The sequence below is a fragment of the Ambystoma mexicanum genome, chromosome 5q, assembly GCF_040938575.1.
Source record: "Ambystoma mexicanum isolate Mex_15411 chromosome 5q, UKY_AmexF1_1, whole genome shotgun sequence".
NCBI lineage: Eukaryota > Metazoa > Chordata > Amphibia > Caudata > Ambystomatidae > Ambystoma > Ambystoma mexicanum.
In genome coordinates, this window is record NC_090933.1 from 573,104,706 (window position 1) to 573,176,794 (window position 72,089).

Consider the following 72,089-nt stretch of genomic DNA (forward strand, 5'->3'; position numbering starts at 1 on the left):
GAGACAAGTAATGACCCAAAGTAATGTCATACAAGAATCGGAAAGGGTAAAGCACTTCTCTGCTCTATATGGTCCTCTGGATGACACTCATGAGTCCAGTTGGGTCAGGAGTAGGTGGGTGTTAGATTTCAGTAGGGAGTTAAAGGAGGCCATCAGGAAATCATCATGATCAAGGGCCTCAGGTCACAATGGTCTAAACAACCAGATCTTTAAATCAGGTGACATTTTGTGGTTGAATATTCTTTTTAATCTTTTTTGGGGGGATCGTCAGTTCTAGAACATTACTGGACTCATGGAGGGAGGCCATAGTAATACCTATATACAAGAAGGAAGATTGGGCGGATCCTACAAACTAAGGCCCAATCTCCCTTCTAGATGCAGATAGTAAGATATTTGCAAGCCTAGTACTGAAGGATCTCGAAAGTTGGGTTTAGGAGGGGCTTGTCTACCACACTGAATGGCCCGATCCTCAGTACAACATCAAGTAAGAGCGTTCTGAAGGGTGGTCCAACTCTGCTCGGGCCTGGGTCGATCTGGGCCAGGCTTTCGATACTGTAGACAGGGAACAGTTATGGTGGAAATTGAGGCAATAGGGAATCCTGTACACACTTCTATCAATTATCATAGAGCTCCACAACAGGTCATTTTTGAGGATTGAGAATAAGGCTGTACGCCAAAGGAAATTTATCAACTAGAATCCGCACTCATAAGGGGGTGAGACAGGGTTGTATGGTGGCTCTGTGCCTATTTAATCTATATGTAGCAGATCTGACCATTAGCATGACACAGGAGGGCTTGTCTAGTCCGATGGTTGGTAATCAGAGGTTGAAATGGGTAGCGTATGCGGACAACATTGTGCTACTAGACTATAACCCCGTTGGTCTGCAGAAACTGGTAGATGCTTTGCGAGAATTTGCCCAAGTTAATAACCTAAGGATAAACTCGGCCAAATAAAAAATAGTAGCATTCAAACGCCTGCTAACTAGGGAACTCACCTTCATATGGGAAATGACAGGTCAAGGAATTTCTAAAGGAAAGGAGGTTCTGTATTTGCGGTTTAATAACGGTTAATTTCCATCTAAGGGCTACATAGAGGGTATTCTGGAAGAGATGCTGAAAATTCTGGGGAGCCATATGAAGACAATGAGCGCTAATTACTGCAAGTTCTCAATAACACCCTTGTTAAAATTCTATGTCAGTAAAGTCATTCCAACTTATGGCATAGATTTACTCCCAGCAATCACAATAATAAATTCAGAAAAGCTAGCGAACCTATCATGGAAAAACGTTCTCTCCCTCCCTCAGACTCCCCCGACAACTTCACTGAGATATGAATTGGATCTTCATTCTCTTCATTACCACATAGAGTAGAGAAAAGTGTCAACGATTGATTATCTGTCCTCAAGTAAACACCCTTTATGAAGACCTTAACATGGAATTGATGAAGAAGGGCAATCCGTTCCTAACAGGCCTAGCTACCTATTTGCAGGCCATTTTGAGTTCCAGCGATTATGACGTGAGTGATCTTCATGACAACACTATGCATTTCAAAAAATGGCTAAAAAGAAAGGATTGGATAGCAACAATCACAGAAATGAGCAGAAAATGGTTGCTTTCTCATTTGCTCCGCGATAAACAACAGGGCTTTCTGCTGAGTTACCTAAGGCAGTTTCTAATTGCAAGAGGTCAGAAAGACTTCCTAAGATCCATCTTAACATTTTATCAATGAGGGAAATTCTATTCTCAAGGCGCAAAGACCTTTATAGCGATAATACATGCTGTCGCTGCGATAACGCAAGCGTAGAGACATTGAGAAATGTCCTGATTCAATGCCCGGGTACTCCCTCTCACAGGATCAAACAGCTAGCCAGATTTGCTGATAAGGTATGGTGGTTGGAGACCAAATCTTTTTGGTATCGGCTAAACTCTGGACATGAAATCCTTTTGACTTGGCCAGTGATAATTCTTCTACGCAAACTCAGCCTCTTAAAGTGAGACTATGTATGAAGTGCTGAATCTTGGAAATTGACATCCTTCCTTGTTTACTGTGCTCCTATTTCTTCTATCTTTGCTTCTTCTTTTTTTTTCCTTCTTCATGATTTCATAGAACCTGCAGGATTAAGTGTACATTTTATGAATTTATACGAGTTTGTTTTAACTTTTTTAATAGCGTAATTTTGTGAAAAGTCAAATGTGTTTTATGTATCTTGATTGAAACACAATAAATTAAAAAATAAAATTAAAAAAATGAATTATGCACCCATTTGAACATGGATCAGAAGTAAATGGAAGTCTTAACAAAGAATATAGTCTGGTAAACGATCTGTAAAACATTAAAATAAAAGCTCTGATGACACAATACTCCATCCTTTCCTAAATCGGTAAATTAAGCATTATTAATACTTGGACAACAAAACCATCTGTTTTCACTGTGCTTGGAAGTGATAAACATATCCAGTGAAGCAAGATATAGCACTTGTTATCGCTAACATTTCCACATTTTATTATTTGTCATTTTTCTATTTAATATCTTGGTCATTAAAAAACAAATGCACGGGCACCCCTGAGGGAAAAAAAGAGAGCGTGGCAGAGAGAGAAAGAGGGTGAGAGAGAGAGAAAGAGAGAGAGAGAGAGAGAGAGAGAGAGAGAGAGAGAGCGAAAGAAGATTACAATAATCAAGCCTCTTAAGTTCCCATAGTGTATCTCGACAGTGTAACAATATATGCTAGTCATTTTCTACAGGGAACAACCCGTTAGCTTGAACGGCCGGCTTAGTCACTGCCCGTCCTGCCAGTAATACAGGTTTCTTTATATCACTATTGACGAGTAAACCCTTTGAAATATCTCCCAAGACGCAGTCCACTCAGCCTCTCACATCACCAAAAGTTCTTATTGGAAAGGTATGAGGTGGCAGGACACAGTCGTATGGCTTGAGCGGCTGCCCAAGTCTGACCCCCACCTGCTGTCAGGTACCATGCATGCTCCTGTGATATATAATAAAAACACCAAAAGATTGAGGTAGCAGTTTTAGCCAGCAATTAATGCAACAAAACTTCTTGGAATACATGTGCTTTGACTAACGATTAGGGCAGTATTTTTGGCAAAACGATTCCTGCTCTGCAGAACTATAGGGATGAGTAGTGGCTTAAATGCTTACTCAGCCCCCAAACATCTATGAGCCAACAGTGATCCCAAACGTAAAGTTAAAACAGGCACAGCCAAGAGATATTCCTGCTTGCCTTTTGTGTTAATGTGGACTGAGGGAAGGCTACACTCTCAGAAGGGGTGTGAATGTAATCCAGTAACATCCCAAACACCCAAGTAAAACTGTCCCAATTAAAAGGAATGCCCAATCAAGGTTCAGTGAAAATGTATGTAACCTTAATTAAATACACTGTACAAATAACTATAAAAACACGGAAACCTCATCCTGTAAAGGAAAGACAGTAAAATGCATCTGATAGAAAGATGTATCACTCTGTGTGATGAAACTGGGGTGAAAAAGACATCAGCAACTACAATGATTTTAAAAGGATGTCTTTCAGAGGGAAACCATGCAAAAGGAACTCAACCGGTCCATTTAAAGTACCTTAAAGCCATGTTCAGCATTCAATGATGCTTAACGGCATCAAGTCGAGCTCCAAGCAGTTGTATTTGTGGGTTGAATCGGTATTGAAGAAGTTGAATCATATTGGTCCAGGTGGTGAATTAGCATCCAGTCAGGTTGAGTGTGTCATCTGTGTAGTTCCAAAGCAGGGACGGACAGTGCAGGTCAAGGGGATCACCTGGAACAATTTGATGATCATGCAGGTTTTGAGACGATGGGTACATTTTGTTTGGATCTTTGCATGACGCTGTGCTACATCGGTTCAAGGAAAACTGCAATACAAAGTTGTGGTCGTTCAATGCTGTGTCTGATGCAGCGAATGAGAGTTGACTGTGAAATTCATTGGTTGTTCGAGCCAGGTAGGTAACTAAACTCTGCTGAGCACTACAGCATGGAGAGGTTTGATGAAGTGAGCAGGGTGGTTCGAAGTCGAGCGTGTGCCAAAGGCAGGACTGGTGGTTTCTGTTGGCTTGGTGGAAATGAAGGTGGCTTGAAGGTTGCTTGAAGCAGTGATGATAAAAACAGGGATCCTGGCTGTCCTGCCTCTCAGGATTCTGTGAAACCCACTGCATGCACAAGCGCTAATACAGCGATAGTCCTTCTAGGTGCTGCACTCCCAGCCTAGGGTGTTTTTCAAGCAGAATGGCAGGGCATGGTACTCATCAAGAGTCACCATCAATGTGCCCCTCAATGTGCCCTAGAGGTAGGTATGGAGCAGAGCTTTCCTTTGCCCTGCAGCATACCGTCTTCACCTCAATGGCTGAGCACTTCATAAAGTACACTCTCCCAAATGATGTATACATTAATTATTTATTCAGTCCTGGATGGTGAAAATGTGAATCAAAGAATGAGTATGAGACCCTGTCTTTACAGAGAAAAGTCCAGAGGTGATTGGACAAAGGTATGCCTGCCATAAGGGGACCAATCCCTGTTCTTGTGACATCTGGGCTTTACCAGCTTGCATCATACCCGAAGTGCTTTGTGCTAAAGGAAGTGGAAGAGGCAGGAAGGAAATAAAGGTGTAGAAAGAAGCAAGATGGTGGAAACATTCCACATTATTATGAGATACCTCTGTCTAATGTAACCCCGAGCATAGTACCCTTCTTAGACCCATAGCATCAAAGCCCCTATGGTATGCAACACCGTGGTGTGGGCCTCCTTCTTTTGTATAGGATGTGCCCTTTGATTCCTGTTTCCCAAAACAGATCTTGTTGAAAGGCTGTCTTGCTGGAAAGAGAAGTGTTACCTGTCCTCACAAAGAATCAAAGGAATGGCAATTCCCACTGTCTCCTGTCCTGCTGTTTTCAAAAACTGACTTGCAAATCCCCCAGGTCCTGAGGTATTGTTCTGGGGATTTACAGAACTTCATGAGGATTGGGATATTCATTTTTGTATACATGTCCCTCTTCTCGGGAGTCAGATGAATAATTACATCAGTTCCAGACTTCGGTAGGTTGCTCATAAGGGCTGCATCGCACAACTTCTCTTTAACCTCCTTGAGATTGAAATCTAACCCCAGTAACCTGTGACCTCTGAACCTGGTCTGTTCTCCTGGCAAGCAGGCACTCCAGATCAGGATACTGATGTAGCAGGGCCAGGGCTGATACAACCTTGCCAGAATGCAATCCTTTTTACAGGGTTACAGATACTTTACATTGGTGCAAGTACAAGGACCACTAGGCAAATGAATGCCTTAATAAAGGACTAAAGCGAGGGCAAATGTTGCCCTGGTTAAAACATGCATTGAAAGAATATGTTTTTGCATTGGGGAAATGTATACCCTAGGGGCAATTGCCGCTGCACTGGTGCACGTTTTCTGTAATGCCACCCACTGGCTTCAGCAGCTGCCAGTTGACGGACACAGCAGACACAATTAGCACATGTTTCTGCATTTGGGTAGTGTCTAATGTTTTCACATGCCACCCTGTGTTTCTTCCAGTGTTGCTGCAGCTGCATCGCCTATGATTGCAAAGCCATACAATCACCACTAGAACATCCAATACACTTGGCACACTTGGCACAACTTGCTGCACTTTGCTAATGTTTGAAGCTGTCATACATCCGCCGATGCACGTGTTTATTGTGTGTCGCTGCTGCTACTTCTGGGAAATGCCACCAGGCAGCCCCAGCCGAGGCCAGGTAACTGCTGCCCCATGGCAGCAGGCCTCAGAAGAGGGGCAGCAGCCATCCCCAGGGCCCAACCCCCTCTTCCCCAACACACAGGGAGACATGCAGTCTCAGTGCTGCAAAACGCAGGAAGGGTGATGGCTGACATAACACTTCACCCTTCCACAACAACACATGGGCGCTAAGCACCCAGGGGAAGTAAGGGCAGCCAGGCAGGGCAAATACAAAGAGAAGGCCTCCCAGGAGCACAGAAAGTTGGCTCAAGCTTCCAGCCCCCACTAATGACAGACAAAGGAGCTGCTTGCACAAACTGTTTGTGGACCCTGCACGGGGACCCAAACAGCAATAGGGAGTTCGCTGTGTACTCAGCGTCTTCCTCTTTTTCTTTCACAAGTTTCGCTGTGTACTCAGCGTCTTTGTGTTTATTTGTACCTCTTTCTCAAGCATTGCCCCGTTAGTTTTTATCCAGGACAGCAGGAACTTGCAATTAGAAACATTGGGCCAGGAGGAGGAAAGGTTCCAGGAATCCTGCGGAAGAAAAACGACCCACCAATACAGGCATCGGCTCCACCCAAGGCCTGCGAGCAGCATCACGGAGGACAGATCGAGCAGTCTTCTATTCCTGAGAGGGAGAAACAACAGCGAAGGAGCCCAGTGAGGCGGCTGGCTTGGAAGACTTTTGTATCCAAGCCAGCCCCAGGCCCATGCGTCGCGTTTCCCATAGCAATGCGACAGGCATGCATTTTGTAATAAGCGAGAATTAGAAAAGCGCATTGTCAGTTTCACGAAATTTGAAGCAAGCCGGCACGGATCAACCGTTGAAGCTATACCACACCTAATGCAAACCGACCTCTTAAGAGATAAGTCAAGGCAGCAGTAGTGCATGAGATTTAGCGTTTTTTACCAAATAATAGCATTACTATTAGGAAAGTGATGCAACATTTTTTCTGACGAGCTTTGAGTTCATCAGCAACAACATACAGTTTACAAGCCACCTTTAAGGCATTTGAGAAAGACAATTTGCAGTTTAAAGGACAAGTCAATATGGCAGCTTTTTGAGCACAAGGAATGATTACAAAATACATACACAAGAACAAGGGTTATTGATGCAAGCCTGCAGAAACACCCTGGCCACAGACAGTACCCTGACACGGGGCATAACAAACAGTTACCTAATACGGGTTACAGCAAAATTGTGTTTTTCTTGTGTACCTACGTTTACCTGCACATGGGTCAGGCAGTTAATTTAAACAGCCTCATGTCCAAGCAGTAGCCTAAAATAGGAGGAAGCATGGCACCCAAAAGAAAGCCACAGGAGACAAAGAACTTGCCACAAATACCAAAATCACCACTCCTGCAAGCTACATTTGAGGAAGCTGAGCATTATGGATGGGAGTGGGTCAGAGAACATTTATATGGGCTGCCAAAGGAGGGTTTGCTGTTGCCACCAGGGGATGAAGACAGACCCCACCAACAAAGAAAAGCAAGTCACCGGAAGGTCCTAGCAAAGTTAACAAAAACTTAAAATTGTCAAAATTGTGTGAGAATATGAAACAAATGATGCTGGAAATTAGGGACAAGAAACAGGCTCCAAAAGGCCAAATCATACCTTTGGAACCCACAATAATTATAAATACTGTGACACCCATAGTGCCACCAACACCAGTGGATACACCCACAGTGCCACCAACACCAGTAGCCACACCCATAGTACCACCAACACCAGGGGCTGCGCCAACAGGGCCAGAACCAGCAGGGCCTCTGAAAGCATGGGTGATGCCCACACCAAACAGCACAGGGCCAATAGACATAAACAGCAGCGCCACCACAGATATTGTGATATTCAGAAGTGCCCAGCTAGATTTAAAACTAAAATCTTTTGAAACAGAAATGCTTAACAGGTACAAGAAATCCCTTGCATGGAACATCGATATAACAATTAAAGAAGCCATAGGGTTAAAATAATTCATTGAAATATTTTCGCTTATAGAGGCTCGACACAAAGGGAGGGATGCTTTCAAGATTGAGGACAAAGCCATAGCCAGGAATGCCCAGGTAGAACAGAACTGGGACAACTGGTCAAATTAATTTGCCATCCTAGCTAAATTTTTCTGAAAAAAATCCGGGGGATGGAATAAAGCTATGGGCATACGCCAATAAAATAAGAGAGGTAAAACTTGACCACAAGGGGAAGGGGTGGCTAGCCTATGACATAAGATTCAGGAGGAATATGTCAGAAAGACCAGCAATAGAATGGGATGAAATACAGAACGATCTACATATTTTGAATGCCGAGCCCCCATCAGGGGAGGAGGTTGATCAGGCAACCGGTAAGACAAAAACAAATTCACAAGGGGGAAATAGAAATGCTTAAAATGAAAACCATAGGAAGGGAGAGCAGCTCTTTCGGAAAAACCAGCCATGGGCGGCTAGGTCAAATACCCGCAGGCAGAGCAAAGCTCACCACGCCCAAAAATCCACTATTCCATGCAGGAATTATGGAAAAAATCAGTGTTCAGGGGGGAAGGAGTGCTGGTATAAACACAATTGCACCAATTGCAACGGGGAACAACCTGCAAGCAACTGCACCAGATTACCCTAAAAAAATACCAAAAAAGAAGATCAGTAAAGAAATATTTCTGCCAAGTTTGGAAGCAGGCAGAACTCCCGTCAACCCCGAAAAATTTAGAGAAGCATTAATGAATTATGTCGACAAAGAAATCAGCACAGCAATCAGGCTGGGTTTCAAGGAAGGTTTCATTATTCCTTTCAAGGGAGAAGGATCCCAGAAAATCCTGAGGAATCTGGTCTCAGCTCGGGACAACCCAAAGGTAGTAAGAGATAAAATAGAGAAAGAATTGCACCGGGGTAGGATTGGAGGCCCTTGGAAAACAATGCCATTTCCAAACTTCCTAGTGTCCCACTAGGTTTGGTACCGAAAAAAGAACCCGGGAAGATGAGCCTAATACACCACTTGTCATACCCCAGGGAACACTCCCTCAACGACCGGATCCCCCACACTGAATCTGCAGTTACCTACACGCATTTCCAGGAGGCCCTAAGATTAATACAGGACTGCAGCAAGAAAGCCCTTATGGCCAAACTGGACATGGAATCCACTTTCAGGTTACTACCAGTCCACCCAAGTTCACAGCAGTGGCTAGGTTTCACTTTTGATAAGAAATTCTATGTGGACAGATGCCTCCCATGTGCTGCGCAGTGTCCTGCGCACTATTTGAACAATTCAGCTCCTTTTTTTAATGGGCTTTTCGGAAACAAATACGAGGGGTTAGAGTAATGCAATTCCTGGACGATTTTATGGTGATAGTCCCAACAGATTCGGAAGAATGCAATAGGGCATTGGCGGAATTAGAAACGGTGGCTGCACAATGGGGCATCCCATTGGCAGCTGAGAAGACTACCAAGCCATCCACAAACATTATCTTTTTAGGAATAAATGCATATGCAGAATCCCAAAAACAAAGTAGTAGAAATGTTAGGAAAAATCCAAGAGCTAAGCGCAAAGAACAAGGGCACAATGAGGGAATTATAAGCATTGGCAGGTAGCATCAATTTTGCAGCCAGGATCATTCCACAAGGAAAAGTATTTTCCAGGAGCCTAGAGTTCAAAACATGCATCAAACCCCACCTACACATCAGGCTGGGCAAAGAAGTGAAAGAAGATCTGAAAGTATGGGAGAATTTGCTCACAAATTTCAACGGGACCACACTTTGGTGCACACGATTTTACACAGGTGAAAAAAGGGTACTCTTTACAGATCCAGCAGGGAGCAAGGGTTGCGGGGCCATACTAGGCACAGAATGGGTGGCTGGACACTGGCCTGAGTCAAGGCACACAGCAGGATGGACAAAAAACATCACTCTTTTAGAAATATTTCCCATCTGGCTAACCATTTGCCTATGGGGCAGGCAGCTGGCTAACACAGAACTCATGGTTTGGTGTGACAACATGGCAGTGGTAGGAATTTTGAACAAATTCCATTTGGTGCTCAGAGCACTACGAGCCATCACAACGGTCACACTGCATGAAAATATTGTTGTCAAAGCAAAACACATTGCTGGAGCAGATAATAACATTGCAGATGCTTTATCTCGCTTTCAGTGGACAAGATTCCGGGAGCTAGCGCCACACGCCCAGGAAAAGATGACATCGATCCCAGCGGATTGCTGGGCGATAATGGGAAACTAGAGAGATCTGCACCAACGCCTGCGCCCGAGGGCCAAGGCCGGGATGCACATCAACAACCAGGCACCTCAAAAACGGGTGCCAGCAGCATGCTGCCCACAGAAAACAATAACCCTGCTAGGGGGTTCCTAGTAGAGATGGCAGACAAAGCCTTGGCAAGCAGCACTACAGCCCAGTACAGTAAGTGCTTGCAAACGGTTCTTAGAACAACAGGCATAAACTGTGCGGAGTTAATAACAATACAAGATATAGAAATCTTTTTAAAGTGGGAGCACAATCAGAGTTTGAAAAAAGATTGGGCTAAAAGACATTTGGTAGCAACATCTTATTTTACAAAATTACATGGTGACTCAGATCCCACGCAAAGCGCTTTAATTTTTATATTCAATGAAGGGTTGGGGTAAGATGGAACCCCAGTTAAATATTTGCCGACCACTAGATTTTGATAAACTAGTAAAAATAGCAAACCTATTAGACAGCCTTTGCTCTCACCCATATGAAGCATTATTATTTAAAACAGCATTTTCTCTCTCATACTTTGGGGCTTTTTTAGTGGGAGAGGGCTCATAGCCTCCAGCACCAAAGCCAACAATGGTTTAGGCATCATGGAAACCAGGGTCAGAAAGGACAGCATCAACATCTAAATACAACGATCAAAAACAGGGGCCAAAAGAGTCATTGTTCTCCAAAAAACAAAGTGGATCCAATTCGTTAGGAAAGGCGCTTCTCAGTTAGCCCCAATAAATGGTTGCTGTTTGTTGGATAAATGCTCATAGTAACAGAAACTTCTTAATCAAATGAATGTGAACCAGAAAATGTTTAATGCACATTTCTGAATTGTTGGATGAAAATCTTCTTAATAGATAACACATAGAGCATCCATCGAAAATTGTCCATAATACTGTGGTGTTAGTGCCAATGCATTTCGGTGAAAACCTTCATCAGGGCAGTATTACAGCTCTACATAATATATTGTATATTTATTCTATTAACAACAATTTTAACAATATTATTGATAAAGATTGCAAAATTCATTTAAATGTAACGAATGAAAAACACGTACCCATTCGCGAAAATACATCCGTGTGGAGAATTGGAAGCAAAAGGAAAGGCAATTCAATTAGTATTCTACGGTACTAAAGGGTGTGTGAGTAATTCAACAAGCTTACAGATACTCCATACCTTCATTGAGTCTCTGAACGCATGGTTAACCTCGTCGCTTGTTAGCAAAACGTGAAAATCGGGAATAAATTATAATTTTAGAACCAGGGGTAAGTCCCTCACTAATTCAGACTAAGCTATCAATCCTAGAAATCCTAGGGAGTGTCAAATCTTACCTGACGGTTTGTAAGACGATTCAACCGCAAGTGCAGCATCCAGACGATGCGTCTCCATGGTTACCCTTAAATACACAATCATTCACACCGCAAGCGCGCTGGACGCTGCACTTGCAGTTGAATCGTCTTACAAACCGTCAGGTAAGATTTGACACTCCCTAGGATTTCTAGGATTGATAGCTTAGTCTGAATTAGTGAGGGACTTACCCCTGGTTCTAAAATTATAATTTATTCCAGATTTTCACGTTTTGCTAACAAGCGACGAGGTTAACCAGGCGTTCAGAGACTCAATGAAGGTATGGAGTATCTGTAAGCTTGTTGAATTACTCACACACCCTTTAGTACCGTAGAATACTAATTGAATTGCCTTTCCTTTTGCTTCCAATTCTCCACACGGATGTGTTTTCGCGAATGGGTACGTGTTTTTCATTCGTTACATTTAAATGAATTTTGCAATCTTTATCAATAATATTGTTAAAATTGTTGTTAATAGAATAAATATACAATATATTATGTAGAGCTGTAATACTGCCCTGATGAAGGTTTTCACCGAAATGCATTGGCACTAACACCACAGTATTATGGACAATTTTCGATGGATGCTCTATGTGTTATCTATTAAGAAGATTTTCATCCAACAATTCAGAAATGTGCATTAAACATTTTCTGGTTCACATTCATTTGATTAAGAAGTTTCTGTTACTATGAGCATTTATCCAACAAACAGCAACCATTTATTGGGGCTAACTGAGAAGAGCCTTTCCTAACGAAGTGGATCCACTTTGTTTTTTGGAGAACATTGGTTTGAATAGATCCCGGTGCTAAGGGATCCTTTTTGGACTGGCTGCTCCAGGCTAAAGTATTTTTATAGATTCTCTTCTAATAGAGGTATAGACATTTCTTACTATCTAGTGGTGCCCTCCTCTCTTTCCTTATTCAGCCAAAAGAGTCATTAACATTTGCTGCATTAGACGATGCACCAAACTGCCCGGTGTGCATCGCTATACTCAATTTCGCAAAATGGTCCAAAGTGGGCGCGAGATTCCTAATCCACAGAGATACCTCAGCATTAAGTCACCACCAATTCAAAGGGGTGCTGATGAAAGCAATCGGCAAAGCAGGTTGGAATCCAAAGGAGTTACAAAAGATCTATCAGACCAGAACTATTATAGTTTTCTTTTCTCTCCACCACGCACCCCACACCCGTTTTTTCACTCCAGAAACATCTGCTGAACAGGCACTCTTTTGTATTCAGGACAGTGCGTTGGGCCAAAGAAACTAAAGACGGCCCAGCTTTCAGGAAACCCATCACATCCTGGTGGGGTTACCGAGGCCTCCACTGGACAGACATCCATGACAAGTTAGCCGACTTAGTCAACTACATAGACCCGCCGGAATTTTCGATAATCCATTTAGGGGGAAATGATCTGGTAAGCATGGGGAGAAAAAATTGATATAGAAATGTGCGCCTCACTATCATCATTTCTGTAGGAGGTCTTGTCTTTTGGGGCAAATTCTGAATTTGGCAGTATTTTGTTACTGTGATATTTTTGGCTTTAAACTGGCGGTAAACTGGCCTTACCATTAGAGGTAATCCAGTATGACCCTATTTTGGTGATAATATAGCATTAGCTTGTATTGGTGGTAATTTTTAGTGGTATCTTACTTTTGTGATATTTTCAGAATTACCTTATTTTTTGTGGTATAGTGGTGAGCATATTTTTTATACTATTCCCCCATCATAAAACAAACCTTTCCTCCCTATTGAAATACCTCTTGGTCGCCTGTAGAGAACTCCCTAGACCTATCACACTTTCAGGGAACACAGTGGGCCTCATTACTAGTAAGGCGGTAAGGGATACTGGGCACCGTTAAGGAGACCGGTGGCGGTAATCCCTTACCGCCCTACTACGAGTTCCCTTAGCGGGTCACTCCTTCAACACCTGGTTTTACCAGGCGTTATTGACGGGACCCGCTAAGGGACTTCAGAGCTAATAACAGTACCGCAAATTGCAGTACCGTTATTAGCTACTTCCCCATTCCCATTGAGCCCGATGGGGGCTCAAATAGGAATGAGGAATGGTTTTTTCAATTGGGACTTACCGGTCCCGCAAAGGTCGGACTACACCGGTAAGTCCCCATTGAACGAGACCGTTGCCGGTACCGTTATTGGAGGCAGTCATGGCGCAAATAGCGCCATGACTACCTCCAATCTCGGAATGAGGCCCAGTGAGTTTATTCAGAATGCCACCTATTTTATGTGGCTTGAGTTAGTGGCTTATTTACTTTCAGTAACCTATGTGTCATATTCTTTTCCACATGCAAAGAAGGGCTCATTCACACCCATACACATCTTCCTACCTGGCAGATAGTCTTGTTTACTACTTTTAGAACTGGTGACAAAATGGTAAATGCTTTAGCGCCTCAGCAAGAACAGCAAACCTTTATGATGTTCCTTTCCCTTTAAAATGACTGATAGACTCATGAAATAAAGCACAAAAGAAAAACCCAAAATGCTTTCAGTACATGATATATTACACAATCATGATAACAAGGTTACATTATGTGTTCTTACAATCATTTGCTCTTACCACATTTGTCATAGCCTCGAGCCTACAAAAGATAACAGAGAAGAGAGAATAAAAAAAACGACAACAGAAAGCAGTACTTTGCATGGCAACTATGCATGGAGAAATCTGACACATTTTATATCAAAATACATCATTTTTTGTTATAACTTCAGCACCCTAAACTAATCTAATTACATGTCAGCCATTCTCATGTAATCCTCACTTAACTCCACTCACCCAGATAAGCAAAGTTTATTCTTGCCGTCAGGGCTTTATCAATGGAAACCTCCCTCGCGCAACTCCCGGGAGCACAGCATTGCACTGCCTTGGGCTACTTCAAAGCCTGTCAGCTTTCCTCGTCTTCTTTATCTTCAAGACTGCAGCCACGGATCTCCCAACTTTGGAAGCCACTGTTCGCACTCGAGTCCCAAACAGCTCTGATCTCTTCCCCTTATTTTTCCCAGTAAAAAAAGTTCCCTGTCTATCAACTGCAAGTCATCCTCCCCTGACATCAGCTGTACCACCTCTCCATTTCTACTAATCATTGTGCAAGAATGTTCTGTAAAAAACTCTCTCTGCTCTAGACCAATGAAAGCTTCAGGCAAATGTTTCAATTCGCCTTCCTGCCGCACATGCTTCTGCTCTTCATGAAAAAATAGAATGCATTTGATTGTGCACACGAACTGCATTAATAATGTTAGAGGGGGTGGGGCAGATAATATGTTAGTAATACAATTAGTATAAGGTTATTTAATTATGTATTTCTAATGCAGTTCTACGCACATGAAAACATCCAAATTGTATCTATGCACTTCTGCACTTTAAAATGACTGGCATGTTTCTAAAACTAAATTCATTTTGCTAGTTTGGCTAAATGCTTTTATTACTAAAAAGCTGTGCCATGCACCTCCTCTGAAATTGCTGCATTTCCATACTGCATACGGCATACTGCCAATAAACTAAATGCTTTTAAAAAATAATGCCTGCTGAAAATCTGTGGCTGTCACCTATTTCGAAATGGTTGCATTTCCATACTGTATACTGCATACTAGCAAAAAACAATATTCCGAAATATATCCTTACATACACTCCTATTTCCGACAATTCTGGCTAATAAACCCATAATTGGAGGAAACCCGCATTTTTAAAATGTATGCGTATCGAGACATCTCTTTTTTTCCATTGTTGTTAGACGAATCATAGTTGAAATAATAGCATCTTAATAAAATGAAAATTTAAATATTTCACAATTAACCATTGCTTAATCATAACAAAAGTGAAGCAGATCCCAAATAAGGCCCATCAGTCCTCACACACATGTGCATGTGCATGTATAATGTTGCATTGTACGTGCATATTTCCAAACGAAGTGTCCATATAGGTTTTCGGCTACAATGTCTTTTTCAATTATAGTTTCTATATATCTATGAAATAAACATTTCTCATTAGTGTATATGCATGACAACAAAACAATAAAATAAAACAAATGGCTAGCATAACTAACTAAAACAATTAAAAAATAACACAATTGTGGGTCTCCAATGTTCCCATGTTCAGTGACCATCGGTAAAGCATAGGACAATACTATGCCCCACCAGCAACGCTGCAAAATTAAGTTCAACTGACTACTGTTCCATTGATGGCATTCACTAACTTCATGACCGCACCTCTGAGATGTCCTGATCACCACATTTTCATACTCGCATCCTCTTCATTGTAATCCCTCCAATTCGTCGCTCATGGACGTTTTGCCACAGAAATCCTCTGGCATCCCAGTCTGTTTGTCTTCACCTCCCTTCTTCGGTCCCTGAGGCTTTACTGGGGCATCCACCTGTGGACTCCAGGGATCCATCATCTCTAGCGTCCTCCGGTCCTACGACCTCTGACCCCTTTCAGAATAGTTAGTTGCATCTAAATCAAATAGAAAAAGAACAGGTTAAGTACATAGCACAATACCAATTTTACCCCTTCTACTACCTGGCCAAAAATAAAAATGTGGCCCAAAACATTATGATCCTTTAACTTATTACTTTTGGATATCTGCAAATAAGCACATGCTATAGAGAAACAAGCAACATCTAAACCCCACCTTATTACACATTTCCAAAAATCTATATGTAGAATAACTTTTTCACATTGTGCTAGAATAGATTGATTTGACTCAGCACCTTTCATAAACACATAGGGCCTCATTACGACCCTGGCTCTCCGGTAATGAAGGATGCCGGTACGGGACTGGCACACTTCATTACGGGAGCCGCTATTATGAGGTTCTCTTTGCGGGACCCAGAACAGACGTCTGGTAAAACCAGACGTCCTTTCCGGGTCCCGCGAGGGGAAGTGGGAGCTAATAACGGGCCATTTGTAATGTGCCCGTTATTATCTCCCTCCCCATTCCCATTGAGCCCTATGGCGGCTCAAATGGGAATGGGGAATGTTTCATTCAAGGAGGAATTACTGGGTCCCCAATGTTGGAATGACCCAGTAATTCCCCATTGAAGGAACCCGATATTGGAGCCCGGAATGGAGGCAGCCATGGCGATAATAGCACCATAGCTACCTCCATACTCGTAATGAGGCCCATAGTGTCCCATTTTTTATGTGGTTTTTTTTAACATTGCTTGTTCATCTACTACTATACTACTATATTTTTAATTCTCATGGAATAAAACACCACCTTGTCATTTTCATTATGCATACATTATATAGTCAACAGTTCTTCATTCATTCATTAACATACAAATGCACTGTATTTTCATCAGTTATCTTACTGCTAGCTCTCTTTCCCATGCAATTAGTGTACCTAACCCGTCTCCAACTGTTCAAGCCTCTTTATTTCATGCTTAGGATGACAGGGCTTAATTTGATTGACATGGACAAATATCTCTGTCGCTATTTCACCCTCTGTCTTCAAAATATTGTACACCATTGGGGACACTTTATCTATGATTTCGAATTGACCTTGCCATGCAGCAAGAAACTTTGAGTTTTTATGTTTACCTCTCCCGAAATGAAACTTATATGCCTGATCACCTATTTTATACTCTTTCACAGATGTCTTTTTATCATAGTAGGACTTTGCGCAAATGCAAATGTATGTTGTAAATGTTTTCTCAATTATTCCACATACTCATGAACTGTAGATGCACTCACAAGTGTTTGCTCATGCGTCCTGTATAATAAATGTTGTGGAAGTACCATTTTCCTTCCTGTCAACACCTCATGAGGACTGACACCTGTTGCTTTAGCAGGAGTTGACCTCATGGCCATTAACACTAAAGGTAATTGCAGATCCCAACTAGAACGGGCCTCCGCTACAAACTTCTTTAGTATATCCACGACAGATCTATTGCAAAGTTCAACATTCCCAGAAGAGGCGGCCCGAAATGCAATATGCAATTTCCTTTTTACCCCCAATATCTGCCACACCTTGCTCATTAAGGTGCTCGTGAAATGACTTCCTCTTTCTGACTATATTCTTTGTGGTAACCCAAATCTGAAAATATGTGATTTGCCAGCAATGTAGGTGCTGTTTGTGCACTACATTCTGGTGCAGGAATACATTCTACCAATTTCAGCATTAAACATACCACCGTCAAAAGATATCGGTTTCCCCTACTCAATCTCTTTACGGGCCCTACATAGTCGATTTGTAAATCCAACCATTGAAGGGTTAAACCTATTTTCATTAATGGAGCTCTATGCATTGGTGAAGCAGGTTTAAATTGTGCACATACCAGATACCCCCTGGTATATAATTTCACATCTTGGGACATGTGTGGCCAGTAAGCATAACCTTCAGTATCTCTAATGTTTTTTTGTGATCCTCTGTGTCCTGCAGTATTTGCATCATGTGTATGGTGTAACATTAGCCCTCTGAATGAAAGAGGTACCACCCACTGTATCTGCCCTGTTATGGATTCCCTGATCATCAGCTCATCCTGTAGTTTAATTCATTTTTTGTTCTTTAATAACACTGTCAACTCTTATTTTCCTGTACAATCATTTTCAGTTAAAGGATTTTGTTCGGGGTCCATCAAATGATTATAATAGATCCCCAATACTGGATCCTCTTTTTGTGCCTTAATCAGATCCTGATTTGGTGCATAGTAACTCCATTGCACTACAGGTTCTTCAACTTCTTTTGGGGATTTAGAGTGTGTAACTGCATCTACTTGTATTTCACCAATCAGGTGTTTTCAAATGTCCACATATTTTTCTCCAGTATATTGTTAAATCATTCTCTGACACTAATGTGCCTATAGCTTGAATCATTTTCCCATGTTTGATGGGCTTTTTGTTATATGTGAGCATGCCCCTTGCTTTCCAGCAGGCAAATATTCTACAAAGCTATTTTGTGCATAATCAGAATCAGTCACCCGGACAATTTCACTGAATTTGTTATCAACTGCAGTAGTAATTGCTTTATAAATGACTGCTAACTCTGCTATTTGGCTACTCCTAGCCCCAATTCTCATTCCTATACTAGGAATGTCCTCACATCTCATACAGACATTTCCTATCCCTGACACCAACTGTTTATTGCTGTCATTTTCAATGTGAAAAGCACACCCGTCGACATACACAATTGGCAATTCCTTGCATGTATTTTCATCCAAACATTATGTGGTGATTGTTCAAATTCCTGCAAACTGGACTCCACCTCAACCTTCTCTGATACACACTCTGCTGCACAGTCATGTAGATCTGCCAACCCTTGAGCAATTGGGCTCTTTTTATTCTGGCCATATCTCACTTCTACAGGAAAGCCCTGCAGTGCCAATGTCCATGAAGTAATTCTGGACTGTGCTAGATTGCCTGATCTAATCCTTTTACTCTGTAAAAACTGCAATGGATGATGATTTGTCTCAATGACCACCTTTTATCCTTGATCACTGGGACAAAAATGTTGCAATGCCCATATGGTGGTCAGAAGAGCCTTCTCACATAAACTGAATTTAGTTTCAACCTGAGAACATGCCTTACTTGCATAAGCAATAGTTTTATGGTTCAAATCATGTTTTTGAGATAACACTGCTGACATACACTGCTCAATGAATCTTATTTCTACAAAATACATATGTATTCTTTATGGGATAGGCCAAACATGGTGCCTTTATGAGACATTTCTTCAATTTAGCAACTGCCTCAGATTGCTTCTTTTCCCATTTCCAGGCTGTGTTCAGCTTCAATAGTTTAGTCAATGGATTGAGTGATTTCAGCATAATTTTCAATAAATGTCTTTTTATATCCTGTCATTCCTAATAGACGTTTTAAACCTTTCATGTTTCTAGGATCTTTCAACTTCTGTATGGCCTCCACCTTTTTCTTTTGTGGATTTAACCTGTGTTTCTTTACTTCATGGCCTAAGAAATTCACCTTTTTCTTGCACTATTGGGCTTTCTGTAAAGATTCTTTGGTACCTGCCTTCTGCAATTGGTCAAGTACATATCTAATTTCATCAAAATTACTTTTTACGCTTTCATATTTTATCAGGACATCATCTACATAAACTATGGTCCCTCTTTCTGCTGCATCTGGCATAGCTTTTCTCAAAAACATGCCAAATTCACTTCCACTATTGACATACCCAAATGGTGTTCTGGACCAAGTGTATTGCGTTTTATCAAATGAAAATGCAAATAAATTCTGAATGTCTTCTGCCAATGGCATACACCAATACCCAGATGTAAGATCTAATGTGGTAAATACCTTTGACCCATGCACCTGGGCGAGGCCTTGATCAATGAATGGCAGCGGCCATCCAGACACTGGCACTCTTTTATTTAATTCTCTCAGGTCTGCACATTGACCATTTGGCTTTAATACACCCACAATGGGAGTGTTGGAGGTACTATGAATGGGTCTGATAATTCCCTAGACTCCAAGGTTTTAATTATCTCTGCCAAAGACTCCAAGCATGCCAGTGGCAATCAATATTGGTGCACAAATACTGGATTTCTACCACACCCCTCTGGTAATGTGGCAATATGTAAATCAGTTAGGCTGCAATAATATGTGTCTTTGGCAAAAACTTCCTTAAATTCCATAATTACTTCTCTCAATTCATTCTTATCCTCTTCTCTATCACAGCCATCTGCTAACAGAATCTGCTCCTCTACCATTTCTGAAAATTCTGGGAAATCCTCTAATGGAGGAACCTCTGTGCCTTCTTCCAACTGTGTGGCTATATCTCTCTGCAGATTTGCCACTTTTAAATATTTTGGCATATCAACCTCCATTTCAATGTTCTGATTTCCTGTTTCATTTTCATTTAAATCAAATAATATCAAATTCTCTTGGTGACAGGAAATTATCTCATTCGAATCATAAGGGTACACAGACTGAATTTTGGAACATCCCTTTGGGTTGAGAATCTAGGTACTCTGGCAAGACACCCTGTGCATTTATATATCTCTCAGGGATATTTCCAATTACCATATTGTTGAAATCTGCAGTATAATGTGATTTTTGTATTGTCATTCCTAGCACGGAATTCTCTTCTAAATGAACATCTTGACATCCTTTATTATCCACCATGATTTTGACGGATCCTTTCCCAATATCTACCAATAGGGTATATTCATAGACCAGCCCTTGCTGTTTCATGGACTCATTCAAGCACACAAATGCACCAGAACCCTTAATTTGCTGTCCATTTTTTTAATGTTATAGCAACCTGCCTGTTGAATGCAGGAATAGCAATATCGTTCTTCATCTGTAGTTGAATTGCATATGGCACCAATTGTGCACAATGATAAGCCTTTCTTTAGTCTTCAAATTTGGGTGCAGGCCCGCCTAGCCGGGACCATACTTTTTGGTTAAGGAAATCTAACACCATACACATCCTGTGCATGATATCATTGCCCAGGTAAAAATCATTTTGTGTTCCACTCACTATCCACACATTGTGGTAGATGTTTTTTTGTCCAACCGTAATCTTTAACATGCACCTTCCTGCAATTCGATTTTCAAAATCTGGATTGTCCAATCCAGAGATGTATTGGTTTTTAATTTTAAACTTCGGGATCTCCTCCCTTTCCATTATTCTCTGAAGTAATTTCTCATTAACAAAACTCCTTTCCTGTTCAAGTGGCAAAGTGGCTTTTACCATTTCAGAATGGCAATTCATACAATAGGAATCCATTGCTGCTCATCTTCCATATTCATATAGCAAGAGTGGTGGTGTGTTTTTCTGTGTCTGCTTTAGGAATGGTGTTCTGTTTTCACTTCTTTTCTTTTAAATAGAAGCACAATGTGTGTTCTACTATTTCAGTTTGCCATTTCTTCCTAGGATCCAAATAAATCTGCACAGATGTTTTTTCTTTTTCACTTTGCATTTTGTCCTGACACATTAAAATAACAGACACTAGGCACGCAGCTATTCTGGAGATACACTTCCACTCCATCATTTGATTTGGCAACAGTATGGCATTCATTTACACTGCTGTTTTGTGACTTTATTTTCTTAGGCCTTAATGTTTTTTTGGTTAAAGACCACATAACCCCATTTACCCCATCAATGAGAGGAGACAATCTTTTCAGGCAATCTGTTCCCATCAAGAATGGAATTTCACAAATAGATGTGATCAATACTTCCTGTTTCATTTTGTGTTTTCCTATCTTTATGTCAACTTCAGTGACACCTTCAATAGGCACCTCCTCACCGTTAAAGTTATGTACTGGGCCTTCATTTTGTCTCACTTTGATCTGATTCTGTGGTTATCTCCCTTCATTGATACGTTTTACCAATTCTTTCGACATAATTGTGGCCTGTGCACCTGTGTCAATCATTGCAAATGTATTGCACTTGTCTTCCACAGTAATGGGAGCATAATAGCTGTCCTCAACTTCCTCTATACACAGGGAAAGTGCACATGTTTACTGATTTCAGGAATCACTTTTCTCAGACCCTTTTCACTCTTGACTAAGCACATCAGTAAATTAAAGGACATGTTTCCCTCCTTTCTTTCCATTTCCATTTGAGAAACCTTGCCCATCTCTCCATGTTCAGAGGTGATTTGGAGTGTGGCCACTGTTCGCCCTTCCATCCGGGGATTATCAGAGTTCACACTGCAATTCTCCAACTGAATATGTGTAGAAACATCACCTGATAGGTTGTCATTTTCTAATTCTGTACATTTGTTGGTATTTGGCATGATATCTGTCTTTTTAATTTCTTCAAAAATATGTGGCTTATAGAGCTCTTCAGGTGACTGATCTGTACCCTCCTTTTTAGTACTTATTCTTCCTGCCTGTATTTTATTAGCATCTTGATTGTCTAGGGAGGGTGTTCTAACATTCACATCTATTCCCTCATCAATTATTGTATCCGTGTATGAGTTGTCTTTCTTAAATCTGTCTCTTTGTTCCTTCGGAATTTCATGTTCTTCTCATTTTCCTTTTTCATGTGCACACATTTCCAACGTTTCATTCAATGCTGGGTTAAACGAAACCTATTTTTTAGATTTGTTTGCAATTTCTGCCTCATGTTTATTTGCAGGTATTTTCGTTTTTAAATCCTTAAACAGCTCATGGTCATTATGCAAAGCTGGATCAGAGGAATCTGTCTTTTTATCATTGCAGGTGTCATGAATATTTAGTCACTTATTATCAGAAGCCACTAGGTCACTTCTATAACCTTCCGTCCCTTCATTTGATGACTGTTTTTAAGCTGTACAGAGTTTTCCTATTTTTTGAGCCAGCATTTTTACTTGGGCCTCGAGACACTCAAATCTTTCCATTTCTCTAGAATCTTCTCTTTGCAGCCTATGTCGATATTGGTTGTTCTCCCCCTGGTTAAATCTATTCTGGTATCTCTCAGGAGAGTGATTCCTATTTGAATTTTTCTGAACTTTTGATTCATGTGGGGCGGGGAGCGGGGTGTACCTATCCTTTGGTTGGAATCCCCTGGTGGTGGTGATTGATTGTATTGACGTGGAGCATAGTTCATATTCTGCCTCATTTCCTATCTCTCATTTTGTGAGTACTGTCCCCTATAATGATTCCCATTTTCAGTAAATAGATCCACATACCGTGGTCTGTCCTGGTTACCATATATCATGGTGTTGGGGTCAAATCTGCTCTGTGTCCCCAACATCTGGTAGGGACTATTACTTCTTTGATCTTGATTTTGTCTCTGATTGTTGCTCATGCCTGACATATCGGGTCGATATCCTGCCCGCGGTGTGTCTCCTAAGTACCTAGGGCTAATGTAACTCTCCCTATTACTAAGATCATTTGACTGAAACATCAGTGCCGAGGGCGGCAACCTCTGTGGAGTACCCCTTTGTTCGAGTGTCATATTATTTTTGTCTGGACTTTGAGCGGACTCAAGTGACATTTTAGCCGACCTGATCTCCATTACTGTTGCCGAGGATTCTTTATATTTTTATCTTGTTTCTTTCATTTTATCGGCCTCTCGACCCTGACAGTAGAGCACTTCATACAGTTTTGTACTTTGGTGCACAATCCATTCAAGGGACTTCTCACGATCAAACTTGCGGACTAACTGTGATATAATGTCTTTCTGCAAACCATAAAAATAGGCAGTTTTAAACTTATTGGAAATGGGATTAAAAGATACATCAAAACGAGAAAAGGCTCTTTTTAAGCCTTGAAGAAATTGGCGAGGTCATGTATTTGGCCCAGCTGTGATCGAATATGCAGCTTTCTTCGTCTCCTGTAATGACTGAAATTGAGAAAAATGACGCCTAACCTCTTTTTCAAATTCTGCCCATGAAATGTTCTCCTGTTCATTCAATCCTCTGATAATGCTCGCTGTGGGAGCATCCTAAGAGTGAAAGTACTGTCTGTATTGTTCCTTGGGTATGTTTAGGGCTTTAAATATATCATGCACCGCATATCCCCTCCTTTTTTGAACAGTCATCAGGGCCTTGATTGACTTCATTATCTTGATAGGGCTACTTTGCGCTATATTTGGAATTGCATTACTTTGTGGTTCACCCCTTGTCTCAGGTGTATGGGATGGGTGGCAACCCTCTATGGGTTAGTCAAACCCCCCAAAGGTGCTGCAACCAAATCCAGACACTGACACATCCACCGGGATGCTATTTCCCTGAGTAGAAATGGAGTTCACCTCAATCCCATTGAATGTGTTGCCCTGTCGCTTGTCCTGAGACCTGAAATCACATATCCACTGTTCCAAATCTTTGCACTTTTTAAGAAGTTGGTCTGCCTCCTTAAGCAGGTAAGTGTTTTCAACGCCCATTTTATTAATCACATTTTGCATATCACTCACTTGTATTTGACATTAATTAAACTCTTTGTCCCGCTTGTCCCTTTCTTGAAACATTTAGCTATCTCTTGTTCAACAGACTGCAGCTCACCTTCTTTCTCTAGATTCTCTCTTTGTAAAACTTGCATCTCTAAAATAGCCTCCTTTTTATCTTGTCTAATGTGACCTACCAACCCTTTAAGGTATTTTTGTTCTTGTTCACTGTCCTCAAACTGTTTTCTCCTTTGAGACAATTGAGTGTCGAATTCATTACACTTTGATTGCATGTCTTTTTGACATACCTCCAGTTCTGCTCTTAACTTTTTCTCCTGTTCACTAGCTCCATCTAATTCGACTTTTAGTCTGCTAATCAGCTTAGTATCATTTTCTTGCATTCGCAGAGACCTATTTAAAAGGAACCACGTTTTGGCACAGAGCGTATCAAACAGTCTTTCTCAGCATTAAAAAATCTCAGAATATATACCTGAATTATGCTACCCTCTTCAAAAATGCTGTCCAGTGGTGTTTTCTGAACTTCCCAATAGATACAGTCATGCCATTCTGTGGCATCATTTGATGACCATGTTCCATGTGCATATAATTTTGCCTCAAAATATTTCACCAATTCTGGGAATGTGGCATCAATTTGAGACATTCTGAGATTCACTTTCAGTGTCACAGTGCTCTCACAAAATTAGTTCCCTTCAATGCACGTATGGTGGTGTGGAACACACTTGCCACGCCCAGTAGTTGCTCTACAGTTTATTCCCACATGCACCATTTTATGTGGAAGGTCTTGACTTTTAAGGCAAATTCTGAATTTGACGGTATTTTCTTACCATGATATTTTTGGCTGTTAATTGGCAGAAAAAATGGTACAATCCTATTTTGGTCATAAAATAGCATTTGCTTGTATTGGCGGTAATTTTGAGTGGTATCTTACTTTTGTGGTATTTTCAGAATTACCTCATTTTTGTGGTATAGTGGTGAGAATATTGTTATACAACCGCCCCATCATAAAACAAACATTTCCTCCCTATTAAAATACCTTGTGGTCGCCTGTAGAGAACTCCCTAGACCTATCACACTTTCAGGCAACACAGTGAGTTTATTCAGAATGCCACCTATTGTATGTGGCTAGTGTTACTGGCTTATTTACATCCAGTAACCGACTCTACCTTTTTTTCCACATGCAAAGAAGGACTCATTCACACCCATACACATCTTCCTACCTGGCAGATAGTCTTGTTTACTACTTTTAGCACTACTGATAAAATGGTAACTGATTTAGCGCCTCAGCATGAACAATAAACCTTTATGATTTGCCTTTCCCTTTAAAATGACTGATAAACTCATGAAATAAAGCACAAAAGAAAAACCCAAAATGCTTTCAGTACACGATATCTTACACAATCATGATAAAAAGGTTACATTATGTATTGTTACAATCATTTGCTCTTACCATGTTTGTCATAGCCTCGAGCCTACAAAAGATAACAGAGAAGAGAGAAAAAAAGAAACGACAACAGAAAGCAGCACTTTGCATGGCAACTATGCATGGAGAAATCTGACACATTTTATATCAAAATACAACATTTATTGTTATAACTTCAGCACCCTAAGATAATCTAATTGCATGTCAGCCATTCTCACGCAATCCTCACTTAACTCCACTCACCCAGATAAGCAAAGTTTATTCTTGCCGTCACGGCTTTATCAATGGAAACCTCCTTCGCGCAACTCCCAGGAGCACAGCATTGCACTGCCTTGGACTACTTCAAAGCCAGTCAGCTCTCCTCCTCTTCTTTATCTTCAAGACTGTAGCCACGGATCTCCCAACTTTGGAAGCCACTGTTCGCACTCGAGTCCCAAACAGCTCTGAACTCTTCACCTTATTTTTCCCCATTAAAAAAAATGTTCCCTGTCTATCAACTGCAAGTCATCCTCCCCTGACATCAGCTATACCGCCTCTCCATTTCTACCAATCATCGTACACGAATGTTCTGTAAACAACTCTCTCTGCTCCAGAACAATGAAAGCTTCAGGCAAATGTTTCAATTCGCCTTCCTGCCGCACATGCTTCAGCTCTTCATGAAAAAATAGAATGCATTTCATTGTGCACACAAACTGCATTAATAAAGTTAGAGGGAGTGGGGAAGTTAATATGTTAGTAATACAATTAGTATAGGGTTATTTAATTATGTATATATAATGCAGTTCTACGCACATGAAAACATCCAAATTGTATCTATGCACTTCTGCACTTTAAAATGACTGGCATGTTTCTGAAACTAAACCCATTTAGCTGGTTTGGCTAAATGCTTTTATTACTAAAAAGCTGTGCCTTGCACCTACTCTGAAATAGCTGTATTTCCATACTGCATACTGCCAATAAACTAAATGCTTTTTAAAAATAATGCCTGCTGAAAAACTGTGCCTGGTACCTATTCCAAAATGGCTCCATTTCCATACTGTGTACTGGCCAAAAAAATCCCCAAATATATCCTTATATTTGTCACAACTGGAGGGACACGGACATTTACTTTTCAGCAATCCTGCCTAGAAAAATATGGCAGGCGACCACCTGTTATAAATCTGTAGACAACTCCAGGAGAAAGTTGAACAGGGGGCTGGAAATATTTTGTATAGCCAGGGGCCTGGGTTTTATAAAACACCTGGTCAGAACACTAGGCGACCCAGATCGGTTTCACAAGGATGGCACTCATTTATCGGGGCATGGTATGGAACAATTTTACAGAGACATTTCCAGCACTTTAGCTACCAGAGGCTGCAAATAACCTAACTTTTGGGGGAACACAGGGAGCCGAAAACCTGCCTGTGTGTGGCGGCACGGGCCAGGGGGCATACCCTCAGGACCCGACAGAAACAGAACTAGAGGCTACCCCTTGGTCCCATATAAGGAGATGCTTGCAGGTCACAAAAACACAAACTGTTTGTGGACTCTGCATGGGGACCCAAACAGCAATAGGGAGTTTGCCTTGTACTCAGTGTCTTCCTCTTTTCCGCAATCCCTCCCACCATAGAAAAAAGGGAGAAAAACGACAGAAGGGAAAACAGGACACTGAACGGTGACCAAAACAAGTCGTGGGACAAAGAAGGTGGCACGGGCCAGAGGGGATAACCTCAGGACCCGGTGCACAAAAGTACAATATTATTACAATATGCGAGGATTGTTTATGTTCCATAACCATATCCGCAACAATAAAAACCTAAGGCCTTTCATTGCCAACACTTGACCAACTGTTGTGGTGTAATAATTCATGCGGAAGGTAAGGGTCGGCAAGACATGACACACACATCCCAACACAACAAATGTAAATTGCCTGCATATGGGTCCAGCAGCTACCCATGGTCACACAGACACCGTTTCACCAATAGAGAATTACAAGCACAACAGCAGGCATATTTAGCTTAATGTAATCATTATTTGTTGTATTATTATTATTATTCAATCATATACAACATGGAAAATACAAGTGAGAGAAGGGCAACAGAAGCTAATGCAGAGTGAAAAAAAAGAATTTTTTTTTGCTGGGCTTATGAAATTTGTAACACAGGGTATTTCAACAAGTCGGCGGAGCTGTAAAGCCAATTGCCCAGAGCAGCAGCTGTTTTTAATAGGATGTAGGGTGCTCAGAGAAGCCGAACGCGCACGATCAATACTGTGTGCCGATAATATGTGGCAGTGCAAGTCATCATACTGTAGCCATTGAAGCGCTGCGATATTTGCCTGGCGTATTTTAGCATGCGTTCTGACTTGCTGCCCCTGCCTTCATGCAGTGCGCATAATGTGCATCGCGTTTTCTGAAGCAGCGCGCGTGTCCTAGATTATGGAGCACGGCGTGCTTTGTACGCATGTTGGATTGCCGTATATCCGGAGTTCGGTCCCAGTCACCCAAGCGTCCGGTTAGCATCGATTCACGGAGCCGCAGCTCAAGCGTGGGACACATTGAGGGTGAACTGCCCTGTACTGGAGGAGGGGGAATGGTGGGCTGTGCCTCCGTGCTCTATGATGCGGGCGAGGAGGCAGGGAGCTGAGCAGCGCTCGCAGCCTTTGGCTCAAAGCTCCCGCTCGGCTCGCAGCTCAGAGCTCTCGAGTTCCCAATGCAGTCACCCGGAACCTCGGACTGGAGGAACATTCCCGGCGGAAATCCAACGTCGCAAGTGCGTTTTCAAGGTAAGAGAATCCAGGAGCTGCGTGAACGCACAGCTAAACTGTGACAAGTCGGTTCACAGCTATAAGAAGGCAAACATGAAGTTATTGTAAGAGGGAGGTGATAATAATAATTATTCGTATAACAAGTTCAGCGAATATCCAGGCGAACTATAATTATGTGTGCTCGTTCAATCTGGTAGCATGGCATGCATACTTGTATCTACTCACCCGAAGCCGGTGTTTCAATAGATGTTCAAAGCAATGCAAATTAGAATGACCTTTTCTGTGGTGAGTGGGATGCAGTCGTGATTTAAAGGTCATAATTAGTAACATTTCACCCTGGAGCAGGGGAAGACAATATTGGGATTTCCAAGTGAGTCTCAGCTCGGAATGGTGGCTTTTCTTTACTGCATGTATAAACTGTAATTATATTTTGCATACTCGTACACTAACTAGTGTGTCAGTGAGTTGTATTTTTTGGATACAATTCCCCGCCATTAGAAAAATAAACTATCAATGTAAACTGATCGCCCATAAGAATGCCTGTGAGAGTAAGAATGTGTTTGTTTTTCTCCTTAGATGCCTAATATGTCCATTAGTTCTGTGCCTGTGCACCCCAACTCCTCCTGCATTAGCGCTCTTGCCAATTGTGGCACCAATGGCTCGAGCCCACAGCAGATCCCCAACTTTTATTTGGCCGTCCCCGTCATCTACTCGGTGATCTGCGCCGTGGGGCTGACAGGAAACTGTGCTGTCATCTACGTGATCCTCAAAGCCCCCAAGATGAAAACGGTCACCAACATTTTCATCCTCAACCTGGCCTTTGCGGACGAGCTTTTCACGCTGGTGCTGCCCATCAACATCGCCGACTACCTGCTGCTGCAATGGCCCTTTGGAGAGTTCATGTGCAAAGTCATCATTTCCATTGACCAGTACAACACCTTCTCCAGCATTTACTTCCTGACCGTCATGAGCATCGACAGGTACCTGGTGGTGGTTGCGACAGTGAAGTCCCAGAGGATCACCTACCGCACCTACCGGGCGGCTAAGATAGTGAGTCTCTGCGTCTGGACCTTTGTCACCATCATCATTTTGCCTTTCACCATTTTTGCCAGGATTCATGATGAGCACGGCAGGCTGCAGTGTGTATTTGTGTTTCCCAGCCCAGAGGATTTGTGGTGGCAAATGAGCCGAGTGTATACCCTGGTCTTGGGCTTTGTCATCCCTGTCTCCACCATTTGCATCCTCTACACAACCATGCTCTACAAATTGAGGCACATTCGTTTGCATTCAAATGCCAAAGCTCTGGACAAAGCAAAGAGGAAAGTGACCTTCATGGTCCTGGTCATCCTGGCCGTGTGCCTCTTCTGCTGGACGCCCTACCATCTGAGCACCGTGGTGGCCCTGACCACAGATATTCCACAGACCCCGGCGGTCATTGGCATCTCCTTTTTTATAACCAGCCTGAGCTATGCCAACAGTTGCCTCAATCCTTTCCTCTATGCTTTCTTAGATGACAACTTCCGGAAAAGCTTGAGGAAACTTCTAGAATGCAGGACATCTCCATAGCATGGGGTGCATGAATCTTTCCACAGCTCTTATTTCCATGTCTTTTTTAGAGTGACTTTGCCTTGTGATGGGTCCATTTGGTCCAGGCGTTCACTGGCTGTGACAATGCATTCCCTTACATGTACAGTGCCTGCATAAGTATTGTAACATAGAGACTTGTCTTTACATGTAATTATATGTCTACGGGATGAAGGGGCTCTCTCCATTTTTAATGCAGTTATGTAGAACGCCTTTCATTACATTGAAGATTCTATTTGTATTCTCTCTTATGGCGAAGAATCCATGCAAACAGATGTTCGTAGTAAAGGAAGTGTTCGAATTGCATTCAATTATTTACATATATGGAACACCGTAAAACTAAATGAATATTTCATTATAAGTGCCTCGTTTAGTGCAGATTAGAGAAGCTTTTATACGGACATCCCTTCGCGATCAATCGTGTGCTTAAAGCATCATTAGTGACAAAAATAACACCCGTTTTTTGGTTTTCGTAATATGTGCATTTAATGCAACAGTGTTCATGTGACTGGCAATGTCTTGAATAACATTGCTTTCCTGTGTCATGCATGTATGTGGTCCATGCAATGTCTTGAATAACATTGCCTTACTATGTCATCATGCATGTAAGTGGTCCATGCGTTTGTGTTGCTTTCTTCCTGGATCATACTAAGGACATTGGCAAGATTGTGACGAGAAGAAATATATTGAACTGGGCAGGTCTTGCCATTTCACATTGGTGTATGACCCACTGCACCTAGCAAGGAGAAGCATTGCATACAGGGAGATCTTACAGCATCCGAGTGATTTAATGATTGTCTTCCAGGCGCCTGTAATATACAAAGCAAGGATACATCTGGTGTGGTATCTGTTCTTCATTAGTGATGACTTTAAATGTCAAAATGCCTATATACATTCAGCCAGACATTCACACTAGGATCATGTCAAAAAGTGTGGTAAGAGTATCTCGTCAACTTCTATTGCCTCAAAAGCAGACAGGACCCCCCAACGACTGCAGCACCAATAGCAGAATTTTCAATCTGAGGTCACGTTTTGCAATTAAGCCAGAAAGGATATTCATTCATTCATTTCGACATTTGTATAGCGCCTTTCCCCGATAATTGTGGTGCCAACGCGCTGGCAGAAGAACCCTAGCCTTAGGGCCCGGCAGTCTGCAGCAGTGCCCAAGGAAATGGATCGTTTGACAGAGGGGAGTTCTTACAGGATCCTGTGTTGTTTTCCAAGTATCAGAGTGGAGAAGAAGGTTGCCTGGAAGGAGGAAGGGAGCCATTGTCAGGTTTATTGTCTGGGGGTGTGTGCCCCTTCCATATTAGAAAGAAACAGCATGCTTGTAATAAAAGGCAAGGCCCCTGCTAAACCCCCCAATGCTTTGAACACCTGGCAGTCCTTCTGGGAGAGCTGGGATTGAAAGCAAGCCCTTCTTGCACGTCGTCATCCCCGCCAGACGAAGACTCAGTCCCTATATGAGTGTGTGGCCTTTATTAATAGAGGGTTGAAGCAGAGGGCTAGCCAGGATGGTCTAGCAAATGGGGCCTGAAGCTAATGTAGTTGGGCCCATTGCACTGACAAAAATATCTGTAAATGCCCACACAGCGCTGCTGAGTGGGCATTTGCAAATTTTTGGTGGGCCTTGCCCCTCAGGCCCTTCCCTGCCTACGCCTCTGGGTTGAAGTCCTAACTCTGCAATGACCCACTCATACGCTTGGGCTGACTGTGACTTGTCTCTCCACTCACAGAGGAGTCTAAAAGAGAATGAGGTGTCTTGCCTTGTCCTAGTGTGTATCAGGAGACCGTACTAGGAACTTTAAGCACTTGACGGAAGTTTCAAACCTATTGACAAAACAAAAAAAAGTGCCAGATACTAAAGCACATAAAACTGACGTTCAACAACCAGAAATTGCTCAAGCTCCTTTGGTGGTATTTGCATTGCTCTTGCTAATAACACAGCAAAAGAACCTAGAAACACCTCCTACTTAGAGAATGGGTAGAAGGTTGCTTGCCACTGCCAGCTAATTGTCACCGTTTATTACATGGCACACACAAGCCAGGGAACTCCTTCCCCTACAATGAATGTGGTGCACAATAAACACTTTTTTTTAGTATACTACAGAGTCTTTTTGAGTAGGCCTCCAACGCGTCTCGCACCCAACCTCCACAAACACCCTGTGTCACAATGGACTGTGTATTTCAATAAGATATGTATTAATGTATTATTTAATGAAAAAGGAAAATCAACCAATTACAGCAGCCACCAATGTTGTGGCAACACAAAATGCAATAATCTCTATAAAACAACCAAGTTAAGATATACTGTCTCAGTTACTTCCTTTTTTTATGGCAGAACAGAAAAAGTATAATTCAACACAATGGTAGCACTAGCGTTAAGCACCCCCCTGCAACACTCAATCCCACCAACATCAATTGGACTTGATGCCTCTGAATGGAAGGCAGTGGCAGGCAGTACGAATACAGGGGGGGGGAATTGGTTTTGGTGTGGTACCCACAGAAACAAGATGGGGAGTCAAAACAGGGGGAAATGCGTTTTTGGAGCACCAATGGAAGAATGGAGTTTTTATTATTTCTCACAACTGCTGGGGGCAAAATGGAAAAACAGGGAATTTGCTTGCTTATGTTTAGAAAGATAGGCAGAGCTTTTTAGGGAATACTAATCAGCACACAAGGGGAAAATTGATTTTTAGAATATACAACAGATGGGCAATTGAAAGGGAATGCAAATGAAAAATCGTTTTGACCACACAATAGGGAAAGAGGAACAGAAACGGAAAATCTTTTTTTGGGATGTCAAGCTTAATTTCAATGGAAAAGGAAGTGCAAATGGAATTCGTTTTTACGGAGGCTGCACATGACAGGTAGGCTCTGGGAAAGGAGTTAGTTCATGAAAGGAAAATCAGTTTTGGTTCAGGATGACAAATGCAAAGGGTATATAGAGTGGCAAATTGAAATTCGTTTAAACGTGTACAATTTGAACACAGGGACAGATTTGTTTCTTAGATCACAATGGGATTCATTCTTTTGGGCAACATTTTATAACTATAACAATTAACAAAAACACTGGGAAAAAGATTGCTGGTTTTGAAAACCACCAATCCTGATCCTGTGAAATTCAATGGGGGAATGAATTGATCTACTTGCAAAAATACTAAGGATTTACACAGACAAATTAGAGGGTTTTCAATAGGATATGCTAACATAGAGAGGCAAACAAGAGATTCTTCTATGGGGAGATGGATGAACTACACGTGCAAACACAGGATTCTTCAATGGGGAGATGACTGAAATGCACTTGCAATTGGGGTTTTCAAAGGTGTATTTCAATGAGGGAAATATTGGATGAAATGATTCAAGAATAAAGGGCTTATGCAATTTAGGGCTGGGGTTATTGCTACTTAAATAGCAAGCCTTTGTTTAAGGGTTCAGGAAAACCAGCTGCATCTCAGGGCACTCTGGAAAGATAGGGGAGGGCTCTGGTCACTCCACTCTCAAAGATGGTAAGTTTCAGCAGCCTTCTCTCTGTCCTCCTTTTTCGGTCTCCCCATTTCTTTCTGCGTGTCTGTCCTAGTGCAGTCCCCCTTATATAGCAGAAATTACATAACCAATTTTACAATCTAGGGAAAATACCCTGCAATAATTGCTGTCACTAGGATTGGATAGATACCCTCTCTCTCTCCACCCCCAGTCAGGATTGGTTTAGGGGTTTGGAGCAACATTTGTCTTTTTCCCATTTGTCATTATCCTTTGTTCTGCTTTCAACTTTTTGTTAAAAACTAGTTATGTATCACAACTTTATAATTGTTCTAGCAACTGCCATACTAAACATATTTTCTGTTTTAGCTTATCATGGGGAATTAGATGAACTGACCACCAAATCTGTACGATGTAGCATGGCCATGTGTCACACTTTTATCTTTTTCATAAAATGTACTACAGTTATGAATATGTAAGTTATCAAGCATATCCCTAATTTCATTTTCCAACTTTTCACCAACTCTCACATTCGTAACATGCTCAGATCAGCCAGAAACCTAGTCTAACTGGCCATTACAGTTAGAGTCACAGGTATACTCATTTCATATTCTCTTAACTGCCTGGAAATTACATTAAACATGGTATAAAAATTAACTCAATCCACAGTATGTTTGCTGAGCAAAATGCCTAAAATGAAAATAGTCTTTAAAATGAATTGTGTGTGTTCATGTTCAGCAAATGGGATGGCTGTTTCATTCAGCACAGCCATCTGCCCCCCTGTGCCAGCCTGTGACCAGAGGGTTTTATGAGTCTCTTTGGAGTTGGTGTGTGCTCTTTGAAGTGGATGCAACAAGGATTCACACCATTTAGTCATGCTCCAGCCAAGGATGGCTTTCTCTTAAAGTCCCTGCTTTCCTAGTCAACAGGTCTGAAGGATACTGCATTTTGATGTCTACAGCATCACCACATTTTATTGTGGAGTTATTAGATCGGAGATGTGACATCCAGCTGGAAGTGGGGCTTTCCTTTGTGAAGTTGTGTCCTCAGTCAGAAACAGGTTTTTCCTGAAGACTAAGTGTCTCTTCAAATGTCACTGGAGTTTAGTGGGTGATAAATAATATACATTGCTTTGGTCAACCGACACATCATGTTTTGCTTTCCTGACATTTTTCTGTGAGCAGTGACTTTTTTTGCATTGTGGCTTTTTAAAGCTGGTTTTATTTGCACACACATGTGCAGGCCGTTTTTGCTTTCAAAGTTTAAAAATCCTGTTTTCCATGTCACAGGATTCTTTGATAGCTCCTTCCTTTGTAAATCAAACTGCTGTTTGTCCATGGATAATGATAGGTGGGCCCCTTTCCACAGGGCTCTTTAAGTTTACATGAAACAAAATCAAAAGCCAGGCAGTTTTTGTTGCAGTGTTTAAATCCTTGCCATTCATGTGAACCACGAAAGCAAATCCCTGGCCGTTTTTGTTTAAGGTTTTAAATGCCTGCCATTCAGGTGAAAGGGACTTCTGTTTGGGGCCTTTAAATGCACACCACCTGATGATGATGGCAAAGAGGAGATTTGGTTGCAAGGATTCAGCAGTAGCATGGGAGACCAACACCTCTTGCTCTTCCCAAGTTGTACCTTTCATGATGTGAACCGGTATCTCCCAAGAACTCTGCGCAATTGTCAACATTAAATAAACAATGGCCTCTATAAAAGGAACCCAAAGAATTTAATTATGATGCACAGTCCCTCATGCTTTTGTCCATCACCGAAGTAGGATACTCAATGGTTCCTACTTGTAATGGAGGGTGAATGTATTGAATAGAAAACAATGTTATTTTGGTGGACTTGTTTCAGCTCGTTCTGAGAAATGGAGAAGAAGCTGGGGTGTTAGTGGGATGGAAGAGAAGGAAGATACAAAATCTGAGATGCTGACAAGTACAGGCCGGAAGTATCTTATCTTGAGTGCTGGAATCTGGAATGTGCTTACAGGGTTTTTGGCGGTGACATTGGGTATGCATTTAGAGAACCTAAGATCTATTTTTGAATGTATTTATGTTTCTATTTACTGAGTATTACAGGTGTAATTTCTAGCTGATGTGATGCACATAAGAGGCAAAAACAGTAACAGAGACAATCCCAATAGGGTGCCTTTACAAAAAGGTAGTGGATATTTGTTTTGGGAGGGAAGACCAGGGGCTAGATTATTGAATCTTTGCACAGGTACCAGTGCTTGCATGTTACAAGCACTAGCTCAAATTGTGCCCTTGGGCAAAAAACGATACCTTCAAAGCATTTTTAAACCTTGGCACAAGGCCTGGTGCAAAAATGCATTGCAGGTCTATGGGCCCAATTTACAAATATATTTTTAAATGGCAAAGTCCCATTGAAAATATTCTTGTAAATCAGTACATATGTTTTTTGCAGTAGAGCAATTTTTGCACTAGCGCTAGCACTATGCAAAACTGTACTTGCCATGGTGGGAAGGGTTTCCAATAGTCCCCCTATGCTTTTTGCAACTATGGCAAACTTTGTGTTTGTGCTAATACCATACACCTTTGCACGTTTCTGTAATCTGGCCCCAGGTGATGAAGGAGTGGTATTGAACTGCAGAAAGAGAGACAGGTACAGACATACATTATTTTTACAGTTATGCCCTAGAGCGAGAATCTGCACATATGCATCAATATACCAATGAGTGTGGCATAGAATGCAGGGGTGATTTGGGGTCAGTTGATTAGGTTATGGACTGGGTTGAAGTGTATGGGGGACACTTCTCTGGCTAACAGGTTAAGTTTCATTGTAGTTTTGAATAGTTCCAAAGGATAGCTGGCTTTAATGTTTTTTTCATGTTATTATTTTCTTCTTACCTGTTCATCCCCAAACTTCACTCCCCCTCCTCTATTTTGTTACTGCATTTGCATGCTTTGAATTGTCTTGTGACCTACTAGGAACGTTATTGTTTGTCTTATAGTTTGTCTTCTTCCCTGTTCATCCCCAACCTACGCTTCCCCTCCTCCCCCATTTCCACTCTTTTTTGGTACTGCACTTGCATGCTCCGAATCGTCTCACCACCTAATAGGAACGTTATTGTATGTCTTCTTCTCTTCTACCTCTTCAAATGAGAAAGATGATTAGATGAATGGATGAAAGTGAAATAGGCACAGTTTGTCCGGATCAGGCAAAGATTGTCCACCCAAAAACCAATGAAAGATGTGTCAAGTGATCAAAAGACAGGAGACTGATTATAATCACCACTTATGAGAAAACCAGAAAAATCGCCATACGATCAAGTTTGGCGGTAATTCCACGAAAACACAGCAACATTACCGCCAAATTTCTTATGTGACCCATAGTCATTAGTTGACATTCTTTATTGTATCTCTATGTAGTGCATTAGTGTGTTTTTGTTCTGTTAAACAGGAATCAGTCTGCATCTTGCACATTATTTTACACTCTAAAGCCATCTTTCAAATGTACTTCATATTTGCATCATATTTAGTTACTAAAACAAACTGTTTTCTGAAAATCAGAAGCGGCATATTAGTGTGTTATTTCTGCAGTGTGTGCTCTATTGTATTCTAAAGATTCGCAGTTGGAATTTCTATGGCATCAGAGCCAGCAAGTGACCAAGTACTCAAGAAATATTTTGGGCGGATGCAGTAATGGCGGTACTCCCAACTGTATGTAAAAACCATATTACAAGACAACCTGTGACCAGTGACTCTATATATTCAGGCCCTCCCCCTCTGCAGTCACTCACAATATCCTCATAGCAGAAAGCTTCAGGCAACGTAATACATATACAATCTGATGAGGGAAGCCAGTCAGTAAAAGTAGCTGACTTGTAGCTAACTTGTGTTTCGAGCCACAAGGCCGGAGGATATGAGCCTGGCTGCAAGGAAAATAAAAACAAACATTGCCAATGCCAACAGTTTGGGCGTTTGTGTAGGCATGGGAAAGGCACTTGCTGGGCAGAGATGTAGTGGTATTAACTGGCCATTGATGGTAGCAGGTGCAAAATAGTGAACATGCCTGGGCATCTAATAGCAGTGCCTGACACATGCCTATGTCTTATACACAGACTAAAACTGTTGGCTTTGCAAATGCTTGATTTTAATAGGGCTTCAGTGATGGATACACATAGTGCTTATAAACTGGTTTACAACTCCAATTAAGTCAATGGGCCTCATTATAATTGTGCCGGTACAGAAACAATTATGGGAAAAAAGGCCAGCAGTTCTGGCTCCAGCATGCTTTCAGGCATGTTTTCTGGACTGGCAAACTTCAAATTTGCAAATGGGGGCCAGGGATCTCCTGGCAAGCCTGAACTGCCAGGAGTTCAGGCCCCTATTGGCAAATATTTGCCGGAATCAGCATTGGTACGACTGGTGCTAGTAATTCCAGCAATCCCATCCCATGGAGTTCTATAGGACTCGTGGGAATGGGATTTACCAGCACTCTGCCACCTGTAATATCCCCGTAATAACAGGATATCGGACAGTAGAGATGGTAAGGCAGGTTTGCCGGTATCCCATCAGAACTACCGGCAGGATACCGGCTGTTAGGAAGAATTCTCCAGAATGGCTAATTTCCCTTACCTACTGAGCCCCTTAGCAGCTTTGCTGGATTTCTAGGATTATAGGATTATATTTTTTCAGCTGGTAAAAGTGAGAGCCTTTTTACCCCACTCCTGCATGCTCATGTACTATGGCGTCTCACCTACTCCATACGTATCATCTTTTCACTGTGTGTCTCACAGCACCTTTAGTGCAGTGACACAGGGTTTTCTTTTTAGAGTTCCCACTATTAAACTCCATTTTCTGGGACTGACTACTGTCGCCTAGAACATGTAAAGTTGCCATTGACTTTACTAGTCTTTTTAAATGTACAGACCCATAGAGTACTGGAAGGGTTAATAGTTATTCCTTTTTGTCTGTTTCTCATGGAACATTATTTTGTTCCCCTTTCTCTAAGATTTGGCTGGTGGCAGTGGTATTTACCATTTTTATTTTACCACAAGCTATGAAAATAGCCTTGGTACTGTTAGAGGCTATGGTGGTAACCTCAAACTTTAATCCACTGGACCCCTTTTAATTTTATTTGGTTCTAGTTGGGGTTATTCACCATTTCTTTTTGTAAAGGTATTTCTCGTGTTTTACTTTGGTTCCCGTCCTTTGGCGGGATTTTGCACAGAAGCCCTGCTTAGGCGCCTGAGTGTCCTGGTGGACAGGATGTGAGGGAGGGTTTTGAGGCCCCCTGCACAGGGTCTCCTTGGAGACAAAAGTCACACTCTAGTTTCATTGGCTAGGTGACTGTCTTGCCAGGACAGCCACCCTGCTGTGCGATTGACAGCCAGGCTGTGTGAATAGGGGAAAACTGCTTAAAAGCTGGTCTTTGGACTTGGAAGGCAGAGTCGCCACTGGAATGAGAGAACCAACGAGGAGCTGAAGGAAGACAACTGCTGCAACTACCGGACATCACGGTGAAGCCCTGCTTTAGGTCCGAATCACCTGAAACTCTGATGACAGTGAAGATCCGCAAGGAGTCTTCTCCCCTTGAGCCAGGTGGGACCAACCAGCTCACAAAGCCCTTGGACCTCCTCTTCATCCTGGTTGAATTTGCTGTGCTACAGGAAACCGGATAGCCAGTGAGAGAGAGTCCATTTGTGCTACAGTATTCTTCTTCATCTAAGGTGCTGTTCGAATCCGGTCGTTCGTTTCGTCTGACCGCGGTGAAAGTGTTTTAAATCTTTCGCCTCTCCGAAGGCTTGTCCTTCTCTACACTTTTGAATAACTTTTCCTCCGACCAACTTTGTTTTGAACTCTTGGCAAATACTTAACCGCAAACTACTCTGAACTGTGTGATCCCCTGCAAAGACTCTGAACCATTAACATTGGCCCAAGCCTATTGATTTGAATCCTAGTTGTAGTAAGCCTTATCTAGATGCCCTGCCTATCACTTGTTGGTGTTGTTGATTTTTGATAACCTTGTTCTTTCCCTCCCTTTTTAAATTGCTGGAGTGCCATTTTGCTCACACTTCATTTTGAGCTTAACTTGTCCAGAATTGATTGGGTGTGGTGTAGTGTATTAAGATTGTGATTTTCTGCTGCTTTATATTAGTGAACTGTTTAATAACTTATGGTGTAAATAAATGTATATTCATTTACTCAGAAACCTTGAATCAGTGTTTGTGTGAACCATAGTAATTGCTGTCCTTTGTGTAACTTCTGATCCTGCTCACTTTACTCTTGAGATAAGTCTGGCTGCTCAGCCATCACTACCACTTTACTGTGTGATACAGGCTTGTACCAAAGGTGAAATTGTACTTGCACTTGTAGTAATAATTGTGTGTTGTTCCCAAAGGGTACTGCATATGATTCTGCCTAACACCGGCAAACCTAGAATGAGAGTTATCAACTCTTAAAAAACTGATTTGGAAAACAACTGTTAGGCACTTTCAGTGCAAAGTTTGATTGTAAGGCTTTATTTAAGAAAGCTCAAAGAATTCCCATGATGGGGGGATGTTGGCCAGCAGCCATTTGATTGTGGATGTGCTGCATCTGAGCTCTCAAGTCACCCATGATCCATCCACTAAATGATCCTTCTTAAAGCATTGTTTACAATATATTTCATGATTTAATTTGCTCCTAAGAGAACTCCTTACCGACGTGAAACCTGCAACTCCACTGAGTCAGAGTTTTAATACAGGGAGCAGAAAACGTAGTGCTTCGGTGTTGCCAGGCACCATCTTGGGCTGGAAAAGATCTGCTGGAGGCCCAGGGCCTGATGCCTTATGCCAGAGAGCAGCAGCAGGTCAGTCATCAGACAGCGTCAGAATGAGGAAGTGGTGTTCGGAGGGCTGACCGGCCTGCACGGAGGGTGAAGGCAGCCGAAAGTCCAAACAGCGACACAGGCAAGGGCATTGAGGCAGAGGGAGTGAGGGCTGCAGTGCTGACACCACCACGGGTGCAGAGTCAGGAGCGCAATAAGAATACACCGAGCAGAGGAGGATACTCGGCGAGCACGGGCAGCACCACAAGGAAGGTGAGGAGGAGCTATGGCATGCAGGGAAGGGTGCTGAAGTGCACGGCCTGCAAGCATGCTTCAGACTGGGAATACAACTGAGCTGCCACTCATGCTGATCTAAGACAACGGAGTGCACACTTATCCATTTCTGGACATCATGTACTGAGTGCAAATGGAAGTGGCCTGTCCCAGATTATGTCAGGAAGTGATCTGTAGACCCTTGGCTAGTGAATAGTGGAGAGCCATATGTAACTGGCTCATTTATCATCAGTGAGACCCCAGGCGTGCAGCGCCTCCATGGTGCAAACGAAGAGGAGAGGTGAGAGCTTGGAGAGTGCTGAGACAGGGGTTTGGTCTGGGTGCTGGATGCGTGATCACCCCTGACGGCACGCAGGGATCATCTCTGCAAATACTGTTCCTAAATCACGTGCATATCGTTGGTATCATAGTGAAAGGACAACAAAAAATTGAGAATTATTTAGCCCACAAACAAAATCAAACCAAGGCGGGGAAAGGAGAGAGCTGGAACGGGCACACAAGCCAACAACGGAGTTATGTTGGAAGGGCTAATGGCTTCAGTTCAAGAATCAAGAACGTCACTGGAAGGAAAAATCCAGGAGGCAGGAGTAGATGTTTCCCTGGTGAGAGCAGATCTGAGGAAAGTGTGCGAACAAGTGACCGGAGTAGAATAGAGAGTGAGCACTGTCAAAGATGGCCTAGTGAAGCTGAGTGATCAAGTACGGGGCCTAATAGGAGCGACAAAGGCGCTGGAAACTAAAGCGGAAAATGCAGAAGGCTGTTTGCGCAGAAGTAACATCCGTTTGGTCGGGGTGTCAGAGGTAGAGGAAGGGCCCAGTGTGGAATTGTACGTGTAAAGGTTGATCCTAGAAACACTGCATCTGAATGGTTTGTCAAAGCTTTCCACAGTGGAAAAAGTGCAAAGTGTACTCGGGAGACCCTGCCTCCGGGAGGCCAGCCGAGACTGATGGTGGCGAAATTGCTCAATTTCAGGGACAAAGATGTGATTCTGCAGACATCAAGAAAGGCGGGTCACTTCGAGGTCAATAATACGAGAATGCTCATCTTTCCTGGTTTTCATGCAGGAGGTACAGAGGCAGAGAAGTTTGTTTCATTCTGTGAGGCATCAGCTCTGGGAGATGAATCTGTGTTACATGACACTCTTTCCGGCAAAGCTACGTGTAATTGTAGATGGAAAACTGCTTCTTTTCACATCACCAGGATTGAGCAATGGGGGAGGGTGGCACAGTTGGGGTTGGTTGGGGGAGAAGAGTTGGGAGATGACAGGTGAACGCAACTGCCTCTTCAACAGCTTACACCAATAAGCTCATCAATAAGCTCATCAACGCCTGCAAACCTTTCCTATCACCCTCTAGCTGCATTACACTAGCCAGAGCGTTAGTGCTCTCAAAAATTGACTACTGCAACACCCTCTTTCTTGGCTCATCAGAACACAACCTGAACAAACTACAGGTACTGCAAAATAATGCCATCAGAGCAGCCCGCAGTATCCCACGAAACGCCCACATCTCCAGCTTCAGACAAGATGCTCACTGGCTCCCAGTACGAGACAGAATCTCCCTCAGATCCCTCGTCATCGTCCATAAATGCCGCTCTAACGACGCACCCAAATACCTGGCAGACAAGTTCCACAATCACACCTCAACTAGACCAACTAGAACACCATACGCACACTGCCTCTCCGTTCCCAAATTCTCTCTAAAAAAAGCAGGCGGCGCCAGCTTCCCGGTCCTAGCTGCCAAACTATGGAACGCTTTGCCACCACACCTTAGAGCAGAACCCTCATTTTGGACTTTTAGAGCCAAAACAAAAACATGGCTTTCCAACAAAAACGCTGCTTAATGCACTTCCTCTCTGCTTGCCTCTGTTGACCACCTGTAACCCGGTCTACTACACCGTTGTTGTTTTATCACAATCTGTACTGTATATTTTTGCCATGCTGTAACTGTTTTTAAGTCTCCGGCACCCAGCTACCCCAGGGTTCGGTGCGCGGTACAAATAAATAAACTAAACTAAACTAAACTAAACTATGGGCGGCGGAATGTTCATATTTGAACATTGTTATCACCGGATCAGATCATATATGGCAATGCTTTAATTGACAAAAGGTGGGAGTGCACCTGGAATGTCCAAGAAGAAATCAAAATATATGTATTAAGATAAATGAGAAGTGGTCAGCATAAAATAGGTACATGGAATGCACAGAGCCTGGGCAACAGGCGGAAGCAAGTACAGGTGGGGTTATTCCTGAAAAGACATGGTATGCAATTGGTGTTTTTACAATAAACACATTTACAGGGAAGAGAGTTGAAGAAGTTGGAAAACAAGTGCGAGGGTAGGGTGTTTGTTTTTTTTAAATTCTACATTCGCTAGGGTAGTGTTGATAAGGGTGGCCCGGGGGTTCTTATGCATGATGAGAGGATGCTGAAGGAAGGACTATAGCTGGGTTGAGTAAAATGGAGGAGCAGGATATATGTGTGTTGAACTCTTAAGCCGCCAACATGGGTGATAAGGATTATTTTCCCTCAGAATTAAAACGGGTGGGAAGTTACAGGTCCGACTTGTATATTTGGGGAGGAGACTTCAATTGTTTTCTACATCAGGAACTATATCAGACATGGCTGATGGGCCCCTTGAAATGGCACTAGACCAGGTCACCAAGCATTTGGACCTGGTTTATTTGTGAAGGGAATCACATGGGCAGGAAAAGGGTTATTCATTCTAATCTAGTGTTCAAGATTCATATTGGAGATTAGATTCACTTCTTGTGGCCAGGGAACATTTTCACTGGTTTACAGACACTGATTATCTAGGACGAACACCCTTGGACCACTCCCCGTTGATAAAAAACCCTGCGGAGACCATTGAGGAGGTCTGCCATTATGTTGTGGAGACCGGGGTCCGGTGATCCGGAGGACAAAGCTTTTTTGATGACCTTAAGGGAGGCTATAACTTCTATTTTTTACTTGAATGAAGGATCAGTTTTGGATGTGGTAATACAATGGGAAGCTTTTAAAATGCCTTTGAGGTGATGTGCATGTCCAAGATGGCGGTCAGGAAAACAGTGAATGAATCATTGACGGGGTGGAGAGGTAGATTCAATGTTTGGAGGGGACTTAGCTAAGGGGATGTAGTCGGGGCAGACCTGGCAAAGATGATGCAATCTTACCAGGAAGCACAGGAATCTCTGTCAAAGTTCGACCATAGGCACAATACTATGAAAATGGATGGGGAAGGGGACAAGGCGGGGCGGCGGTTGGCATGGATCATAAAACAAGAACATCCCAGTGCCACGATAACCCAGATACAGGATAAGGAAGGTAATTTGGTACTGTCACAACAGGGGATATATGTAGGGTTTCAGAAGTATTATAAGCAGCTCTACACAACCAAGGGAACTTATTTGGAGTTAGAAGCCATGGAGTTGGTGAACTTACTGAAACGACCGAAGTTGAAGGGGGAACGTAGAGATGGGTTGCAGGCACTGATAGAAGAGGGGGAAAATGTACATGCTAGACAATCCATACAAACTAATAAAGCCCCAGGGAGTGAGGGGTTCCTGGTTGAATGTTATTGTGCTTTTGCAGACATTCTTGTCCCTCAAATGAAGAGGGTGTATCACAGTGGATTTTTATAGAGGGATATTTCCGGAAATGATGAGAGAAGTGATAAGAACAGTTCTTCTTAAAAAGGGAAAAGACCTGAGTCAGTGTGCTTCATATAGCCAGGCCAATATCCTCATTAAATGTGGATCCAACATTCTTGGGGAGTATACTAGCGACTAGATTAGTGCACCCAGATCAATGTGGGTTTATAGGAGGGCGTAATGCCTGTATGAACCTCTGTTGATTGCATCACTTGATGGACCAGGTGAAAGGATCTCAGAGGGATATTGACCTGACTATATTAGACACAGAATATTTGAAATTTACTTATAAACGCCCAGATACCTCCTGGTTTGCCGCGCAATATAAATCAATAAACAAACAAACAAACAAACAAACAGACAAACAGTTAAAGCGTTTGATTTGCATTAATGGCCATGGCTATTTACAGTGCTGAAGGATCATGGGTTTGAACACTTGATCATGGGATGGTTGTGACTCCTATATAGTAGCCCAATGGCTAGAGTGAATAAGGCAACTTGGATTTCTTTTCAATGGTTCTATGAGCAGGGTACAATACAGGGCTGTCCGATTTGACCACTTGTGTTCTAGATTGGTGCTGGAGCCTTTAGCTAGGTATTTTCAGATGCATATTCCTGAGATGGGCATCTCAGTGGGAGGAGTGATGCATAACATATTTTTATATGCAGACAATATCTTACTATATGTTAATGATCCCCTAGTAAATATACTGATTATTTTAGAAGTTCTGACCAATTTTGGAAAATTATCAGGGTTTTAAATTAACAGCGAGAAATCCATCTTGTTCTCCTTGCCCGGGCTCTGTGAAAAGGATAGTGAGGCTCCCCTGGACTGGGGAATTAGATGGGAGCGGGAGAATTTTAAATATTTAGGAGAACAGATATTTAATGATGTTTACAAGACGTCTGTATACAATACAGGGTGGGCACTCTCTGGAATAGGTGGCTTGGTACAATTTTGAAAGAAGTTGTCTCTCTCACTAATGGGGAGGGTGGTCTTATGTAAAATGGTAGTTCTCACGTAGATTGCTGTATTTTTTCAAGATGTTGGAAAAGACATTGGTGAAATATTATGGAATAAAGGTAGGTGCATGGTTGCTATGGGAATTCTGAGGCGTACTGGTGTAGAGGGAGGGTTAGACTTGCCAGATGTTGAGCTTCATTTTATGGCGGCATAGTTGCAATCAGTGGCCTAATGGGACACGTCTCCAGAGGGTGACATTTCTAGTCTGTTGGGAGGCACACCAGGTCATAGACGGGATATGGAATTATAGTGGAATTCCATTGGAGGTAAAGGAGATACAAATGTCTTTAGGATAGTACAGGAAGTATGGAGAAAGCTCTTGGTGAAATTGAAAGTTAACTGGTTAACTGGTATTGATAGGATTCGAAATCAAGAATATGTTGTTTCTAAAGAGCATAGGTTTGGCAGTTGTGAAGGATACACATTGCACAGTGCTATGGGATTGTTTCAGGGGAGGGGAGCTAATGGCATTGAATGACTGGAGATGGATGTATAACGTATCTAGTGGCCACTTTCTTACATATACAAAAGTAGTAGAAAGATTGGGAGAAATCTGGTATTGTATCCCAGAGGAACCCGAAGAGTGTTCAGTGGTATAGACGTTACTGACACTAAGCGAAGGAAGGGCAAAAATGACTAGGTTATACGTGGGCATGCAGGCCACTAGAAAAAATGAGGAATTGGTGTTCAAGGATAAATGGAAAAAAGATGCATGCTTCTCATTATTGGAAAAGTAATGGGTTAGGATATCTGAACAGTTTAAAAATGTTTCCCAAAATTCGATTCAATTTAATTATCTGCATAGAGTATACCTGATGCCAGAATAATTGCATATGATAAATCCCTCCATATCGCATGAATGTCCGAGTTGTAAGGCAGGTCGCCAAGCTTCTGGCACATGATTTGGCACTGTCTAATGATACCTGGGTATTGGGAGGAGCTAATGGGATGCCTCAATACCTTACTGGGCAATAATTCTACGTGCACACCCACCGTTTCCCTATGCAGATGGTTCATCTGTAAGGCAATAGCTCCAGGATGTACAACAATGGGGTTTGGCAGAAGTAGAACACTTAAGAAAACAGAGTGACCCAGAGGGGGAGGTATGTGGGGAAATGGACTGGGGACAATTGTTTAACGAAATGGCTTCCACCCCAGACTTGAAACCCCCATGAGAAGAACAATTGAAGCTATGTATGGAATGGGATAATATCTATATGTTAATAGGGGAACGAGGTTATCATGGTATTGAAAAAGGGCATACTGGAAAACAGGAAGTAAAGAGTCTGAGCTAGAAAGAATAGTGGTTGGGAAAGGGGGATCAAGATGGACTGTTGCTGATTGTTTATTGTTTGGGGAGGAGTGCTTGGGTTTCGGGACTGTAAGGAAACGTGATTACCTATGTTGACTGGTCACAGTGTGTTTAACTTTATAAGAATTCAGTAAAAGGAAGGTTTTAAAAAAGAGTAAAACAAAGAGTTTCCATGAGGAGGTGTTTTGGGTGGGGAGGGGCAGGAACTGGGTGGGAATGGCCCTATAGATGAGCATGGCCATGGGCAGTCAATATGTGGGCAAGTAACCAAACAACACCTGCAGGCTGTCTTTCCCTCCTCATGTGCCATTCCTCCCTATCTGTACTCTAATACAATAGATCCGCTTATAGGTGCCATAAGCTAACCTAATAGCCCAAACTAGTGAAAACAAATTATTGTCTGGTTGGGGCAGGCAGCTTCTGCCTGATGTCCAGTCCCACCCCCATCACAGATCCTAAACAATGTGCAAAGCCCTCCTGCAGATTCATCACAGGCAGTGGTGTGTATCTGTTTAGCTGCACAGTGGCGGTGAGTGGGGAATGAAGGTTATTGGAGCTGTGTGTGGGGATTTTAAAGGGAAACGGTCCCAGTGATTGCAACAGTCTTTTGTCTGGAACCAGAATGCATCATGGTATTCAGTAGGTCTTTGGTAGGCCTAGATGAACTATTATAAAATAAACCAGTGGTAGGACACAATCTTTTACTGATGATTCATCCCTACCATGAGAACAGGATGATCTTTTGGTGCCAATGAATCCCTGATGAACTTGTGGCGGGATTCATAGCCAGATAGCACAGCGAGTAGAGCACTCACTTTGATATCTTTGCAGAGCCTGATGATGCAGGTTCAAATCCCAGTAGGGCCAAACTGAGTCTTTCATCCTTCCTAGGTCGATAAATGAGCACCACACACCGTGGGTAGTAATAAGCAGCGCGCAGAGGGTTGGTAGCGCTATATAAATGCAAATTAGTATTCAGGGTCTTAAATACAGATTAATTGTCCAATCAGAAGCATACATATTTGTGATACATGATATGTTTATTTATCGGGTTAATGAAGCCAAGCAGGGCCCTCTCAGATGATTTGGCAAGTTTGACTGAATTCTTGTAATCAATCAGAGGCCAAACATCTCCTAAAGGATGTTTATCACCAGATTTATGGCCCAGCTAACTTCCTGTTCCTTTATGAGTTTTCTAGGCTGTGAGGGTGGTGTTGCACACGGCAGGCCCACAGTTGGGGCATATCGATGGGTGCTGGGGAGGTCAGGAGATTTAGAAAGTGCAAGAGATTTGCTATGCAACCATCTTGACCAAAACTTGTCGTAGGTCAAAACTGCATTCTAGTGCTGGAGATTCAATATTTGTCCACCTACACCGAATTTTGTTGTGGGTCTTATATGAAGTCTGATGACTGTTGTGCTTTGTGTATTAGAGTGGGGTATGGAAACAAGTACATGTGGGTTGGTTGCTGTTCCTGGATCTGGTGTCCACCAAGTGATGTTTGACTATTTACCTTGATGCCTTGTTCAGCGCTTTGCTTTTGGTGTTGATGAGCGAATCTGAGCCGTCCCGGCTGTTCTGAGAGGTGGAATTTACCTTGCAGTGGGAAATATTTTAGATGTAAACAAAAATCTGACAGAGGTGTACGGTGGAACAAAGGGAAAGAGAAGAAACATCAGGTTGCTGCAGGGAAAAAACACATTTTGAGGGCCTTTCTGAAGGTGAGGTAGTCTTCATTGCGACGGTGAAAGGGAGTGGCAGATGGTTGGGTTTGGACAGAGATGACTGACTCCCAAATTCTGCTGAAGTTTCAAGGGAGGATCACATGGAGGACTGCAGAACCAGATCTAATTTTTCTGAAGGGTTGGTGGAGTGTGATCTTGTCCTGGAAGATTTCTGGGCAGTATTATGGGTGTTGCAATGTGTGAGGCACGTAGCTGTTAAGAATACCCGTCGGCTGATTGTAAGGCAGTGTAGTACTGTAGTATTCCAAAGGCTGGGGTGATGTGTTATCTGGGTGAGAGAGCAAGGAGGAGTCTGGCTGCAGAGGTTTGCATTCATTGAGTTTCCTGAGCTGATATGGTGCGCCACCTTGAAAGAAGAAGTTGGCATAGTCTAAGAAGATGATGGAAGGATTGCACCGCCTCAGTGTGGGTAGGAGAGCTAAATTCTGACATGGTGTTGATGCGGTAAGAAAGTGATAGGTCTGAGTACAACGTGCATTCAAGATTCATTCCAGAGGTGGATGCTGCTGGTGGCTCTCCTTGGGAGTGTGGCCAAGTGGTCAGTCGGGGAAAGAGAAATGTTTTGCCACATATTAGGATTTAAGTTTTGCCAGAGATGAGGAGGAGGTGTTTAACTGCCATCCAGTGGTCAATTTCAGAGAGGCATGGTCAGGGCGGCAACTTGGGGATCTTGAATTGTAAGAGGATTCAATTCAACACTACAGCTAAGTCAATGCCTAGTCTGGGATACTGAATGGAAACCCTTATTGATATATCTTTATGTCCAGTTCATGCGTTCTGGATGTTTACCCCTATATAACACCCCTCCCTTGGAATCCCCCTGACCCCACTGAGCCAAGAAGTAGTTCTGTTTTGCAAGTTAAAAGGTTTATTTGATAATTTAAACTATATATATATATATATCACACTTTATAATAATTTAATAATTGAATATCACACCTAATCTGAGCAGTAATCAATAAGGGATAGTCTGGCACTAGCACACTTGTGAATAGGAACAGAAGAATAAGGTGATAGAAAATGCTTTATATAAGTTCAGATGGATGTAATGTTGAATGAAAATGCAATACAGATATGATTTCAACAAAACAATGTAATCACTTTTCTCTGGCAATCCCCTCCCCCCTTTATGCAATGCAAGGAAATGGAAGGAAAGCACACAGTTCTCAGAAATGCAATCAACTGTAATTCAGTTCACCCCAGCAAGCTTAGACTACAGAAGTTTAGAAACACAGGCCCAAAATGCTTTTATATGTGCTGGCAATGAAGTGAAAAATATGCTAAAATGCTTTTAATTCCCTCTAGAGGTTCAGGGTGAGTGGTATCAAGTTAATATTAGTCCAGGCTCACTTTAGCAAGGATGTAGGAGTAACTAGCAGGTTAAACGAATTTTTGGCAACTGAAAGCAAGAAAACTGCTGTTTTCACACGTTGAGAAATTTGCAAATCACGGCAAATTCGCGAGTGCGTTTTTCGCGATTGCGGCAAAACTATAGGGCATCGGAATGCGATTCTAGGTTCGTTGAAAAGCTGAGATTCTAAGCCTTCAGAGGAAAGTTACTGCAATTCTCTAGCACAAACGGTCACAGAGATATGAGCGATTAAATAAAGGTAGTTTTTCAGATTTGGAATTTTAAAGTTCAAAGTGACAAGTGCAGCTTGCAACTAGAAAATGACAGGTGACAGCTTTACAAATGACAGGTGACAGCTTTACTCCAGTTAAAATAGCTTGCATTAGATTATTTTAACTAAGAGATTGGTTCTGCACAGTCTTGTTAGGTACTCACACTATATTCTTGAATTAGAATGGGCCTCGCCACAGATCTGGTCAGGTTTTAGACTGGACTCTGGTCTGGTCTCTGCACTTCACAGTGATCTGGGTCAGCTCTCTGGTTCTGCTAACAATGGTCTGGGTCAGCTCTGCTCTCTCTCTAGCCTCTCTGGATTCTGGAGATTGATGGATTTGAAGTCTGGATCTCTGGATGTGGTATGGTCCGGCAGAGTGCGTTGCAGCAAATGGAATTGAAGGTCCCTATCTGTCCTGTCTGTCTGCTTTTATGTGTTTTGAAAATGGGTGTGTGTGCAGCATCACTAGGCTCTACCCCTCTCCACTCGTCATTGGCCACTTCATCCTCTTCCCCTTGATTGGGGGAATGAAATGAAGTGTCATCATGATGAGGTCTGTTTATGATACAGAGAACCCACCCCTGTCAAATAACACACAATCTATATTTTGACCCAAAAGACATATTTCATAGCTACACAGTGGTTTGAAATTACATGCACCCATCACATATCACAGGAGGTATCCCCTGTTCAAAATCTGCTCTTCCTGGGAGCTTGCATTCAGAAATGGCGACATTTGCACTTTTTAACTGGTTTCGCAATATCGGACATTAACCCAAATTTACACACATGTGCGCAAGGAGTATGGACATTAATTGATGAAGTGTCAGATTTTTAACATGCATACATTTTAAGTAATACCCTCTTAACTGCTAGCTTGCCCCCAGATCATGCCACCGGTTCTAAAAACCTCTTAAAATGTGGGCAGAAAAATCACAAGAATTATGGTATAATTTAAATAATTTTCACAAGTCCGCTCTATGATTTATTCATCTTTTTCTAAAACCATATTCTGGCTACAGGGGTGTGGTTTCCCGCCAGCACAAGGTTGAATTTCTGGTTTTTCCAGTTCTGCCAAGCCAGCTTGCTCTCACAGGCAGTGCTCCTCCCCTTTACTTCCAGGAGGAAGCCACTTTTTATTACCCCATGCAATAAACCATCTGCCTGGGCCCTGGAAGGCCCATTGTTCAAGAGGAAGCCATTTATGGCCCCCATAATAAAACATTTGCCTGAATCAGGACAGGGCTTTGTTCAATTTCCTGCAGAGCCCAGGTAATTCAATCAGGGAAGTGTCATATCCCTTTTGGTGGGAGCAGCAAAAGGCAGATAGGCCTGGGAACACAGCTGTTGTGCAAGTCTCAACTCCTGTCGGGGGTAGCTGGTGGGCAGAATTCAGTTCCTTAAGCCAGGCCCCAGCTAATGTCACTTTTGTTCCCCAGTTTAAGTCAAGACAATTTTTTACATATGCAGCTAGGATGCTGATTCTAAGTTGAAGACTATGACATTTAAACAATTGCAACCTATGTGACACTCAAAAGTAGGTCCCTCATTTCTTTTAAACATTTAGATTTTTGGTAGTTTAAAATCCAGTTTCAGTTAGGCTGCTACAGACATGCAGAGCACAGCCAGTCTTGTTATGAACATTCAAGTCACTTCAGAATATAACTTAACATTGGATCCACCTCTCAGTAAGTCTTTCTTTGGCTTGCCTTGGGTTCATTTATTCAGTTTTAAACAAAATCTGGTGGTTTTAAAACGCCGGCTTTCTGATAGTGGTGAGTACTGGTACTGCACCCCTTTTTGGGATTTAAGAAAATGAATTCCCCACAATTCTAGGTTGCTTTTGGCAGTCAGCATTGCCATTCCCAATGGTTTCAGACTACTGTGTGGGTAGTCCAATGGTGGTTTTAGGCAGTGCCCTTCTGTGCCCATAACATCGGCAAAATGGGTAGCAGCCTATTCTTCATGCACTTCCCTGGGCATTTTCTGGGAAGCTCTGGTCATCATGATGTTTTCAATGCCAGTACTGCACAGTTTTTGAGGTGGGGCTTGGATGCATGGGTAAAAACATCCCACAAGCCCCCCTCTTGCGATGGCCATTCTTTTTCACTAATGGGACTCGCAAGACCTGGGATGTTTCCTCATTTTCTTCCAATAGATGGCACAGTTCAGCATCTTTTCCTCCATCCGGTACTGATCGATCGGTTCTCCTCGCCGGTCCTGATGGGAATTTTGGGTGGTACCCTGGGCCCCCCGCGTCTCTCGTCCGGTCTCCGGATCGTCCTCCTTGGCCCGTCTCCAGGTTTTCTTTCTCCTAGGATGAAAAAGGAAGAGCGGCAATACCTATTCATGGACATTTCTCCCCCACCATTGATATAGTGGGGTGGCATATAAATTTATAGTCAAACATATGAACTTGCACATTTCTTTTTGCATTCAAAACGAAAACACCCACATTGAGAAACTCAGAATTTGATAGGCGATATGTAGGATCTTTTAAGTTAGAACTGAATTAATCTAAAACAGTACCCTCTAGGATTCCAGAGGATTCCTCCAGTTGTTGCAGAGTGTGCCTGGGATGGCAACACTTCAACTGGTTAATGTGGACCCACTTGTCTTCCCCCTCTGCCAAACCGCCTTTGGGGATGCGGATCTTGTAGGCCACAGCGGAGATTTTGTCTATAATCTCAAAGGGTCCCTTCCATGTAGGCAAAAATTTTCGCTGTTTGGCCTGGTTCCTTTGGAAATTGTATAGATAGACCCGGTCCCCCACCTGATATTCCTTCCTGGAAGTCTTCAGGTCATATTGGGTCTTCATGCTATCAGCTGATCTTTCTAGATTCCGCTGAGCATAAGCAAAAGCATGTTGAAGGTGTTTCCTTAAATTCTCCACATACTCATGAGTTGTGGAGGCATTTATCAGTGTCTGCTCTTGGGTCCTGTAGAGCAAATGCTGAGGAAGCACCATCTTGCGCCCTGTCATCAACTCAAATGGTGACATTTTGGTTGCAGGTGAAGGGGTAGATCTGATGGCCATTAGGACCAGAGGTAATCGGATATCCCAACTTGGCCCAGAATCTGCCACAAACTTCTTTAATATGCTCACAATGGTTCGGTTATATCTCTCTACTGCCCCAGAAGAAGCTGGCCGGTAAGCAATATGCAACTTCCTTTTGACCCCCAGTATCTCCCACATCTTTGTCATTACTTCACTAGTGAAGTGGCTACCCCTGTCTGACTCAATCCTTTGAGGTAGACCAAAACGGGAAAAGATGTGGTTAATCATCAGGGCAGCTGCAGTTTCTGCCTTGCAATTTGGGGCTGGGAGACATTCCACCCACTTGGTAAACAAGCATGTCACAGTCAACATGTACTTATTCCCCCTAGCAGAGCGAATCACGGGGCCTACAAAGTCGATTTGTAAATCTGACCATGGCAGTGTCATCCCCCTCTTTTGGAGAGGCGCACGGTGCATGAGGGATGATGGCTGAAATTGTGCACACACAAGACACCCCTTCAAGTATTGGTCGAGGTCCTGCCCCATGTGTGGCCAGTATGCAACCTCTCTTAAGATTTCCAATGTTGTGTGAAACCCCTTATGACTGGCGGTGGCCGCATCATGGGCGTGACTTAACATCAGGCTTCGGAATGAGGTAGGAACCACCCACTGATCGTGGCCCGCTTTGGATTTCCTTACCAGCAAACTGTCTTGGATTCGGAACATTTTTGGACATTTCATCAACACTCTTAGGTCCTCTTTCCCAATGTAATCGGTATCCGTCAGGGGAAAGTTCTCAGGGTCCTCAAGGTGTTGGTAAAACTTACCAATAATTGGATCCCCCTTCTGAGCGGTAATCAAATCAGCATCAGGGGTCTCCTTGCTCCATTGTGCAATTGAAAGGTCATTGTGAGCATTTGTCTGGGACCTAGTGATAGCAGTGACCTGGATTTCCCCCAACAGGGACTCAATCTCAATTAGATCCCCTTGGATGGCCCCAGTTTTGACCAGCTGTTCAGCTAAGTCATTTCCAGTTTTGTCTGGTCCCTCTACTTAGGAATGACCCTTGATCTTTTTCCAATAGATGGTCATCTCATTCGAGGTGACCAGATCATCAATGTTTTGGATCAACTTCCCATGTTTCAAGGGTTTGTTGTTAGCACATAACATGCCTCTGGTTTTCCAATTAACCAGGTGCTCCACGAACCCGTTCTGTACATAATCCGAATCTGTGATTATGAGCAGTTCGCGGAGTTGATGCTGGACAGCAGTGAGGATGGCCTGATAAACAGCCATCAATTCTGCCACCTGACTACTTCGGGGACCAATTTTGTACCCAGCGGAGGGTTCTGGGAACTCCTTCACCCATGCATTCCCTACGCTGGCCACCAGTTCTTTCTCCCCGTTGTTGTCAACATGGTAAGAGCATCCATCCACATAGACAGTGGGCATTCCCTCACACTTGTCCTCTTCAAAGACTTTGTGTGGGGAATTAAGGTATGCCTCCGTGTTGTCCTTGATTTTTAGACTTTCGTCCTCGAGACAGTTTTCTCTGGCACAATCATGCAAGTCAGCCAGACCTTGCGCGAGGGGACTCTTCTCTTTTTGGCCATATCTAACCTCCACAGGAAAGCCTTGCATTGACAGAATCCAGGAAGTAATTCGGGAATTACTCACATTTCCGGCCCGGATTCTGTCACTTTGGAGATATTGCAGAGGCTGGTGTGGAGTCTCCACTATGATGTGTTCCCCCTGGATAAACGGGCGGTAATTCTTCAATGCCCACACCGTTGCCAGGAGTGCCTTCTCACAATTGTTGAATTTTTCCTCCACAGAGGATAAAGTTTTGCTTGCATAGGAGATTACTTTGTTGACCTTGTCATGCTTTTGGTATAATACTGCTGTCAAGCACGTATTAGAGAACCCCGTCTCCAGGAAGAACTCCTTGTTTCTGACAGGGTAAGCTAGGAAAGGCGCTTGTGAGAGGCTTCTTTTGAGTTGTTTTACTGCCTCGGCTTGTTCTGGACCCCATTCCCACTTGACTCCCCCCTTCAGGAGATGAATCAGGGGTCTGGTGATCTCTGCGTAGCCCTCAATGAACTTTCTGCTGTAATTAGTCAGTCCAAGGAGGCTCCTTAGTTCCCGCAGAGTTGTGGGGTCTTTCAGTTTCTGAAGTGCTTCCACTTTCTTTTCCTGGGGACAGAGACCCTGAGGAGTAATCTCATGCCCCAAGAAATTAACACGGGTTCTACACCACTGTGCTTTCTGAAAGGAAAGTTTTGCTCCGGCGGCCCTCAACTGGGTCAGAACATAACGGATCTCCGCTATGTGTTCCTCCACAGATGAACTTTTGATGAGGACATCATCTACATAAGACAGGTTACCCCTCGCACCCAGGTCGGGCATGGCCTTATGTAGGACAATGTTAAACTCATTACCGGAGTTAAGGTATCCGAAGGGAGTCCGGGTCCCTGTGTACTGCTGGCCCCCAAAGGTAAAAGCCAGCTTGTATTGGTCCTCCCTACTGACAGGCACAGTCCAGTATCCATTGGTCAGGTCTATTGCAGTGAATACCTGTGACCCCTGGATCTGGGCCAGCCCTTGGTCAATGTAGGGCAGAGGCCATTGGGAATTATGGACCCGTTTGTTGAGCTCCCTGAGGTCAGCGCAGAGTCTCCACTGGCCGTTTGGCTTTAATATTCCCAGCACCGGATTATTGAAGGTGCTGTGGACGGGACGGATTATTCCCCGGGACTCAAGGTTCATAATTATTTCAGTAAGGGACTCCATTGATGCGAGAGGCAAGCGATATTGCTTCACAAACACAGGAGTCATGCCAGGGTCCGTGGGGATTGTTGTTGTGTGGATGTCAGTGCGACCACAGTCATATGAGTCTACCGCAAAGAGATCTTGGAAATCCAAGAAAACTTGTTTCAACTTTTGCTTTTGTTCCAGAGTCACACAGGCATCAGCTAGGTTGACTCTCTCTTCCACCATCTGCCTGAAGCCTGGAAAGACTTCTGGTTTGGCTATCTCCGCGGCCTCCTCCAGCTGGGTGGAGAAGTCCCTGGTCAGAGTGCTGATTTGGACTGGAGGCTTCAGGTGGGAAAGGCAGCCCTCATGGACCTGGAAAATTACCTCATCCCTCCTGAAGTCACAAGTCACATCTTCCTTACCATAAGGGCAGGAAGTGTACACCAGGAAGTTCCCCCCATGCCGGGTAAAAATCCTGTCTGGTGTTGTATTGTCATCACTGTCACTGTCAAAGCAGTCCTTCGGGATTGGCCCTAACAGTTCATTACATAAATCTATGGAAAAATGTCGGTCATCAACCGCCATTCCAATAATGGTGCCTGCGGCTAGAGTAATACTCTTTAAGTCGCTGTTATCCACCTCTATTGGAATGGTGTCATGTTCTATGTTGACTAATGGTGTTGGGTTTACCCCTAACCCTTGCTGTTGGAGAGAAGCGTTTAGATGTATGTAAGCATCAGGGTTTTGCAAATATTGTCTTCTTTTAACTTTCACCTCCAGGGAGAATTGTCGGGTCCTTTCTGGGATGGTGACTTCCTCTTTGATCTGAATTTCAACAGCATAAGGTAGCAATTGAGCTGACCTAAATGCTTTTTCTGGATCATCAAAGCCCATGGGATTATCCGCTAATCGGGACCAAGCTTTGAAGTTTATTAGGTCCAAACTAATGGCAAAGCGATTGAGAATGTCACTGCCTAAGTAAAAGGCGGCAGTGACGTCTCGCACGACCCAACAATTATGGACTATGCTCTTGTTGCCAACAGAGATTTTGAGCATACACCTGCTTGGCAGGAGATGTTTGGAATTAGGCGCTTCCAGGTCCATTTCCCATTTGTCTATCAGTTTGAATGTGGGAATGGCTGGATCTTTTGGGAGTTGGCGGAACATGGCTTCGCTGATGAAGCTCTTACCGTTGTTCATACACACTCGAGTGAGAACAGAGTCCTTCCCATCATTTAACTGGACAGGGATGAACAACTGCTCTCCAATTTGCTGAATATCAGCCAGGCTCTGAGCTGATTTCACATCTTTCTGGACTATAGGAGTGGGAGTTTCTGATTGTGGATTAGTATAGAATCTCAGAGTGTTTCCTTCCAGCGTGGAGGACCACTTTAGACTGGAAGGAAGGTTGATTTTCAGAAATAGAGAGGACCCTCCATCACCAGTCTGTTGTCCTACTGCTATTACTGTCACGTCTGGAATTTGGCTATTCTGGAAGTGAAATTCTACTTGGTCAGATTTTTGTTCAACCATGTGGCAGGTGCCGCTTAAACTAACATGGTTGACACTCTGTTTTAATTTTATTGGTCGGCTAGTCTGAGTCCAGAGGACCTTGTTTACGCAATCTATTAGGGGTGACAACCTTCTCAGGAGGTCATTCCCTAGTAAACAAGGGGTGCCCTCTGGAGTCACAACTATGACTGGGTGTTTCAACTTGTGTCGCCCAATTTTAATGTCCAAGTCTGCCGTCCCCTCGATGGGAATTTCCTTCCCGTCAAAGTTCTGCAGTTGTCCAGGAAGTGAGGTGAGAGGAATTTGGTAATTCTCTACCCTTCCTGCATTCAGTTCGTCAAAGGCCCTTCTGGACAGAAGGGTAGCTTGAGATCCAGTGTCCACCAGTGCCAAAATTGTACCCTGCCCCTGTACTTGTACCGGGGCACAGTATCTTCCCTCCTTCTCCTCAAGGGGGCACAGATAATGCACATTTTTGGACAACTGGTGGGCTAACTTTCTGGTTTTGGACATTTCAAGAGAAGAAATTTGGGCAGACTTCTGTGGAGAGTCTTGGGAATCTGAAAGAAAAATTTGGCAACTGGAGATCAGAGCCATTGTGGGTTCCCCTGGCTCTGGTTCCGGGCTGCCCCCCCTTTTTGGAGGCAGTCACCAGGATGGGTTTGAACCAGGGAATTTTCTTGCTGTTGGTTCTGGGATGAGATGGTGGGCGGCGGTAGCTCAGTCTCCACATCTCCCCAGTCTGGATTTGCATCCCTAGGGACCCATTTTTCTTTGGGAGGAGTTCCCCCCTCTCTGAAGGAGAAGATCCTTTTCCCAGGATCTTCTGAGGATCCCTCTCCCTCAAATTGGAAGATCTGTACCTCCTCCTCAAACTGAGTCTGTTTGGGTCTTTTGTTTCTCCTACCCCCCCTCTACTCCTTAGGAGGCAGACTTTCAGGGGCAAGAGATTTTGTTTCCGGTTCCTGGGTTTCCAGGGGCTGTTTACAAGTGAGGAAGGAAGCTTCCTCCAAGGCTTTACACCCCCTTCCCTTTGTGCCTCCTCCCTGGGAACCGGTGAGTTATCGGGGTGCTGCCCCCGTCATTGTTCTGGGGTACCAGGTCCAGAGTTGGGTGCGTTCTGCGCCAGCATGCCGATCTGAGGGTTCTGCTGAGCCCTCAGTATGTGACCCAGATCCCGCGCCATGTTTTGAACCTGGCGCTCTAACTGGGAAACCCGCTCAGGCTGATATGGGGCCCTGTTTTCTCCCCTGGGCTGATCCCGGGATGGGTAGCTATCCCTTCTTTGGTAGTACCCCTGGTTGGGAAGATTTGGATACCCCTCCACCCTTGGCCTCCCCTCTTCCGGATTAGGTTGTCTGGGCTCAGGGAATTGGGGAAAGAAGGATGGATGATTTTGGGGCTGGAAATTGGGTGGATACCTGGGGAAAAAGTTCTGCCCAGGATTCAGAGAATTTCTGCCCTCCGGTGGGAAGTTAGGAGGAAAGTTCCCTGGGTTAGGTTCTTGGCTGGATCTCCCCCCTTGGGCTGGAGGAGTCCACACATAACCCAGGATGGGTCGATTTCCCTTGTAACGGGGACTTACATAGTCAGGAGAGCGAGGGACCCCATTTGTGGGACTACCTCCTTGACTCCCTGTTTGTGACTGGCCCGAGGACCTTCTGGGCCTAGCATTATTAGGTGCAGGTAGGTTTTTAGGCCCCCCCATCTCCAAATCCAAAACGGGGGTGACCTTTACCTCTGCCACCTTGGCAGCAGCAGGGGTGCTGTTGGTTTTGGGATTTTTCTGGGTATTGCTTTTATTTTCTATGGGCTTCTGCACCTCATAGATCCGGGTCGCCTGTTCAATGTCCCAGTCTAAAGATCTTTTCTCGTGAAAATCCCTCACGAGCTGGTACATTATGTATTTGGGCAAGGCATGGAAAAAAGTATTAACAAATTCTCTGCTGTCTGTGCGCACCCTTCTGGTGGTCTGCGCAAAGGCACGTTTCAGTTCTTGCACAAACTCTTGTGGGGCCTGATCCTCCCCACATTGTAAATTGTAGGCTGCCTTGCGAGCCTCTTGAGGATTTCTATGAGTAGAAAAATGTTTCAAGATGGCCGCCTTATAGGTGGACCATCTTAAATGATTTTGGTCCTCCAGCCCCGCAAAGAAACTGGAGTATTCCGGGGAGAAGGTCCACTTTACATATTGGATACAGCTTTGGCTGTCCTTCAAATGAAAAGTCTCCATCATTTGCTCATAGAGCTCCAAGTGTTCCCGAACAGAGTACTTAGCGTTCTTATGATAAGGCGTGATGACACTCCTGATTGCCTTAATCTGTTTCAATGGGTCCTTAATCAAGGCCCTTTTTGCCTTATTGGCCTTTTTGGTTCGGGTAACCCTGGTCCATTCATCCTCTGACTCAGAGGCACTGCTCCCAGAGGTTCCTGTCTGCTCTTCCAGGTTTTCCCGGATTCTGCGAGCCTGGGAGTGGCTGGCAGAATGTGGGGACCTGGTCGCCTGTGTCCTGTACCGTTCAGAGGAGTCTTCAGATTCCTCTTTGCTGCCAGGATTTGATGGGTACCCCCCCACTGACCTAACTGGGCAGAGGTTTTCAGGATGCCCTTAATGGGCCTACTCACCTGGGGTTCCCCATCAAATTGCACTGTGCTTGGGTGCCCATACCCGGATGCCCGAGCCTCCATTCCTGGGTGGTACTGGCCTATGAGCCCCATGCTTCTGGCTGGATAGTAATCTGCCATCCCTGTGGCCCTGTGCTCATGTGCGCCAGGGGACATGGTGGTGGCAGAGTCCAGGGACTGAGAGAAATAAAGGCCTCTGGTACTAGGGCTCCTGGGGTTATGCTCAGGAGTTTCTCTTTCCCAGCGAACCTCATCTCTATCCGCCCCTGCTCCCTGTTGCAATGCAAGAGCCTGCGCCTTCAGTTCCTCAGCTAAGGCCTTACTAGACTCTATCAGTCTCTCCTGCATCACTACCTGTTGTTGGAGTCTATCATTGTGCTGGCAGAGAACCTCATTCTCTCTCTGTGTTTCCTGATTGGTCCTGGAGCACTGGGCCAGTCTTTGCTGCAGGAGGGTTACCTCCTGAGCTGTGTCCCTATTGGCCTGCTCCTGTCTTGCCAGAGCCTCCTCCACCCTCCTGGTGTGCTCTAACAAGTTCTGGTGTTCTTTTTGGAGGTCACCCAGTCCCTGGAGGGCCAGGTGATTATCTTCCATTTTCCTTTTTAAGTGGCAGACTTCCTGGCCTAAGGTATCCCTTTCCTGACTAAGAGCCTGCATCTGTGCCGCCAGGTCGTCCCTTTGCCTTTGGAAGGCACCCGCTTTCTGGCGCTCCTGGTCAAACTCTGCCTGGGTATCCAGGTCTTTCAAAATCAGTTTATTGGTCTCTGCCTTCTCCCTATCTAGGTGGCTTTGCAGGGTGACTACCTGCTCAGCACATGCCCTATTGAAGTCTAACTGTTGCTCCAGCTTTTTCTGGCTCTGCAGTAGGGAGTCCAAACCTTCTTGGTACTCCTTCTGCAAGGCCAGAAATCTGGTATCCTGGTCAGCCTTTTCCTGTTGCAGGATGTCCATATCCCTCTTTATTTTAATGATGTGCTGTCTACTCTCATTTTCTGACTCCTGGCTCCCCTGCAGCCTCTGCTCAGGAGAGACCAGGTCAGATTGGACCTTCTCTAACGCCATCTGTCGCTTATTCGCCAGACCTTGGCTTTCAGTACATTTATCCTGCATGTCTCCCATATGTAGGTACAGGTATGCCGCTATCCTAACCATCTTGTCTTGTTCATCCTTAGCTTTAGGAGCCATGTATAGTTCACTCAGGGCCACATGTAGGGGACCCTGATCTCCCCATATATCTGACCCTGTTTCAGTGACCTGTTGCGTGATGGCCTGCAACCAGACCATGCGGTCCTGGTGAGTCCACTCACCTCTCACAAATAACTTATGTAAGAAGTGCTCTCTGGCTATTTTCATATCTACTAAGGTCGTCATTCTAGAGATTGGTCTCTGTCCTGACTTACAGAAATTAGTATTTTATTTTTGCAAAACAGACCTTTTTCTTAGAGCGTTCCTTTGAGGAGTGCTTTACAGCGTAACACAGCGTGGTGATCCGACCAGATATGTGTATCTGGTCAGCTGGCACACTGTATTAATCTGCACAAGTGATAGATCTTCCCAAACGTCCGGCACGAGCCCCCAATTTGTAAGAGGATTCAATTCAACACTACAGCTAAGTCAATGCCTAGTCTGGGATACTGAATGGAAACCCTTATTGATATATCTTTATGTCCAGTTCATGCGTTCTGGATGACTACCCCTATATAACACCCCTCCCTTGGAATCCCCCTGACCCCACTGAGCCAAGAAGTAGTTCTGTTTTGCAATTTAAAAGGTTTATTTGATAATTTAAACAATAGATATATATATCACACTTTATACTAATTTAATAATTGAATATCACACCTAATCTGAGCAGTAATCAATAAGGGATAGTCTGGCACTAGCACACTTGTGAATAGGAACAGAAGAATAAGGTGATAGAGAATGCTTTATATAAGTTCAGATGGATGTAATGTTGAATGAAAATGCAATACAGAAAATACTCAATATGATTTCAACAAAACAATGTAATCACTTTTCTCTGGCAATCCCCTCCCCCCTTTATGCAATGCAAGGAAATGGAAGGAAAGCACACAGTTCTCAGAAATGCAATCAACTGTAATTCAGTTCACCCCAGCAAGCTTAGACTACAGAAGTTTAGAAACACAGGCCCAAAATGCTTTTATATGTGCTGGCAATGAAGTGAAAAATATGCTAAAATGCTTTTAATTCCCTCTAGAGGTTCAGGGTGAGTGGTATCAAGTTAATATTAGTCCAGGCTCACTTTAGCAAGGATCTAGGAGTAACTAGCAGGTTAAACGAATTTTTGGCAACTGAAAGCAAGAAAACTGCTGTTTTCACACGTTGAGAAATTTGCAAATCGCGGCAGATTCGAATCAGAATGCGGTTCTAGGTTCGTTGAAAAGCTGAGATTCTAAGCCTTCAGAGGAAAGTTACTGCAAGTCTCTAGCACAAACGGTCACGGAGATATGAGCGATTAAATAAAGGTAGTTTTTCGGATTTGGAATTTTAAAGTTCAAAGTGACAAGTGCAGCTTGCAACTAGAAAATGACAGGTGACAGCTTTACAAATGACAGGTGACAGCTTTACTCCAGTTAAAATAGCTTGCATTAGATTATTTTAACTAAGAGATTGGTTCTGCACAGTCTTGCTAGGTACTCATACTATATTCTTGAATTAGAATGGGCCTCGCCACGGATCTGGTCAGGTTTTAGACTGGACTCTGGTCTGGCTCTGCACTTCACAGTGATCTGGGTCAGCTCTCTGGTTCTGCTAACAATGGTCTGGGTCAGCTCTGCTCTCTCTCTAGCCTCTCTGGATTCTGGAGATTGATGGATTTGAAGTCTGGATCTCTGGATGTGGTATGGTCCGGCAGAGTGCGTTGCAGCAAATGGAATTGAAGGTCCCTATCTGTCCTGTCTGTCTGCTTTTATGTGTTTTGAAAATGGGTGTGTGTGCAGCATCACTAGGCTCTACCCCTCTCCGCTCGTCATTGGCCACTTCATCCTCTTCCCCTTGATTGGGGGAATGAAATGAAGTGTCATCATGATGAGGTCTGTTTATGATACAGAGAACCCACCCCTGTCAAATTACACACAATCTATATTTTGACCCAAAAGACATATTTCATAGCTACACAGTGGTTTGAAATTACATGCACCCATCACATATCACAGGAGGTATCCCCTGTTCAAAATCTGCTCTTCCTGGGAGCTTGCATTCAGAAATGGCGACATTTGCACTTTTTAACTGGTTTCGCAATATCGGACATTAACCCAAATTTACACACATGTGCGCAAGGAGTATGGACATTAATTGATGAAGTGTCAGATTTTTAACATGCATACATTTTAAGTAATACCCTCTTAACTGCTAGCTTGCCCCCAGATCATGCCACCGGTTCTAAAAACCTCTTAAAATGTGGGCAGAAAAATCACAAGAATTATGGTATCATTTAAATAATTTTCACAAGTCCGCTCTATGAGTTATTCATCTTTTTCTAAACCCATATTCTGGCTACAGGGGTGTGGTTTCCCGCCAGCACAAGGTTGAATTTCTGGTTTTTCCAGTTCTGCCAAGCCAGCTTGCTCTCACAGGCAGTGCTCCTCCCCTTTACTTCCAGGAGGAAGCCACTTTTTATTACCCCTGCAATAAACCATCTGCCTGGGCCCTGGAAGGCCCATTGTTCAAGAGGAAGCCATTTATGGCCCCCATAATAAAACATTTGCCTGAGTCAGGACAGTGCTTTGTTCAATTTCCTGCAGAGCCCAGGTAATTCAATCAGGGAAGTGTCATATCCCTTTTGGTGGGAGCAGCAAAAGGCAGATAGGCCTGGGAACACAGCTGTTGTGCAAGTCTCAACTCGTCGGGGGTAGCTGGTGGGCAGAATTCAGTTCCTTAAGCCAGGCCCCAGCTAATGTCACTTTTGTTCCCCAGTTTAAGTCAAGACAATTTTTTACATATGCAGCTAGGATGCTGATTCTAAGTTTAAGACTATGACATTTAAACAATTGCAACCTATGTGACACTCAAAAGTAGGTCACTCATTTCTTTTAAACATTTAGATTTTTGGTAGTTTTAAATCCAGTTTCAGTTAGGCTGCTGCAGACCTGCAGAGCTCAGCCAGTCTTGTTATGAACATTCAAGTCACTTCAGAATATAACTTAACATTGGATCCACCTCTCAGTAAGTCTTTCTTTGGCTTGCCTTGGGTTCATTTATTCAGTTTTAAACAAAATCTGGTGGTTTTAAAACGCCGGCTTTCTGATAGTGGTTAGTACTGGTACTGCACCCCTTTTTGGGATTTAAGAAAATGAATTCCCCACAATTCTAGGTTGCTTTTGGCAGTCAGCATTGCCATTCCCAATGGTTTCAGACTACTGTGTGGGTAGTCCAATGGTGGTTTTAGGCAGTGCCCTTCTGTGCCCATAACATCGGCAAAATGGGTGGCAGCCTATTCTTAATGCACTTCCCTGGGCATTTTCTGGGAAGCTCTGGCCATCATGATGTTTTCAATGCCAGTACTGCACAGTTTTTGAGGTAGGGCTTGGATGCATGGGTAAAAACATCCCACAGAATATGATCTAGGTGTCATCCAGGTAGTTATAGCAGGTAAGGTTATGAGAGCGGATGAGTGCTTTGTTGTGACTAAAGTAGAGAATGAAGATGAGTAGGGACAGGGAGGCTCCCTGTGGGACTCCTTTTGGAACATGGTGAGAAGGAGAGGAGAAAGGGGGAAAGAGCATGATTTGTGAGCAATTGACAAAGAAGGAGTAGATTCATCTTAAAGTGGGTTCTGATGCCTATGTAGTGGAATATGTCTGTGAGTATGGCATAATCAATGGTGTGAAACGCAGCAGATAGGTCAAGGAGGATAAGTGCAGCAAACCCTTCCCCGTCACCTGTTCTTTTTTAATCATCCCAAATGGACACAAGGGAGGATACCATTCCTCAAAAGGTCTCAATCCAGATTGGGTGAGGTCAAGAAAGCAGTTGGATTCTGTGAAGAGGCAGAGCTGCTTCTAAGCTGTGCAGTCTAAGCGTTTGGCAATGAAGCCGGAGTTTGAGATAGGGCAGCGGTTGTGAATGAGGAGGGGGTAGAGAGAGGATTTTCTAAGAAGGGGCTTGATGTGGGAGGTTTTCAAGAGCTCCAGAAAGAAGTCAGAAGAAAGAGAATGGTTAATTCTGGACCGTGCCGGGTAGAGGGTTGGCCAGAGGAAGCAGCCCGGAGAATTTGTTTGGGGCAGGTCCTGACTGGGCCTAGAGTACGTAAATGTTCTCCATACAGCAGGGTGAGGGTGGTGCTCTGGAAAAGCGGTAGTGTAAGGAAGCCCTCAAGACAACCATATAGTAAAAATCACGCCTGTAAGGAAAAACACTTGGTGTACCTCTTTGCAGGGAAAACAATGTTTATTTTGTATACAAAAAGGAAAAATGTGACAGAAGGTCCCGTACAACCAAACTGACATGGAGCTCACTGTTAGTTCAAAGCAAGTATGGGGTTTATAAGGGAAGAGAGCGTCACTCATGATGTAAACAGTTTACAGTATTAATCCCCCGCCCTCATTGCCTACCACCTACTTATATATATTCAGTGAAAAAAACTTTGTTAAGGGGACGTTATGGTTCCAAGTAAAACCAGAAAAAAACTGAAATTATGCATACCCAAAGGCCATGTACGCAAGAATGAAGTCATAAGCAGTGGAGTTACAAGTCAATATGGGTGTGGTGTAATGCGCTAGTTGTGTTGACGCCCTAGTTTCTTAGCTTCATGGCTGCAGACGATGGTCCGAAAGGTAAATTTATAACTAGCTAATTTACAAGGACCATGATTTTGATATGCAGCGAAGGTTGTGGATAGGAACTATACTCCTTGTACCTTGGTCGTAAGGCGTAGGTGGTACATTACTGACTGAAGATGCAAGGGCCAGTCTACAGGCACTGCAGCATATTAGTACCATAGATTAGACGTTAGATTCCCATGTGTAGAAAATGACTGCCAATATACTTACTCCTTACTTTGTTCAGAATCCACATACATTTTTTAAGTGGCTATCGTACTTGGCGGAAGTATCCCTTTTCCAATTTCTGTGATAAAAGAGAAAAGTGTATTAGTGTTTGCATTTTTTGAAAATGTACCACATTGCATTATAGACAGTTTACCTTTTGTTTACCCTCATATTTAGTTTACAAACCAGTGTGCTGTGCATTGCGCTCAGTTTCTTTGTTTGCTTTTCTAATCCTTGGGTCTGGGAAAAAAAAATACTTGTCGGATTTAAAAAAAACCTTCTTTACTATGGTACTAACTACTTCCTTGTTTCCTTTGCGTGTTTCCTTCATCTTTCTGATCAATGTTATGTTTGTTGCCTTCCTGCTGATTTGTAACAACAGTTAGATGCTGTGATAATCATCTGTTTGTGTCATTCTTCCATCCTCTTGGGTAGTTAGATACCTGTGGGCATATTCTAACTGTTTGTAGTCTTTCACATAATGTGTTGACAATCTTGAAGTACACATTATTTCATAAATTTTGGCTTTAAAAACATTAAATACGCATTTGTTAGATTAGCTGGCAATCTCTGCTTTAGAGTAATGGTGCTATCATTACATTCGAACCATCCACAATTCTTTTTAATGTATGCAGTGTAGTGACCTGCATTGGTTGTAGCTCCTGCATGGTAGATTATACCTACAGTTGTAAAGGTTTTCTTTCCAAGTGACACTTGACCGTGTGTGAATCCAGTCAGTTTGCAGTTGTTTTTGGTGCCATCTGCATTATAACGTAGAAGCATAAGTATTATGTAGGTACTATGTGATTGTATCAGTAAGGTGGAGCGATTGTCTGAATTGCAAATAGTGCATAATCTGCCATGGTTTACATTTTGTACAAGTTGCTGAAATGGAATGCTCTCACAATTTGGTATGGAAGCATACACAAATCGCTAATTTGGGATTTCTTCCTGTATCACTTTGCTACAGAGAGTGCATGTATGTTGCCACATGTATGAAATCTGGAAGATTTCATTTACAGTTATGCTTTTGTTTTCCAATACTAATAGTATGTACATCAGAAATTCTTGTGGATCTTCTTGTGAGTTCATAGTGAATCTCACCATTCCAGCACAGTCCTCCAATTGTTGCCTTACTCTATGAACACTGTATGTGTTGTCAGGATTGCTTGTTGCATTTCTATTCAGCACTAACATTTGCTAACACAATTGGTCTGTACTGTGCAGGTAAATATTATTAACAATTGGTGGCAATTGAAATAGAATATTCATTGCTACATTTGCATAGCAATTTACCCCACTTTCATTTGCAAATTTGAATGGACCAGCAAGTTATTTATCTGAGTGCATTTTTCGGTTTTTCTGTTGCTTCTTTGTCGACGTCCCAGGTTTACATTCTCTAATAGGTTTTTCTATGTTTGCGGTAATTGATGAACCTTTAGCTTCTTTTCTTTTCTTTGCAGAATTTGCTGTTGAATTCTGTTGCATTTCTGTTTCATTTACTTTTCTTTTCCCACGTTTTACTTTATTTGGAAAAGGGTATTGTTTCAGATGAGAGGTGTACAGTGAACGTAATCTATTGTATTCTAGAATGCAAGGAATATCAGCTTTGACTTTACTTGAATCAAAGTTTATTAGCAATAGACTGCCAAGTATACGTAAGCGTGATAATGCTACGTAGCTCATGTCTTCCTGAAACACTGTGTTTCCTATATCTATCAATGCTTTGTCTAGGGTAAGACCTTGGGATTTAAGAATGGTAACTGCATAGGCAAGAGTTAGAGAAAATTGCTCTCTACGTACGTTCATGTCTTTGAAGAGAAGGAATCGAGCAATTGAGTGCCCTATCCTTTTCACTTCTGAAACTTTATCAAAGTGAACATTTACAAACTGAATGTTGCTATCTCGTGGGTATCATTGAAAGCCAACAACTGTGCCCAGTGCTCCATTAACTAGCCCTTGCTCTACGTCAAGGTTACGTTTAAGCATTACTCTACAATTTAAGGATAATTTCAATATTTTTTCCAAACCAGCAATGTTGGAGATTAATTTTCTAAATTATTTAGTCTTGTTGTGGCTTGCTTACACATGGGTACTGTCATACCATGTACGTCTAGTTTGACTGTGGAGCTAATTTCTATTATTTGTTGCATTTCTTTCTTTAACATTGTTTCATTGAATTTGAAACAGCTTGCAACGGTTGGCATTGAGGCCATACAATTGACATTTTTGCGCGCTATTTGTTCCATAACATCAGTTGCACATGCATTATCGCCATAAAGTGCATGTATATTCCCGTTTTTCAATACAACTTGTGCTTCTTGCGATAATACACCAACTCTAATACTTTTTAAGATGTTGGAATAAGTGAGATCTGCAGATTGCAGCATGTTCTCAGTTAATTCTCTGTATTGGAAATGTTGCCAAAGGTTAACATCACCTATGCTGCAAACGTTTTCCGGCAGAGTTTGTGGCCTAAGGTTTTAAAAATCGGTTCACCTTTCACTGGTGTCAATTGTAGAAGATCTCCGAAAATAATAATGTGTTTCCTGCAAAGAGTTCTTCGTTGTTATTTTGAAGTACTTCTTGCAATCTGAGAAGAATCAAAGCCAACATTAGGTTGGAGACCATGCTCACTTCATCTATTAGTAGCATTTTCATTTGTTTCAATACTATGCGTAATTCCATTGCAGCTTCTGCAGAAAGTTTGTAGTAGTCTAATTTATTTTGATGCTCTACTGGAAGCAGTAGTAATCGGTGTAAAGTGACACCACCTATGATTAAGAATGTTTTTCCTGATCCGGCTTCACCACTGACGTACAGCAGTATAGGTTTGTAATTTTGGCAGGTATATTCTTTATTTTCGTGTTGTACACCATGTACAATTTGTTTTGTTACGTCTTCAAAAATGGTAGGCTGATCGTTGTTCAGATTTGCTTGTTGTATAGTTAAGTCTTCTGTATCTTCTTGATATTGATACATGGTGTTTTCGACTTCTGCCACAGCTACTTCAGCCTCATTTGCTATTAGTGGTTGTCCTAGTGGTTCTTGACTTCCTGTTACAGAAGGTTGACTACTGTCGGAAGAGTCCTTATCTAGTTGGGCCTGAAGTTCTTCTTCCTGTTGCTGCTCATTGTGTAACATTGTTTTATACTGCGTAAAGTTCACATCGGTGACAGTGTTTTCATTTGCTTGAAAGCATCTTCATAGCAGTTATAGTTATCTAGTATGTCTTCCTCTTTTCTCCATGGTTTGAAAAGTTGTAACAGAGACATGTAATATAGTTCTTTCTGTTGAAGAGTTTTTAATGACAATTTTACATGATTAATTAAGCTTTGTTTGGTAAGTTTCACTAAGCTCCCTTCACAATTGCTCACTCTGGGCCTGATCACGACTTTGGCGTTAACACCGGCGGTATTACCGCCGGCGGTATTAGCCCTACTGCCGAACTCCCGGCGCTAATAGCGCCGGATCACAAGTTCAGCGGTAATGTAATTCCCCATTGAGCCCATTCGGGAATCGGGAATGCCTCATTCCCCATCGGGCTCAATGGGGAAAATTCATTCTCTTACTGCTGGCGGATTTCCCGCCAGCGGTAATAGCACACATTTTCGGCGGATTTCCCCCCAGCACAGAGCTGGGGTGAAATCCGCCGAAGTCCTGATTTGGCGGACCCTTAAATTCAGCTGTAATAGCGCTACCACCGGATTTAAGGGTTACCGCCAAAGTCGTGATCAGGCCCTCTATATCTACGTTTGCTTTCATCAGGTTTTATATTATTTTTGTATGCAAAGTTTTGAGCTATGTGGTATAGACACATGCTTTCCAGAGTGCTACTCCTGTTCAGATAGTATGTGTCCAGTAAAATGTTTTTTAGAATGTCTTGGCTGTTGGGATCATTTTTGGCAATTGCTTCCATGTCCTCATATGATTTTAGCACTCTTTTTCTAGATTTTGCAGGACCAAGACTGAGCCATACTGTGTTGTCTGATTTTCCATACATTGCAGTGCCGGTTAAACAATCTGCTGCTTCATAGGCCCCACATTCTCTATGAGAGAGCATTTTTATGCTTAGGCTGTACAATTTCTGTGATAATGTTTTGTCTGATGCTAGGTCATCCCAGAGGTTTTGAAGCTCTGTTTTATCTGCTTTTAAGTAGGCTGTAACATATCGTGAAACAGCAGTTGAATTGTCTGCAATGTACTGCACATCTATGTTTGCATTCCATAAGAGGGCAATGATTGCATTGTAATCATTGATATATTTTGATTCTTCCCTTCTTTTTATGTAATATGTGTTCTTAGGTGATTTACCTTTAACACTATGTCGAACTGAAGACATGAAGTTGTTTACTTCACCTGTTTCTGTAACTGGTCTAGAGAAACCAATGCGGCATTTGGTGTAATATTTACCTTTGTTTTTGTATTTGGGGCGACAATATTTGCCACAATTATGTTTTGAAATTGTAAAATCTGCCCATGCAGCTCACTATGTGTCTGTTGTGAAGGGATTTCACATGTGACATATTTTTGGATAAACTGCAAAACAGTGATATCACTGTCGTGCCCACATTTCGGTGCACCTTTAATCCCTAACAGCATGTGAATATTTGGTGCTCCTCTCGCTTGATATTCTTTTCTTCAAAAAAAGTGCTGCACTTCTCCAAGGGGAGGAACAGTTTTATTGCAAATAAAGTATAGCATGGCAATGAAACGATGATGGAAATATTTTGAGACATTAACTGGATCTAGAGAGCAAAGTTCTCCAGTTGTTAATATATCTATTTTGTTTTTGTTGCTGTTTGCTATGCGTAGGAACTCATGTAAATCTTCACATACATATTCTGCACAACTTAGCGTTACAAACCAAGTCGGTGGTCCAAGGTTTCTGATCATGCAACGCACGTCTCTGTGCGTCTGGACCAGTATTCCTTTGTACCACGCATGTTTGCAAACAAATTTGTTATACTTGATTGTAAAACCTCATCTTTTTCCTGTACTTTTTGTATTAACTGTGTAGCTGACATATTTTGAAAGTGGGTTCCAGATTTAAGAATGTGTGCAACTCCATAACATAGCGTTGCTAATTCACTTTTATAGAGTAGGTAGAATATGTATTCCACATTTTGTCTAAATCATGGATCTTGCGAATACATTTGTAATGAGCGGTATTCTGATGCTCCAATCTGAGTGGGTGTATCATCTATCTTCCACTTTTGCCAGTAGGAAATAGCAGTGGAAAAGCATGTGCTTCTATACTTTTTTCCCAAATACTCATTGGTGACCCTTTGGTTTGTCGCATTTGGTAAGTTTCTAGTGCATCATCTATGCTTTCATTGGAATGCAATGGATGAATTGTGTAATGGCCCAAAAGAGTGGATACTGTAGCTGGATCCAGAAGTACGAATTGTCCAGTTTCTGATGGCTCTTGAATTATTTCAGTTGTTTCTCTTAAGCTTTCATGAATATTTATTTCCTTGTAGTACTCGTTATTGTCTTTTAGATATTGCAATGCTTGTCTAACTTTGTGTAAGTCCACTACTTGTTGCCAATTTTTTTTGCCCTTTGTTGGTACTCCATTTACGTAGACTATCAAAGATTGCTCTATTGAACGTTCCACTCCTAGAGTGTGTACTTTTTCTGTTACATCTAATGGCAAATAAACTACTTTGCCACGAATGCCTTTCACCAATTCAGAGGAAGGTAATTTTGCTCTTTTTGGATGAAAGCGTATAATTGCTTGAAATGGGTGAACTGTTTGAATTATTATGCTCTCATACAAATTGAGCTGTTGCAGGATGTTTGGTAATGGAAATAATTCCAAATTATTTGTAATAGCACGTGAAGGAGTGTGGTTGTTGTCTAATTTTGTAGTACAGTAACTGCAACATATTAGGCATTCAGTTAGTTCATATTTGTTTTCAGGTAAAAGGTACAGAGCTAATTCAAACCATTTAGAGTCTTCATTGTCTTCTATTTTGCATGCTCTGTCCACACTTTTTGTGTTCCTTTTGTAAAATGTTCTGCAGCAACACACACACACAAGGGTCCACCCGCGAGACCCAGGGAGACGGAGGCAACAACTCCAGCCAACCCTTACCATCCCCCACCGCCCGTACAGCCACAACTAGGTACCACAGGGCTGTGGAACGGACGAGATACCACCAATCACCCCACAATTGGAAGTATGGACACTAGCAGCTGTGCTAATCATGTGGGGGGGTGAGGAGCATGCAAAGTTATTAAGGGAGCGGGCGCAGGGGACAGCTAAATCCTCAAAGGGCTTCGAATGCAAAAACGGGCACATACCTCCTGAGGCACAGGGCGTACAAGCATTCCGTCGTGTAAGATTACATGAGCCCAACTGGCTCAATCCAGGATAGAGATACCAACAAACCAATACCACTAACAATTTCCTTCTCTGCATACACCTCTCAAACTC

The 72,089-nt window shown here is 42.9% G+C and overlaps 1 protein-coding gene across 1 annotated transcript; it reads left to right on the top strand.

Moving 5' to 3' along the window:
- Nucleotides 1–27,764: 27,764 nt before the first annotated feature.
- Nucleotides 27,765–39,451, top strand: LOC138497515 (neuropeptides B/W receptor type 1-like). Its single transcript, XM_069621044.1, has 2 exons — nucleotides 27,765–28,283; nucleotides 28,842–39,451. Exons 1-2 carry the CDS (start codon nucleotides 28,116–28,118, stop codon nucleotides 29,829–29,831), a joined length of 1,158 nt encoding a protein of 385 aa, XP_069477145.1. The 5' UTR covers nucleotides 27,765–28,115; the 3' UTR covers nucleotides 29,832–39,451.
- Nucleotides 39,452–72,089: the final 32,638 nt, after the last annotated feature.

What these genes read in the sequence shown, in the direction of transcription:
- LOC138497515 (XM_069621044.1), top strand. Translation starts at nt 28,116, where the DNA reads ATGATGCGGGCGAGGAGGCAGGGAGCTGAGCAGCGCTCGCAGCCTTTG. An exon ending in GTCGCAAGTGCGTTTTCAAG is followed by an intron (nt 28,284 to 28,841) that starts GTAAGAGAATCC and finishes TTTTCTCCTTAG; the next exon opens with ATGCCTAATATGTCCATTAG.